This window comes from Cherax quadricarinatus, chromosome 63 (assembly GCF_038502225.1).
Source record: "Cherax quadricarinatus isolate ZL_2023a chromosome 63, ASM3850222v1, whole genome shotgun sequence".
In the NCBI taxonomy this organism is placed as follows: Eukaryota; Metazoa; Arthropoda; class Malacostraca; order Decapoda; family Parastacidae; genus Cherax; species Cherax quadricarinatus.
Window position 1 is genome coordinate 7,830,110 of NC_091354.1, and position 66,402 is coordinate 7,896,511.

The 66,402-nt window shown below is 40.1% G+C and overlaps 3 protein-coding genes and 1 long non-coding RNA gene across 8 annotated transcripts in view; 1 reads left to right on the forward strand and 3 right to left on the reverse strand.

Annotated features, from left to right (window-relative positions):
- The window catches only part of LOC138854588 (uncharacterized), a 59,677-nt gene extending 55,152 nt beyond the window's left edge, over nucleotides 1-4,525 (reverse strand). The window contains exon 1 of the long non-coding RNA XR_011393765.1: nucleotides 3,216-4,525. This is a non-coding gene — a long non-coding RNA (uncharacterized lncRNA). The remainder of the gene's footprint in view (nucleotides 1-3,215) is intronic.
- A 6,457-nt stretch (nucleotides 4,526-10,982) lies between these two features.
- On the reverse strand, nucleotides 10,983-30,542 carry LOC128698203 (isatin hydrolase). Of its 2 annotated transcripts, none has more exons than XM_053790341.2 (6): nucleotides 30,404-30,542; nucleotides 17,507-17,687; nucleotides 17,107-17,231; nucleotides 14,082-14,288; nucleotides 12,818-13,005; nucleotides 10,983-12,165 (listed from the first exon to the last, which is right to left on the reverse strand). In XM_053790341.2, exons 2-6 carry the CDS (start codon nucleotides 17,671-17,673, stop codon nucleotides 11,968-11,970), a joined length of 885 nt encoding a protein of 294 aa, XP_053646316.1. In that variant the 5' UTR covers nucleotides 17,674-17,687; nucleotides 30,404-30,542; the 3' UTR covers nucleotides 10,983-11,967. The 2 variants fall into 2 exon arrangements, with proteins under 2 accessions (XP_053646316.1, XP_053646317.1); XM_053790342.2 differs by lacking the exon at nucleotides 30,404-30,542 and adding an exon at nucleotides 19,627-19,748.
- Nucleotides 30,543-31,493: 951 nt separating this feature from the next.
- On the reverse strand, nucleotides 31,494-45,145 carry LOC128698205 (alkylglycerol monooxygenase-like). 3 transcript variants are annotated; one of them, XM_070098632.1, is made up of 8 exons: nucleotides 45,035-45,145; nucleotides 43,902-44,200; nucleotides 41,720-41,847; nucleotides 40,778-40,929; nucleotides 39,541-39,810; nucleotides 38,284-38,435; nucleotides 32,489-32,740; nucleotides 31,494-32,066 (listed from the first exon to the last, which is right to left on the reverse strand). In XM_070098632.1, the coding sequence occupies exons 2-8, from the start codon at nucleotides 43,998-44,000 to the stop codon at nucleotides 31,794-31,796; spliced, it is 1,326 nt and encodes a 441-aa protein (XP_069954733.1). In that variant the 5' UTR covers nucleotides 44,001-44,200; nucleotides 45,035-45,145; the 3' UTR covers nucleotides 31,494-31,793. The 3 variants fall into 3 exon arrangements, with proteins under 3 accessions (XP_069954733.1, XP_069954732.1, XP_069954734.1); XM_070098631.1 differs by having other exon boundaries at nucleotides 44,953-45,109; XM_070098633.1 differs by having other exon boundaries at nucleotides 45,043-45,061.
- Nucleotides 36,496-56,891, forward strand: fu (STKc_STK36 domain-containing protein fused). Of its 2 annotated transcripts, none has more exons than XM_053790343.2 (3): nucleotides 36,496-37,730; nucleotides 50,492-50,623; nucleotides 53,141-56,891. In XM_053790343.2, exon 3 carries the CDS (start codon nucleotides 53,159-53,161, stop codon nucleotides 55,703-55,705), a length of 2,547 nt encoding a protein of 848 aa, XP_053646318.2. In that variant the 5' UTR covers nucleotides 36,496-37,730; nucleotides 50,492-50,623; nucleotides 53,141-53,158; the 3' UTR covers nucleotides 55,706-56,891. The 2 variants fall into 2 exon arrangements, with proteins under 2 accessions (XP_053646318.2, XP_053646319.2); XM_053790344.2 differs by lacking the exon at nucleotides 36,496-37,730 and adding an exon at nucleotides 47,876-47,992.
- The last annotated feature ends 9,511 nt before the right edge of the window (nucleotides 56,892-66,402 follow it).

The window sequence follows — 66,402 nt, forward strand, 5'->3', positions numbered from 1 at the left end:
AGCATCGAACTTAAGCTAAAAGAATCCTTTAGGAGTCAGGAATCGCGGGAAGAACTAAAAGCTATAAATGAAATCGAAAGAAACCCAAAGTATTTCTTCTCCTATGCCGAATCAAAATCGAGAACAACGCCCAGTATTGGGCCCCTACTTAAACAAGATGGGTCCTACACAGATGACAGCAAGGAAATGAGTGAGCTACTCAAGTCCCAATATGACTCAGTTTTTAGCAAGCCGCTAACCAGACTGAGAGTCAAAGATCAAAATGAATTTTTTATGAGCCACAAAATTTGATTAACACAAGCCTATCCGATGTTATCCTGACGCCAAATGACTTCGAACAGGCGATAAATGACATGCCCATGCACTCTGCCCCAGGGCCAGACTCATGGAACTCTGTGTTCATCAAGAACTGCAAGAAGCCCCTATCACGAGCCTTTTCCATCCTATGGAGAGGGAGCATGGACACGGGGGTCGTCCCTCAGTTACTAAAAACAACAGACATAGCCCCACTCCACAAAGGGGGCAGTAAAGCAACAGCAAAGAACTACAGACCAATAGCACTAACATCCCATATCATAAAAATCTTTGAAAGGGTCCTAAGAAGCAAGATCACCACCCATCTAGAAACCCATCAGTTACACAACCCAGGGCAACATGGGTTTAGAACAGGTCGCTCCTGTCTGTCTCAGCTACTGGATCACTACGACAAGGTCCTAAATGCACTAGAAGACAAAAAGAATGCAGATGTAATATATACAGACTTTGCAAAAGCCTTCGACAAGTGTGACCATGGCGTAATAGCGCACAAAATGCGCGCTAAAGGAATAACAGGAAAAGTCGGTCGATGGATCTATAATTTCCTCACTAATAGAACACAGAGAGTAGTCGTCAACAGAGTAAAGTCCGAGGCAGCTACGGTGAAAAGCTCTGTTCCACAAGGCACAGTACTAGCTCCCATCTTGTTCCTCATCCTCATATCCGACATAGACAAGGATGTCAGCCACAGCACCGTGTCTTCCTTTGCAGATGACACCCGAATCTGCATGACAGTGTCTTCCATTGCAGACACTGCAAGGCTCCAGGCGGACATCAACCAAATCTTTCAGTGGGCTGCAGAAAACAATATGAAGTTCAACGATGAGAAATTTCAATTACTCAGATATGGTAAACATGAGGAAATTAAATCTTCATCAGAGTACAAAACAAATTCTGGCCACGAAATAGAGCGAAACACCAACGTCAAAGACCTGGGAGTGATTATGTCGGAGGATCTCACCTTCAAGGACCATAACATTGTATCAATCGCATCTGCTAGAAAAATGACAGGATGGATAATGAGAACCTTCAAAACTAGGGAGGCCAAGCCCATGATGACACTCTTCAGGTCACTTGTTCTATCTAGGCTGGAATATTGCTGCACTCTAACAGCACCTTTCAAAGCAGGTGAAATTGCCGACCTAGAAAATGTACAGAGAACTTTCACGGCGCGCATAACGGAGATAAAACACCTCAATTACTGGGAGCGCTTGAGGTTTCTAAACCTGTATTCCCTGGAACGCAGGAGGGAGAGATACATGATTATATACACCTGGAAAATCCTAGAGGGACTAGTACCGAACTTGCACACGAAAATCACTCACTACGAAAGCAAAAGACTTGGCAGACGATGCACCATCCCCCCAATGAAAAGCAGGGGTGTCACTAGCACGTTAAGAGACCATACAATAAGTGTCAGGGGCCCGAGACTGTTCAACTGCCTCCCAGCACACATAAGGGGGATTACCAACAGACCCCTGGCAGTCTTCAAGCTGGCACTGGACAAGCACCTAAAGTCAGTTCCTGATCAGCCGGGCTGTGGCTCGTACGTTGGTTTGCGTGCAGCCAGCAGCAACAGCCTGGTTGATCAGGCGCTGATCCACCAGGAGGCCTGGTCACAGACCGGGCCGCGGGGGCGTTGACCCCCGAAACTCTCTCCAGGTAAACTCCAGGTAAACACCAAGTGCAAAATCATGAAGATTGGGGAAGGGCAAAGAAGACCGCAGACGGAATGCAGACTAGAGGGCCAGAGACTACAAACCTCACTCAAGGAAAAATATCTTGGGGTGAGTATAACACCAGGAACATCTCCTGAAGCGCACATCAACCAAATAACTGCTGCAGCATATGGGCGCCTAGCAAACCTCAGAACAACATTCCGACATTTTAATAAGGAATCGCTCAGGACCCTGTACACCGTGTACGTTAGGCCCATATTGGAGTATGCGGCACCAGTTTGGAACCCACACCTAGCCAAGCACGTAAAGAAACTAGAGAAAGTGCAAAGGTTTGCAACAAGACTAGTCCCAGAGCTAAGAGGTATGTCCTACGAGGAGAGGTTAAGGGAAATCAACCTGACGACACTGGAAGACAGGAGAGATAGGGGAGACATGATAACGACATACAAAATACTGAGAGGAATTGACAAGGTGGACAAAGACAGGATGTTCCAGAGATGGGACACAGCAACAAGGGGACACAGTTGGAAGTTGAAGACACAGATGAATCACAGGGATGTTAGGAAGTATTTCTTCAGCCACAGAGTAGTCAGGAAATGGAATAGTTTGGGAAGCGATGTAGTGGAGGCAGGATCCATACATAGCTTTAAGCAGGGGTATGATAAAGCTCACGGTTCAGGGAGAGTGACCTAGTAGCGACCAGTGAAGAGGCGGGGCCAGGAGCTTGGAATCGACCCCTGCAACCTCAACTAGGTGAGTATAACTAGGTGAGTACACACACAAAGCGCAGGGGAATATCTCCTTAGTACTAAAAAATCTCAGAAGACACAACATCAGTGGTTACTCAGCAATAAAAGATGAACATGTGTAAAGAGTCAATTTGCACATATACGTATACATTTTAATTATATGTAGATCTACTAGCTTAATCTACTAGTTTAGCTAGTAAATTAATCAGGAAAATACCGTTCATATTCATCAAATTACCAGGCGCCTTACATTTTCTCAAGAAAAGTTTTCTGTTAAACAAAGCCAAAATACAGATTAAACTTTTATCTGGGCAACGTTTCACTCTGTATATAGCTCAACAAGGCGAAATGTTTTCCCCAGTTAAAAGGTTGTTCTGCAACGCGTTTTGCAGCTCTAAGAATACTGTAATGTTTTTATTGCATAAGATTAGCATGAAGAGTATAACTATAAATGTGAACGAGACCCTCTTACCCTGAGATGTTTCCAATATCTTGTGATCTGTCAGATTGTGTTAGTAACTTGGTGTAATAAGTTGTTATCCTGGTCTCTGGAAACTACAATCACTTCTCACTCTTTTTCGTTAATTATTGCATTTTAAACAAACACTCGTTGTTCATAACTTAATTAACGAACACTAAAGTCATCATTAAGAACGGTCAAGTGAGTCTTGACGGAACACTCAACTTCGGACCTGGTAAACACACTACCGTTTCGCGAAGAAGCGACTGGTTCGTCAGAGGTAGTGAAGCAAGGTCCAGGCACTCGAAACTGGTTCGTCAGAGGTAGTGAAGCAAGGTCCAGGCACTCGAAACTGGTTCGTCAGAGGTAGTGAAGCAAGGTCCAGGCACTCGAAACTGGTTCGTCAGAGGTAGTGAAGCAAGGTCCAGGCACTCGAAACTGGTTCGTCAGAGGTAGTGAAGCAAGGTCCAGGCACTCGAAACTGGTTCGTCAGAGGTAGTGAAGCAAGGTCCAGGCACTCGAAACTGGTTCGTCAGAGGTAGTGAAGCAAGGTCCAGGCACTCGAAACTGGTTCGTCAGAGGTAGTGAAGCAAGGTCCAGGCACTCGAAACTACAGGCTAGTATGTCTCATTTAGTATAGGTGACAGTCATGGACGGTGTTTAGGAAACTGAGGGTGATCTCACCACTCAACTTGATGACCTGAGACAACCGCTGGATGACCTGGTATTCGAGAGTCCGTTTCCCTTAAACTGTGTGCGACGTCACTAAGTTCAAGAACTTTAATGGTCTTGTCTTCTTGTTTACGTTCACTTCCACATTCAACTTACTAAGTTATATATATAATAGTTTACACTAGGAAGCAAACATCATATTTTACCCATAGGACTTCATGGTATATATGAATATGTATGATGCGACTTGATCACAAGACACAAGAGAAATCTTTTCATACGGTTTAACCACAATAAAAAGGAATTAAATTCAATGCGGTTTCGTGATATCTCTATCGCATAGATGTGTATATGCCAGGAAATAAATGGTTGACGAGTTGTGAATTTAACACAGATAGTTCGGTGAATTGTGTCCTACGGAACTGCACGGGATCGGAAATTCTGAATTTTTCGGCATGATCTCAAGCTGATCGAATGACTATTTAATTACGCAAAATTGAGATAAGGTAAGCCTTTGTATGTACCATGTCCCCGTGACGGCACATGTGAACACCTTCCCAGTGGATCAGTCCTCTCGTGCTACTCCTATCGGAGCCGCCTCGCTAGTGAACCCGGGATTGCTCGCAGCCAAAGCCCCACTGGGAGTCCGAGGCAGACCTGACCACCTCCCACATGATGGGAGGAGCCACGGACGTGGGCGGCAACTCCTTGCCTCACCTGCAGCGATCAAAGGAAATTCGTGAGCTACTTATGCAACATACTGACTACTGAGTGAAGTGCTAGTTAGCTGTTGCTGCTTCCTTGGCTCGTTATAGGGGCCACCGACTACCTCACTCTCATGAGCCCTTAGAGTCTAAGGTGTGTCTAAGGCTTAGACATACCATCTTGTCGCATACCCGTCTTTTGGGGTTACCAAACTGAAGGGTCAGACGAAAACAGATTCGTGCCAGGTTGGTAAGCAAATTTGCTGATGACGCCAAAATAGGCCGTCCAATTCATTCTAATGAGGACATTAGAGCACTCCAGGAAGATTTGAATAGACTGATGCAGTAGTCGGAGAAGTGGCATATGCAGTCTAATATAGACAAATGCAAAGTTCTAAATGTTGGACAGGAAAATAACCATGCCACATATAAACTAAATAATGTAGATTATAAAGCATTCTGGCATGGGAAAAATATTTAGCACTGTCCGCTTCAAGCCTGACAGAGTTACATTTCACTCGTGGCTCAAGATATGTACACAGTGAAGCGCATGTCCCCTTAATCAAGAAAGTAAAGTAATCTTGACTGGTGGTGAATAGGTGACATGCAATCTTAACTCTCGTGTAGTCGATAAACTTGTATCCTTATTAACCAACCTTATTAACCAGTGTTTTAAAAGCTGAGGTTGGAGAGTTGAAGGAGGAGGTCTTGCTTCTCCAGGAGGAGATTAGGAGGCTGAAGGTCCACCTCAATGGGCCTGGGAGAGAGTGTGAGGTGGTTGGAGATGTGGGGAATGAGGCTTCTAGCAGTGAGGTGCAGTCTGTCTCTCACTGTGAGGAGGCTGTAGGTGGGGTGGTAGCAACGGCTACCAGCAGTGAGGTGCAGCCCAGCACCTGCTACAAGTGGCGAGTTGTTCACAGTAATGGGAGGCGCATCAGAGTAAGGAAAGTTAAGAGTGCAGATCTGAAGGTAGGAAATCGCTTCTCTGTTCTCCAGGATGAATGTACTTCAGTGGCCAGTGAAGGTAAGGGTACTACTGCCCCTGCTAATGAAGGTAAGCGCATTCTTGTGGTTGGTGACTCTCAGGTAAGATATGTTGATCGTGCTTTTTGTAATAGGAATAAGAAGATGAGAGATAGAGTGTGCTTCCCTGGAGCTGGTGTTGGGGACATTGTCAACAGACTGGATAATATCATGTCAGGTAATGGGAACAAGCCCATTATCTGTCTCAGTGCTGGTGGAAATGATATTGGGAAGGGTAGGAGAGAAGAGCTGCTAGATAAGTACAGGTCAGCTATAGATTTCATTAAGTCTAAGGGAGGGATCCCAATCATATGTAGCATCTTGCCTAGAAGGGGAGTAGGAAATGAATGGTTGTCTAGGGCAATTGGTGTAAATTGCTGGCTAGACAGATACTGCAAGGAACTTGCAATCCCATTCATTGACAACTGGAACAACTTTTATGGCAAACATGATATGTATGCAAGGGATGGGGTTCATCTCTCTGGGGCAGGGGTGGTAGCACTTGCAGACTCGATTGAGAAGGCCATTGGTGAAATGCCTATGATTTTAAACTGATGGAAGATAGAGGTATGGGTGTGTGTGGGAAACAAGCAGGTTGCAACACTAGGGTTGGAAACAGTAAATGTATAAAAGGCATTCAGCATGAAGTTATAAATAAAGACAATAGAACAGGTCAGCAAACAAAGGGGGACAGCAGAGGGCAGCAAGGGACTAGCTCCCTTAAGGTTTACTATACTAATAGCAGGAGTGTTAGAAATAAGATAGATGAGCTAAGATTAATTGCAAGTGCAGGAAACATAGATATTATTGCTATAACAGAGACCTGGCTCAATCTGAAAGATAGAGAGATGCCCTCTGAATGTCACATACAAGGCTATAAATTATTCCACACTGACAGGGTCAACAGGAAAGGTGGTGGAGTAGCGATGTATGTCAGAGACAATTTAAATTGTTGTGTTAGACAAGATATTAAATTAGAAGCGTCAGCCACTGAATCTGTTTGGTTACAGCTTCTCGAGGGCCGAGAAAAACTAATTTTGGGTGTGATTTACAGGGCCCCAAATCTTGATAGGGAGTGCAGTAAACTTCTATGGGACGAAATTCGTAAGGCATCTACATACGAAAATGTTGTGCTAATGGGAGATTTCAACTATAGACAGATTGACTGGAGCAATTTGACAGGAAATTTAGAGTCGGGTGACTTTCTTGATACGATCCAGGATTGTTTTTTAAAACAGTTTGTGACAGAGCCAACTAGGGGAAATAACCTCCTTGACTTGGTTCTTGCCAGTAGGGAAACCCTAATTAATAATCTTGAGGTTAATGATGAGCTTGGGGAGAGTGATCACAAATCACTCAGTTTTAACATATCATGGAATTCCCCTAATAATGGCAATCAAGTCTCCGTCCCTGACTTTCGCTTGGCTGATTTCATAGGACTGAAAAATTACTTACGTGGGCTGAACTGGAATGACCTGACTAGGGGTCAGGTAGGTGGTGATGGTTGCCGATATGATGCTTTCCAGGGCATAGTTCTAGCTGCTCAGTCAAATTATGTTCCAAATAGGGAAATCAGATCAAACAAAAATGATCCTAAATGGATGAACAATAGATTAAAATATCTGATTGGTCAAAAGAGAGGCATATATAGGCAAATCAAAAGAGGAGAGGGGCAATTAAGAAATCGATATATTCAGTTAAAGAGAGAAATAAAAAAGGGAATTAGAAAAGCAAATAGAGATTATGAGGTTAAAGTTGCAAGAGAATCGAAGACTAACCCAAAAGGATTCTTTCAGGTATACAGAAGTAAGATCAGGGACAAGATAGGCCCACTCAAAAGTTCCTCGGGTCAGCTCACTGACAGTGATAAGGAAATGTGTAGAATTTTTAACACATACTTCCTCTCAGTTTTTACACAGGAGGATACCAGCGATATTCCAGTAATGATAAATTATGTAGAACAGGACGATAATAAACTGTGCACTATTAGGGTCACAAGTGACATGGTCCTTAGGCAAATAGATAAATTAAAACCTAACAAATCCCCAGGCCCTGATGAACTGTATGCAAGGGTTCTAAAGGAATGTAAAGAGGAGCTTAGCACACCTTTGGCTAATCTTTTCAACATATCACTACAAACTGGCATGGTGCCAGATAAGTGGAAAATGGCAAATGTGATACCTATTTTCAAAACAGGTGACAGGTCCTTAGCTTCGAACTATAGACCAATAAGCCTAACCTCCATAGTGGGAAAATTTATGGAATCAATAATTGCCGAGGCAGTTCGTAGCCACCTTGAAAAGCATAAATTAATCAACGAATCTCAGCATGGTTTTACAAAGGGGCGTTCCTGCCTTACGAATTTATTAACTTTTTTCACTAAGGTATTTGAGGAGGTAGATCATGGTAATGAATATGATATTGTGTATATGGACTTCAGTAAGGCTTTTGACAGGGTCCCACATCAGAGACTATTGAGGAAAATTAAAGCACATGGAATAGGAGGAGAAATTTTTTCCTGGATAGAGGCATGGTTGACAAATAGGCAGCAGAGAGTTTGCATAAATGGGGAGAAATCAGAGTGGGGAAGCGTCACGAGCGGTGTTCCACAGGGGTCAGTGTTGGGCCCCCTGCTGTTCACAATCTACATAAACGACATAGATGAGGGCATAAAGAGCGACATCGGCAAGTTTGCCGATGACACCAAAATAGGCCGTCGAATTCATTCTGACGAGGACATTCGAGCACTCCAGGAAGATTTGAATAGACTGATGCAGTGGTCGGAGAAGTGGCAGATGCAGTTTAATATAGACAAATGCAAAGTTCTAAATGTTGGACAGGACAATAACCATGCCACATATAAACTAAATAATGTAGATCTTAATATTACGGATTGCGAAAAAGATTTAGGAGTTCTGGTTAGCAGTAATCTGAAACCAAGACAACAGTGCATAAGTGTTCGCAATAAAGCTAATAGAATCCTTGGCTTCATATCAAGAAGCATAAATAATAGGAGTCCTCAGGTTGTTCTTCAACTCTATACATCCTTGGTTAGGCCTCATTTAGATTATGCTGCACAGTTTTGGTCACCGTATTACAGAATGGATATAAATTCTCTGGAAAATGTACAAAGGAGGATGACAAAGATGATCCCATGTATCAGAAACCTTCCCTATGAGGATAGACTAAGGGCCCTGAAACTGCACTCTCTAGAAAGACGTAGAATTAGGGGGGATATGATTGAGGTTTATAAGTGGAAGACAGGAATAAATAAAGGGGATGTAAATAGTGTGCTGAAAATATCTAGCCTAGACAGGACTCGCAGCAATGGTTTTAAGTTGGAAAAATTCAGATTCAGGAGGGATATAGGAAAGTACTGGTTTGGTAATAGAGTTGTGGATGAGTGGAACAAACTCCCAAGTACCGTTATAGAGGCCAGAACGTTGTGTAGCTTTAAAAATAGGTTGGATAAATACATGAGTAGATGTGGGTGGGTGTGAGTTGGACCTGATAGCTTGTGCTAACAGGTCGGTTGCCGTGTTCCTCCCTTAAGTCAATGTGACCTGACCTGACTAGGTTGGGTGCATTGGCTTAAGCCGGTAGGGACTTGGACCTGCCTCGCATGGGCCAGTAGGCCTTCTGCAGTGTTCCTTCGTTCTTATGTTCTTATGTTCTTAATGGAGAACAAACACAGTGTTAAGGCAGTGCTTAAATTCTTCACGCCAGATGTCAGATGCTTGAAGGATTAAACCCACGTATATACACAGTGGGTGAGCGAAACAGCAGCTCTGTAGAACACCGAAATTGTCATGGACCAGACCGTCGGGGCGTTGTTCCCCGGAATACCCTCCAGGTAGAGAGAAGATATAAAAATGAATGACGAAGGGAAAGAAAAAATGAGAGGCTGGAATAGGAAAAGTAAAGAATTAAGTATTCCTATGTATGTCGTATAAATATCCTCATGTTGCTTCTTTCCATCGTTCTCCCACTTTCCTTACACAATGTTTTTCTTGCCTTGAGGCTGTGTGGAATTCCTCTGGTCAACAATACCCAGTTCTCACTCTCTACAAATACAAGAGAAAGCAACTGATTCATTTGTTTTGGGTTGGGTAAACGTTTGTAGCAAACATGTAAGATACGAATAATTATATATATATATATATATATATATATATATATATATATATATATATATATATATATATATATATATATATATATATATATATATATATATATATATATATATATATATATATTCAATAGCAACACTGCAACTAGTCAAGAAGTCGAACCCATGCTGCTTTGGCCTGCCCCATGGTGAGCAAAAACTCATGACGCCTTAATCCACGGGACCACACACACACACACACACACACACACACACACACACAACACACACACACAACACACACACACAATAAAATATATATATATATATATATATATATATATATATATATATATATATATATATATATATATATATATATATACATATATATATATATGCAATAAGATCACAGTAAACAGGTGATTTTAAAATATGCAAAACAACCACTCTGAAAGAATAGAGAAATTCCAAGCGCTTTCGTGACTACTCACATTAGCAAGAACTATATAGTTCCTTGATAATGTGAGTAGTCACGAAAGCGCTTGGAATTTCTCTATTCTTTCAGAGTGGTTGTTTTGCATATATATATATATATATATATATATATATATATATATATATATATATATATATATATATATATATATATATATATATATATATATATATATATAATATGCAAAATTACCACAAAGGGAGTTGAATGATAGCTCTAGGCCTTATGTGTTGTAATAACACCTTCAGGAGATTGCAATGTTGCAAAAATGAGTAGCAAGATCAGGAAGATTCGGTCAGAAGGATGGATCTGACAAGAATATGGTAGATAATAACAATAATAATAACAATAATAATAATAATAATAATAATGAACTTTCATTTCTACAAGTACATGTACATGGTATACAGGCCTAGCTAACATCTATGACATACTATTATGCATAGTACCCAATCCTGTGGGTGGGAGCGTCGTGTGATTTCCGCTCACCATGAGGCGGGCCAAAACGACATGGGTTCGAGTCCTCGGCTAGCCGCAGTGTTGTTATTGATTAAATACCACTCGTTCGTGGTTGCAATCAGCGTAATTTATCACCAATGTATGCTTTGTTTTTGTCCTATTTCTCTCATAAATGAAGCATTGCATCGTCTTACAAGAACCATTACACTCGCTCATGGCAGGAGGTGGTAATATACATAAAAAAATCCTGATCTATTCCTACATTGTTAGGGAAAAAAATGTGATGTACTGGGAGAATGAAACACGAAAAATTTTCTGATTGACATATGTCTTTACTGAGTAAGCAATAAAAAGTTTATTTGCATTTTGAGAGAAATATCACAAGAAATTATTTCAGAAAATGAATGACAGTGTTTTGAGTCTTTCGTAAAGGCAAATATAAAAGCTACTACCTTTCTTTTTTTTTATTCATTTTTTTTAGTAAATCTAAAGCCCACGCCATTTTAAGTAACCTGTTTCAGCAACAATGACACAAACTTCAGTATTTCAGTGATGCTCAGAAGGTATTATTTACAGGGTATTTACCAGACCGCCATGTTTACCAGACGAACCATCAACAGACGTAATGAGAGGAGAAGTTTAGTTTAGACTATGGAGCAAAATTAGAATAGAGGAATACTAAATTACTTCCCTCAAGTAAAAGAAATGTAAGGCATAGCTCCCAGAAGGTAATACAAACACATTTAGTGACAACGTTTCACTCTTCTCGAGCAAAACGTTGCCTGAAAGCTTGCTCAGCTCTTAGTTTCTCTGTAATGGTTGGACATTTTATCCCCTTTCTTGGATCTAACCTGATTGCTTCCCATTGCCTTACGGTTTACGGTTTAGCACTTCCCAATAAATATATTTACACTAATTTGTATTAGCAGCCAGTCTTTATATCGGATCACAAGTACAGTAGAATGTACTAACACACAAATCTGAAGCGCGAACTGGTCAGCAAACGGGTCCACTTTAGACTATTAACAGGTAGCAAATAACTTGGTAATGGTCCAAGAACAAACCGAAAAGTAGTCCATCCCAATCTGAGTTAGATGACTACCTGTTAAGGTAGGATACTGTGACTTTTCATCCTGTAACAAACTGTTACTTAAGAACTGCGGAGTTTGGCTTATAAGAAGTGAATTTTTTCACGAAGTAAAATGGAGTATATCTTCTTCTTTTCCTCCTTCTTCTACTACTTCAGGATTCGTGCAAATTATGAAGAGGATTCTTCTCCTCCCGGTGACTACTATTCTACTCAATGAGAAACCAGCGAGCCATCAGTGCCGCTGACACCAAAAGAGGCAGGACGGAGGTGGTGTGTAGGGTTGAGAAGGCTCGGGAGACACCAGGAGGTATTTCCCCCACTTCGGCGACGATCCTGGCTGGAGAACCGCTTCCTCCCCCTATCTTCAAAGGCATCACCGTCACGTAAGAACCAGTTTCCGGTAGCTGCGGAGAGACACAGATGCGATTGATAAACATTTGACATATCTTAACAACATATTTGTTTAAGCTCATCTGTTTTTTTGAAGAGGCTGAGTATCGGCTCCTGGACCCCGTATTTCAGCTACATACTGGCTTCACTGAAGTAGTCAAGCCTATTCTTAACAAGACTAGTCCCGGAGCTAAGGGATGTCCTACGAGGACACTGGAGGACACGAGAAATAGGGGGAATATGATAACGACATATAAAATACTGAGAGGGATCGACAAGGTGGGCAGAGACAGGATGTTCCAGAGACGGGACACAACAAGAAGGGGTCACAATTGGAAGTTGGACTCAGATGAATCACAGGGCTGTTAGGAAGTATTTCTTCAGTCACAGAGTTGTCAGAAAGTGGAATGGTCTATGAAGTGAAGTAGTGGAGGCAGGATCCATACATAGCTGTAAGAAGAGGTATGATAAAGCTCATGGAGCAGGAAGAGTAACCTAGTAGCGACCAGTGAAGAGGCGGGTGCCAGGAGCTGTGGCTCGACCCCTCAAACCACAACTAGGTGAGTACACACACACTCGCGCACACAACAACAGCAACAACAGTTCAACTGTCTAATCGACATTGCCTATGGCAAAATGGTAACTAATAGAACAGCATGATATCACCTTATCAAGGTTGGCCAAATTCTCGAGACCGTAGATGTTATTCTGGAAGAATGTCACATGAGCTGGAAGCCTGACAGTGCTACCCTTGTCCAGGCAGAGTGTGTCGATGCCCACACCCACAACACCTGTCTCGTAGCTGTGTCTGCTCTTGTGTTTTACTAACCACTCTGCCGCGCCCTTACCTACACCTGGAAAGGATGATATTATTATTTTTATTATTATTATTATTATTAGTAGTAGTAGTAGTAGTCGTAGTAGTAGTAGCAGTAGTAGTAGTAGTAGTAGTAGTAGTAGTAGTAGTAGTAATAGTAGTAGTAGCAGTAGTAGTAGTAGTAGTAGTAATAGTAATAGTAGTAGTGTTAGTGGTAGTGGTAATAGTAGTTGTGGTGGTAGTAGTAGTAGTAGTAGTAGCAGCAATATTATTATTATTAGTAGTAGTAATAGTAGCAGCAGTAACAGCAGCAGTATTATTGTTATTATTAGTAGTAGTAGTAGTAGTATCAGTGGTGGTAGTAGTATCAGTAGTAATATTATTATTATTATTATTATTATTATTATTATTATTATTATTATTATTATTATTATTATTATTATTATTTATTACTATGAAAAGCTTCTGTAGTGAATCCAAATGACGTACCGCTGAGAGGAGACAGGAAAGACCCACGCTGATAAAAACGTTGGTAAACGTTTTCTCTCTGACTTAATAAAGCTCTTGACAGAGTAAACAAACCATACCACGGGCGGGGATAGAACCCGCGATCAGAGAGTCTCAAAACTCCACACTCTTGACAGAGTGTAATGTATTCCCAGTAAAAGTTTGTTCTTCAGTGTGTGTCTTCATGAATTATATTTTGCAGAAGACATTGCAAAATTATTTTTAATATATTTTTGTTAGGTTTCTGGGGAGAGGGGAGGGGAGGGAGAGGTGAGGGATGGAGGAGAGGGAAGGGAGGGAGGGGAAGAAGAAAAAAATATATATGGGTGAACTGTTGCAAATTATACAATGGGAAAGGAGAAAGGAAGTTGTGCAATGATTCTCGTTTTTTTTTTTTTTTTGGTTTTAATAAAATTGATCTGATTGATTTGCCCCGTAGGTGAGAGGGGTTGAATTTGAGTGGGATTTGCACATGAGTTGGTAGGGTTGTCGTAGCTTGTTCCTTTGGTAGCTTTGAAAATGGGATGGGCAAATGATTTTGTTACGTGGGTTTGGGTTTGAGAAAGACCTACCTGGTATGGGCCAATCGGCCTCTTATAAACTTACCTGGAAAATTTCGATTGTTCTGTTGATCAAGACCAGCATATTCCCTTATATTCTTGACTTTAGTGGCCCAGCCAGTACGGAAGAGGACGAGCGCGCCGTCAGGTATGGTGCCGTGGACTTCCTCCCACTGTTCCAAGTCCCTCACCTTCACCTCGTAGTTCTTGTCTTGTGTTTGTGTGATTTCTTTGGACACGTCAACAACCACAGCTGCAAACACACATTTGTTATCTGTGGGTATTAGACACTTATGCACAACAAAGACATTTATGAAATAATTATAATCATAACTATAATTTTTAAAGGGGTGGACCGGTAAGCCAACAGAAGGCGTCGGTCAGATGACCAAAAGCGGGTCAGGAAACACTTGTGGTGTTTCCTGACAAACCTTACCTAACCTAACCTAACCTAACTGAAAGGGAACCTTTAGGAAGTTATCTATTTTTTTCTTCGTTTTCCTTCCTCTAACTTCTCGATTATATTTCGCCTATTGGATGACAACGTCTCATCCAATCGGCTTCAAATTTTCAGTGTTCGTGTTCGGTAACAAGGCCCAGATTCCCGGAACTAGTGACATGTGCTGTTGCCCTCTGACCAAAGCTGTTGAACCCCTTCCCAGCATCCTGGAATGACTGGGATAACATTCAGAACTCTCAGTGGTGGAGCTTCAGGCATCAAAATGATGCTTCTAATTCGACGACGGTGGAGAGTGTAATACAATGCTGGTGCAAATTTAACAATTTTATATGTAAAATAGAATGATTTTTTTATTCTCTTTCAACCACGTAAAATAATTTTCAGTTTACATGTTCTGAATGATTTCATTATTTAAAGGCTGATGCATCTATAGGTCAGGACAGTACTCGTTAAGTTTTGTTGACGTGTAGGCGAATTTGTTGATGCAATAAAATAGTAAAAAGAAAAGCTTGGAACCGTTGGAATTTGTGCCCTAACTGGAGAATGACTCATCTGATCGGTTTCAAATTTTTCTGAAACAAGACATATAATGGGGGTATCACACTCATATAGGGCAGTACCTCTCAGGGTCGTTGCAGTCTTCCAACCTTATAACCAATGGATAAAAAAAAAAGGCACAATACCGTGACTGGAACAATACACAAATAACCCACAGATAGAAGAGAGGAGCTTACGACGGCGTTTCGGTCCGACTTGGACCATTTACAGTCACACTAACAAAAAGGAGAGCAGGATGGGTATATATAGGCAGGAGGTGGTAGTAGTAGTAGTAGTAGTGATAGTGGTGGAGGGAAGGAAGTAGTAGTGGGGAGGTAGTAAGAGTAGGAGGAGCCAGTCATATACTAAAACAGGAGCACTGCAAGGGAGCTGGTGCCCACAGAGGGTAAGAGCAAAAACACCGAGGGGGAGGGGAACAAATAAATAAATAAATAAAGAAGGAACAAATACACAGGACAGAAGAAAGACAACCCAAAGGAGAAAAAGGAAAGAGGAAAGGGGAAGAGGGAGAAGGAAAAAGGAGGAACCAGGTTAGGTCACGAGTGTTCTGAAGTTTGGAACATTTTACAATGTAGTGGGAGAGGAAGGCATCTACAGAGACGAAGCCACGACTAAGATTCATACAAGGAAAGTTGTGTATTAGGGAGGATTCAACCAGACCAGTCGCCATCTGGTGGAGTCCTCCCTAATACACTACTACTACTACTAGCACCTCCTGCCTATATACACCCATCCTGCTCTCCTTCTGTTGTCGCCATATGGAAAAGACCTGGGCCGGAAGTACCGGCGAATCTCTCTAATGAATCCTTTCTGTTAGTGTGACTTTGTAAATGGTCCAAGTCGGACCGAAACGTCGTCGTAAGCTCCTCTCTTCTATGTGCGGGTTATCTGTGTACCAATGGATACACGCGACAGACACTTTGAGGCGTCAAGCGAGTCAGTCTACTAATGAATTAATAATAATGATAATAAGGAGAGATTTTAATGTTGCAGTTTTATAACTGTAGTGTAAGAACGCCTCTGGCACGACAGTGATGGAGTGAATGATAATGAAAGTTTTTCTTTGTTGTGCCACCCTGCCTTTGTGGGAGACGGCCAATGTGTTAATGAAATAAAAAAAATGTCATGGGGAGCGCTAAACGCGTAGGGATTATACAGCGCCTGTGGAGGATGGGGGGGGGATTTGGAAGGCATTCAGGCCCAATTCAGGGAAGTATAGCACAATAGTTTTTAGCCCTGGATAACAGAACATAGCCGCAAAGTGAGATACATTTCCACTGATACACTTCATCGGCCTAGGAAGTGACTCACAACATCTGAGTGACAAGAATGAGAAACTTGAGTAACATCTGTCGGTTTCCTAAGCCATTTACATCATATCTGAGTGATAGATGCCTATTTTGCTGCTAGGTGAGCAGGAGCAGCAAATGTAAAGAGACTCTTTAAAGACTCCAAAACTCCAAAACAACAGATATTAGTGCCAGGAAATAAAGATCCCTCCCATACCACCAATCCGACGACATTCATCTTTGCAAATATACAGGGTCTAAAGCCAGCAACGGATAACAAAATACCTTTCATCCGTGGACAGCTTATGGAGTCAAATGCAATGTTCGGGGTTTTCACAGAGACCAACATAAACGATCACTTGGACAACGTAATGTGGATCCCGGGTTACAACCTATACTGATGTGACAGACTGAACAGGTAAAAGGGGAAGGGGGTTGGCCTGTATATCACAGTCACTTACATGCTCAGAACTACGAAATGCCTCAATGTTTTAGCAGTAAAGATCGAGAACCAAAACCTGGCCATTTTGGTTGTATACAAGCCTCCGGATGCGACGTCCCAACAATTCCAGGAACAGCTTTTGAAAATTGACCACTGTCTGGAAAATCTTCCAGCTCCTGCCCCCAACATTTTGCTCCTGGGAGATTTCAACATAAGGCACCTAAAATGGAGGAATATAGCAAATAATGTTGTAGCAGAGATAACAGCAGGAAGCCACAGACACACTTGAGACTGTACACAGCCTGGCGTGCCACAGACTCACCTGGAACTCTCCAGAGCCTAGCGATGGGAACAGCATCAACAGTCCAGCCATGTTGGGAGTAGTGGACAGGAGCGTCGATGTGGGTTCCGGAATGCTCCGAACTGCAGAAATCATTCAGCTCTACCCTGATGTCGAATGAGTTTACGATGTTGAATAAATACAATAAATGATATTTTAAATGCTGGCTTTATATATATATATATATATATATATATATATATATATATATATATATATATATATATATATATATATATATATATATATATATATATATATATATATAATTAAAGGCTACTATCAGTAATAAAACATTCACATGTAACGATTTTTTAATAAATACTCTAAATCAGGATTTGATTAGAACATTTTATTTCAAGAGAACGACAAGAATCCTCACCAAATATTGAGCTTATTGAGTCCTTTTTTGATTATCGTGTGGGTGAAGGGGGACAGCTGTGGGGAGGTGGGGGCGTCAACATTGTAGGTATAAGAGAGGTCTATCACTTCTGCTGTAGTGGAAGCAGCCAGTACCAGCACCGCCCCTAGCAGGAACGCCGCCGCCATCGCGACCCAGTGTTCTGAAGGGAAGAATAACACTCATAATGGATACAAAGGCACATAATGCAGTAATTAGTGGGAAAAGCCACAAAATGCAGGTACTTAGGACTTGTTTATCAGAACCATTTCGCTCCAGGGGCCATAGCTGAAACTATATGGAAGTAAATCTTTGGACAATGTACACCATTGGTCCATTCTGGACTGTTATCAAGTGGGAAGTTAACAGTGATCTAAGACAGACTGCAAGGTCTTACAATCTGTCTTCCCTAAGTTGTGAGTTAAAAAAAAAGGACCGACTGCACTGAATCCCTTCGTATATTTATTTTACCAGACATTAGGTTTCATACAATACTTCATAAAGCCCGATATTGTTCATAACGTTGCACAAATAAAAGGCTTCACTGTAGGCGTGTTATTTATTTCAATACTGTTAACAGGTAGCAATTGTCTCTATCCAATTGTGAGTTACTTTTGAAGTCTTCATAATGTTTTAGCTTCCAGAGCCAGCATGTGCTTGTGTGGATGTCCCATAGTTAAGTTGATAACGCACTCGGTTCACACATTAAAGTCCGCGGCTCGATTCCCAGTACGGGTGGAAACAGTGGGCGTTTCGTTAAGACACTTGCTGTCCCTGTTCACCTAGCAGTAAATAGGTAACAGGGTGTTAACCGAATGGTGTAGGTCGCATCCTGGAAACAAAACAACTTAATTTGCCCGAAATGCTCTGTATAAAAAGGGGCTTTCTATATAGCATGTCGTTGATGTCATCTATTTCCATATAAGTTCCATCATGTAGGAATAAAGTTTATTATTATTATTGATATTATTATTGTTAGTTAAAATTATTAATTATATGGGCAATACAAAGTAGGAAGAGTGTTGGGCAGTTTTCCTGACTTAGGGGAAAAACTAGTCATTATATTTCCCCTCACAGGCGAGGAGAGAAGGGAGTGTTGATAAGTCCGCACTCAAGAGGCTGTTTTGGCAGCCACTTTGTCTATGGCTCACTACCACCATCACTACCAATACCACTACTACTACTACTACCACTAATACCACCACTATTACCACCACTACAACCACTACCACATCTGAAACAGAAGAATATGACAAAAAATAGCGGAGATAATCCCAGGAGGCAGCACAGATGAAAATTTTCACACATGAGCTATGAATCTCCACAACAAATTCACTCTGGGTAGATCTTTATCAATTGACAAGGTTCTGCTAGGAGCCAAATGTTGTCCCAATAAATTCTTGCTCTGGCACGTGTATCTTGTCTCCACTCCTGGTGCTCCTTGGTGGCCGCACCTTCGTTTCAACCAGCGGAGGCTGTAACCTCTTCTTTTAAATGCAATTATCCAGTTCACCAGTCATAACTAATCTCAACAAGCACGTTCCGTTCCTTCCCTTGCCTTTACCTCCTCACTCTCTCCATCCCTTCTCTCACTCTCTAACCCATCCCTCACTTCTTTCTCCCCGTTCTTACTTCAATAGAGGAATTTAGATTTAGAAATCAGCCCAGAAAGCACTGACTGACAGTAGAGCTGTGGATGAGAGAACGAAGGTGTCATAATGGGGTAGCTTTAAGAATTCTTTAAATATATACATAAATGGGAATAGCTGGATGCTCCTGTAATACAACATCTTCTCAAGTACTGTTTCAGTCACTGGCTATACAATGCTTGCAGGAACAAGACTTTTTTTAACAAAATATTCTGAATTTTCACAAGTGCCTTATACACATTCTATGAAATTTACATAAGCCTTGCTCCTGTATTACTTAACATTGTTGGTATGAGGATCAGTTCAAGAATAGACGAGAATTGCAGTAGTCATACTGGTTCGTGATAGGCAGAGACTACACACACCCAGCTATTCCCATTTATGCATATATTTAAAGAATTGTTTCTTTTTGATTAAACTACTGCTCCTGTAATACACAGATGTTTTATTTACTGTTTCCTGTAGCTCGGTTGGTAGCGCACTCAGCTCTCACGTTGAGGTCCGCGGTACGATCCCTGGTACTGGTGGAAACATTAGGACGTGGTTCCCTCACACACCTGCTGTCCCTATTTGCCTAGCAGTAAATAGGCACCTGGGTGTTAGTCGACTGGTGTGGGTCGCATCATGGGGACAAAATTTACCTAATTTGCCAGAAATACTCTGCATAACAAGGGGCTTTCTATATAGTATTATGTCCCTGATGTCAGCTATGGTCTGTATACCTTGTACATGTACCTGTAGAAATAAAGATTATTATTATTATTATTATTATTATTATTATTATTATTATTATTATTATTATTATTATTATTATTATTTTATTATTTTATTATTATTATTATTATTATTATTATTATTATTATTATTATTATTATTATTATTATTATTATTTTATTATTATTATTATTATTATTATTATTATTATTATTTTATTATTATTATTATTATTATTATTATTATTATTATTATTATTATTATTATTATTATTATTATTAGTGAAGATTTGAATGTTGCTTTTAATTAGTCATCGCGTTGCCAGACGTTTCAAGTTTATTTGTTTAAGTTATTTATGGTTAAATGTTTTACAGTATTATGTTATTTACCTTAACCAATGTTTACATCACCTCTAATACAGTGCCATATATACAGGAAATTTACAACTTGTAACCTAAGTTAAAAAAACAAAAGTACCTCTAGAAATATGAGAAACTGATAAACAGTGAGAAGACGTTAAAGTAATAAATAATAGACAGAAAAACTTAATTTTGTTTACACTAGTAAACAAAAGCCAAGAATACAGTAAAACCAAGGAAAATAATTAGGCGGGGTTTCCCAAGGCCCCAGTGAATTGCCGTGTGATATATGTCAACGATTAGGGTTCTGGTGGCTGAAGCTCTCGTTTCACACGGCGAGGGTATGGGTTCGATTCCCAGCCAGGGTAGAAGCATTGGGCGTGTTTCTTTGCACCTGTTGTCTATGTTTCCCATCAGTAAAATGGGTATCTGGGTGTTAGTCGACTGGTGTGGGTCGCATCTTGGGACAAAACTGACCTAATTTGCCCGAAATTCTCAGCCTGGTTGATCAGGCCCTGATCCACCATGAGGCCTGGTCACAGACCGGGCCGCGGGGGCGTTGACCCCCGGAACTCTCTCCAGGTATAACAAGGGGCTTTCTATATAGTAGTATGTCATTGATGTCTGCTAGGCCTGTATACCTTGTCTTTGTGGTAAATAAAGATATTCTTCTTCTTCTTCTTCTTCTTCTTATTATTATTATTATTATTATTATTATTATTATTATTATTATTATTATTATTATTATTATTATTATTATTATTGTTATTATTATATTTGCCAAGAGAGATCGAATCCTGCATGATGTTTGCCAGTGGTTCGAAGCTTATGTCGAAAATGGAATTGAAAGACCCACAGAAAATATGCAACATAATGGCTGGGCATGTTTTTTTTTTCCTCTTAAATGTGGGCTAGTTGTGAATTGTTCCAGCCATGGTATTGTGACTCTTATCCAGCCAGGGATTGTGACTCTTATCGACTCTTATCCAGCCACGGTAGTGTGACTCTTTTCCAGCCACAGTATTGTGACTCTTATCCAGCCACGGTACTGTTGCTCTTATCCAGCCACTGTATTGACTCTTACAAAGTCAGGGTACTGTGACTTAGTCTTCCATGTGTGTTAAAAGTGTAACGTTACAATGGAGACTGTAGCGCTAGCGTAGAGTCCGTAGATAATCTTACACTTAAAAAATATGAGACTGCCCAGAATGCTCCCTTCGTAAAGTGCATTGGTGCGATGCTGAGTCCTGGAACCGGAGTTCGACTCCCTTGCCCCCCGAAAGCACGTCAGAATGCACACATTGGTGCGATGCTGGGTCCAGGAACTGGAGTTTGATTACATTGGCCTCCTGATAGCACGTCAGAATACACACATTGGAGCGATGATGGGTCCAGGAGCTTGAGTTTGACTCCCTTGTCCTCCCGATAGCACGCCAGAATACACTAAGTGCGATACTGGGTCCAGGAGCTTAAGTTCGACTCCTTTGTCCCTCCCGATGACAAGGTAATAGAAGTAAGACACGAGACTTAGAATTGTCCTTGGTTGCAAATGATGTGAAGTTAATAAGGAGAATTAAATCGGATGAAGATCAGGCAGGACTACAAAGAGACCTGGACAGGATGGAAACCTGGTCCAGCAACTTGCTCCTCGAATTTAACCCCGCCAAATGCAAAGTCATGAAGTTCAGGGAAGGGCAAAGAACACCGCAGACAGAGTATTGGCTAGATGGCCAAAGACTGCAAACCTCACTCAAGATAAAGGATCATGTGGTGAATATAATACCGAGCACATTTCCTGAGGCGTACATCAACCAGATAACTGCTTCAGCATATGAGCGCCTGGCAAACCTGGAAATAGCGTTCTGATCGTGTACGTCAGGCCCATACTGGAGTATGCAGCACCATTTTGGAACCCACACTTGGTGAAGCATGTCAAGAAATTAGAGAAAGTGCAAAGGTTTGCAACAAGACTAGTTCCAGAGCTAAGGGGAATGTCCTACGAAGAAATGTTAAGGGAAATCGGCCTGAAGACACTGGAGGACAAAAGAGTCAGGGGAGACATGATAACGACATAAAAAAAATACTGAGAGGAATTAACTAGGTGGACAGAGACAGGATGTTCCAGAGATGGGACACAGAAACAAAGGGTCACAATTGGAAGTTGAAGACTCAGATGTGTCAAAGGGATGTTAGGAAGTATTTCTTTAGTCACTGAGTTGTCAGGAAGAGGAATAGTCTGGCAAGTGAAGTAGTGGAAGCAGGAACCATACATGGTTTTATGACGAGGTTTGATAAAGCTCTTGGAGCAAGTAGACAGAGGACCTAGTAGCGATCAGTGAAGAGGCGGGGCAAGGAGCTATGATTCAACCCATGCAACCACAAATAGGTGAGTGCACGGGGCCAAGAGCTATGAATCGATCCCTAAAACCACAAATAGGTGAGTAAACAAAGACACACACACACACACACACACACACACACACACACACACACACACACACACACACACACACACAGACACACACACACACACACAGACACACACACACACACACAGACACACACACACACACACATACACACACACACACACACACACACACACACACACACACACACACACACACACACACACACACACACACACACACACACACACACACACACACACACATATAGACACACACACACACACACACACACACACACACACACACAAACACACACACTGCAAAATATATTCACCTAGTAACTCCATATATTTCCATTAAATTAGCAAACACACGTTAGGTGGCACTGACAGTGCCATTGTACATGTGCGTAAATACACATGAGCTCACCTGCGTTGCTTGCCAACAACAACAACTACAACAACCTTTCTCTTCAGTGTGCTCGGGTACCTGCCTCATCTTCCTGACTTTTGCATTGATGTGGCCTCTTCCCTGCATTCAACTCTCATCTTACCTATCTTCAGTCGTTATTTATCTTCAATACCTTTGCATTGCTCCTCTGGGATTGATCACTACCTTATATATATATATATATATATATATATATATATATATATATATATATACATATATATATATATATATATATATATATTCAGTCATACATACATACAAATCCTTGCATTAAGAATTCCTCAACAACATCAAGGTGGCATCATGGTAACAAGATCAAGGTGGCATCATGGTAACAAGATCAAGGTGGCATCATGGCAACAAGATCAAGGTGGCATCATGGTAACAAGATCAAGGTGGCATCATGCTAACAAGATCAAGGTGGCATCATGGTAACAAGATCAAGGTGGCATCATGGTAACAAGATCAAGGTGGCATCATGGCAACAAGATCAAGGTGGCATCATGGCAACAAGATCAAGGTGGCATCATGGCAACAAGATCAAGGTGGCATCATGGCAACAAGATCAAGGTGGCATCATGGCAACAAGATCAAGGTGGCATCATGGCAACAAGGAATCAAGGCATCTCCCGTCGATTGGAACATACTTTTTTATCATGGCTTTATTTTTTAACAATTATCAAATATCACGGAAGAAATCTATTTTCTGTGCAGTCAGCAACTGGCAGCAGTGGACAGGAGATATAATTAGTTTTGTCGTCAACAGATGGCGTGGGTGCTGCTTCCTCAGGCATAGTGCCAACATCTGATGCTAGAATTTGCTGTGATGTTATTCAGTCCTGATTTAAACTCCAGCCTGCGTAATAAATCACCAGTGATCTGTCAATCCCTCTACCACCTGTCAATCCCTCTACCACCTGTCAATCCCCCCTCTACCACCTGTCAATCCCTCTACCACCTGTCAATCCCTCTACCATAAACTGTATTTTACACTCCATCCGCGATTGGTGGATGGAAACTCGATCCTCCATCCGCCAATCACGGCCATTTCCCTGACCAATCAAGCAGTTGGTGATCGTTTTGTTCCCTGTTCTCTACTTTCGCCTGACTGTCCTGTCGCGTTTTCTGAATATCTTGAACGTCGTGATCATGTCTCCTCAGGCTCACAACACTTTCCAATCCCGTTTGCCACTTCCACGATTAAGTGCGAGATAAGTGTGAGAGTGTCAGAGATTATTGCCGCAGTCCTGTAAGTGACTGCAGAGTCTGGCAGTTGGTGACACCGTTGCTTGCCAATTTCAAGCCATTTGGGTTACTAAGGAGAACCCAATGACTAGTGTATGTAAAAGTATCTATAGCTTATTGAAGTTATCTATTGTTTATTGGAGGCATTTATAATTTATTAAAAGAATCTTTAGCTATTTCAGGATATCTATGGTTCATCGTAAATATACTGCCTCCGACCTGATGAATGACAAGCTGAGGCTTCACATGTTAAGTTGAGGCTTCACATGTCAAGCTGAGGCTTCACATGTCAAACTGAAGCTTCACATGTCAAGCTGAGGCTTCACATGTCAAGCTGAAGCTTCACATATCAAGCTGAGGCTTCACATGTCAAACTGAGGCTTCACATGTCAAGCTGAGGCTTCACATGTCAAGCTGAAGCTTCACATATCAAGCTGAGGCTTCACATGTCAAACTGAGGCTTCACATGTCAAGCTGAGGCTTCACATGTCAAGCTGAGGCTTCACATGTCAAGCTGAGGCTTCACATGTCAAGCTAAGGCTTCACTCCCGCCTGGACCGACTTGCCGTACACAAGTTCTCAAACTGAGGCTTCACATGTCAAGCTGAGGCTTCACATGTCAAGCTGAGGCTTCACATGTCAAGCTGAGGCTTCACATGTCAAGCTGAGGCTTCACATGTCAAGCTGAGGCTTCACATGTCAAACTGAGGCTTCACATGTCAAGCTGAGGCTTTACATGTCAAGCTGAGGCTTGACATGCTTCCTTTTTTAATTGCCTTTCTGTCTCATGAACATGAAATATGACAAGTAAATCTTAATGATTTCTACCTTCTGTCAGTATGCTCTTACTTACTTAACTCTTAGCTTCACTTTTCTGTACATCGTAATAGTTCTTGTTCATGTAATGTCTCCTTTCCAATATATATATTTATTATATATATATATATATATATATATATATATATATATATATATATATATATATATATATATATATATATATATATATATATATATATATATATATATATATATATATATATGTCATGCCGAATAGGCAGAACTTGCGATCTTGGCTTAAATAGCAACGCTCATCTTGCCATATAGGACAAGTGAAAATTTGTGTATGCAATAATTTCGCCAAAATCATTCTGAACCTAACGAAAAAAATATATTTCACTGTGTTTGTTTAATATTAAATTATTGTAAACAAATCTAAAATATATTTAGTTGGGTTAGGCTAAAATAAATTGTGCTTCTAATAATAAGGTTAGGTAAGTTTTCTAAGTTCCTTTTGGTGCAAAATTATAAATTTTTACATCAACATTAATGAAAAAAATATAGCTTTAAACGTATAAGAGAAAATTTTAGAAAGGACTTAATTTTAAATGAGTTCTTGCTAAGTGACCAGTTTTACATAATCGACTAAAGCTCCCGACGGAGGGCCCGGGTTCGATTCCCGGCGGGTGGAAACATCGACACGTTTCCTTACATATATAGGTATAGTATCGCATGGGGGACAAGATTAAGGACCCCAATGGAAATAGTTAGACAGTCCTCGATATGATATAGCTAATATCCGAACGAAATCTTATATATATATATATATATATATATATATATGTGTGTGTGTGTGTGTGTGTGTGTGTGTGTGTGTGTGTGTGTGTGTGTGTGTGTGTGATAAAGAATCACACATAAAGTGGGAGTTGTCACAGTTGCTCTTTGCTGATGACACCGTGCTCTTGGGAGATTCTGAAGAGAAGTTGCAGAGACTGGTGGATGAATTTGGTAGGGTGTGCAAAAGAAGAAAATTAAAAGTGAATACAGGAAAGAGTAAGGTTATGAGGATAACAAAAAGATTAGGTGATGAAAGATTGGATATTAGATTGGAGGGAGAGAGTATGGAGAAGGTGAATATATTCAGATATTTGGGAGTGGACGTGTCAGCGGATGGGTCTATGAAAGATGAGGTGAATCATAAAATTGATGAGGGGAAAAGGGTGAGTGGTGCACTTAGGAGTCAGTGGAGACAAAGAACTTTGTCCTTGGAGGCAAAGAGGGGAATGTATGAGAGTATAGTTTTACCAACGCTCTTATATGGGTGTGAAGCATGGGTGATGAATGTTGCAGCGAGGAGAAGGCTGGAGGCAGTGGAGATGTCAAGTCTGAGGGCAATGTGTGGTGTGAATATAATGCAGAGAATTCGTAGTTTGGAAGTTAGGAGGAGGTGCGGGATTACCAAAAGTGTTGTCCAGAGGGCTGAGGAAAGGTTGTTGAGGTGGTTCGGACATGTAGAGAGAATGGAGCGAAACAGAATGACTTCAATAAATAAATAACAAAAAGGCACAATACCGTGACTGGAACGCAGGAGGGAGAGATATATCATAATCTACACTTGGAAAATCTTGGAAGGAATGGTCCCAAATCTGCACACAGAAATCACTCCCTACGAAAGTAAAAGAATGACTTCAAGAGTGTATCAGTCTGTAGTGGAAGGAAGGTGGGGTAGGGGTCGGCCTAGGAAAGGTTGGAGGGAGTGGGTAAAGGAGGTTTTGTGTGCGAGGGGCTTGGACTTCCAGCGGGCATGCGTGAGCGTGTTTGATAGGAGTGAATGGAGACAAATGATTTTTAATACTTGACGTGCTGTTGGAGTGTGAGCAAAGTAACAATTATGAAGGGATTCTGGGAAACCGGCATGCCGGACTTGACTCCTGGAGATGGGAAGTACAGTCCCTGCACTCTGAAGGAGGGGTGTTAATGTTGCAGTTTAAAAACTGTAGTGTAAAGCACCCTTCTGGCAAGACAGTGATGGAGTGAATGATGGTGAAAGTTTTTCTTTTTCGGGCCACCCTGCCTTGGTGGGAATCGGCCAGTGTGTTAATAATAATATATATATATATATATATATATATATATATATATATATATATATATATATATATATATATATATATATATATATGCAATAAGATCACAGTAAACAGGTGATTTCAAAATATGCAAAACAACCACTCTGAAAGAATAGAGAAATTCCAAGCGCTTTCGTGACTACTCACATTATCCTTGATAATGTGAGTAGTCACGAAAGCGCTTGGAATTTCTCTATTCTTTCAGAGTGGTTGTTTTATATATATATATATATATATATATATATATATATATATATATATATAATATATATATATTTATATATATATATATATATATATATATATATATATATATATATGCAGGACAAACCACAGGGGGGTGGAAATCTTTAGTGAGGTGGGGCGGAGCCCAAGTTTATGTTGAGTGTATGTTATCCACAAGGACTTTATGACCCTTACAAGTTCACCAATGGCCCATGAGTATAATAATAATCATCTATGTTACCTGGTTACCTGGAGGTTACCTGGAGGGTATTCCGGGGATCAACGCCTCCGCGGCCCGGTCCATGACCAGGCCTCCCGATGGATCAGGGCCTGATCAACTAGGCTGTTACTGCTGGCCGCACGCAGTCCAACGTACGAGCCACAGCCCGGCTGATCCGGCACTGACTTTAGGTATCTGTCCAGCTCTCTCTTGAAGGCAGCCAGGTGTTTATTGGCAATTCCCCTAATGCTTGATGGGAGGCTGTTGAACAGTTTTGGGCCCCGGACACTTATGGTGTTTTCTCTTAGTGTACCAATGGCGCCCCTACTTTTTATTGGCGGCATTTTGCATCGCCTGCCCAGTCTTTTACTTTCGTAGGGAGTGATTTCTGTGTGCAGATTTGGGACCATTCCTTCCAAGATTTTCCAAGTGTAGATTATGATATATCTCTCCCTCCTGCGTTCCAACGAGTACAAGTCAAGTGCTTCCAAGCGTTCCCAGTAGTTAAGGTGCTTGACAGAACTTATACGTGCAGTAAAGGATCTCTGTACACTCTCTAGATCTGCGATTTCACCTGCTTTGTATGGAGATGTTAATGTACAGCAGTATTCCAGCCTAGAGAGAACAAGTGATTTGAAAAGGATCATCATGGGCTTGGCATCTCTCGTTTTGAAAGTTCTCGTTATCCATCTTATCATTTTCTTTGCACGTGCGATCGTGGCACTGTTGTGATCCTTGAAAGTGAGATCCTCAGACATTACTACTCCCAGGTCCCTTACATTATTTTTCCGCTCTATTGTATGGCCGGAGTCAGTAGTATACTCTGTTCTAGTTATTATCTCCTCCAGTTTTCCATAACGGAGTAGTTGGAATTTGTCCTCATTGAACATCATATTGTTTACCGTTGCCCACTGGAAAACTTTGTTTATATCTTCTTGGAGGTTAACCGCGTCCTCAGCAGATGACAGCCTCATGCAGATCCTAGTATCGTCCGCAAAGGATGATGATGTTGTGAGGTTTTAGGTTATATATTGTGAGCAGAAGTTTAGTGAGCTGAGTTTATATAATACATACACACACACATTTATGTACTATATATAGTATATAAGTTAAGATCGCCCGTCTGCGATTGTTTGCATATATATATATATATATATATATATATATATATATATATATATATATATATATATATATATATATATATATATATATATATATATATATATATATATATATATGAATGTGTGTGTGTGTGTGTATTATATAAACTCAGCTCACTAAACTTCTGCTCACAATATGTAACCTAAAACCTCAGAACATAGATGATTATTATTATACTCATGGGCCATTGGTGAACTTGTAAGGGTCATAAAGTCCTTGCGGACAACATACACTCAACATAAACTTGGGCTCCGCCCCACCTCGCCCACCTTAAATATGGGAATATGCAGTCAAGAATGCAAGGCTGCGCAACACAAGATGGCAGGGTTAGGCCGGTGTTAAACAGGTAAGCATATTATAAATCTATCCCTCTATCAGCAAGTAACAGAAACGGGTCAGCAACAAGCTAAGTCTTGTACAATATCTCTTGAGTAATGTGCAGCTTGAAGTGACAGAAGACTATGACTCACAAGGCTAAACTTGCTTCCCAGAGCCACACCCACAGCAGATGTGCCACTCTCTGCTATGGTTGCGTTCTCCTCCCAGTAACTGAGCTAATCCTGTAGCACATTGACGGTAGTACAAAACAGAGGGACAGTTAGTGTAGCGAGTAACACGGACATAGACATCTTTCAGTGTACATATGCTGAAAGCAATTCCCTCCTTTGGGAGATTACGGTATCTTTAACTGGTGGCGCACAGGTGACAATAAAATTTAATGACCTTTTTGTGGTCGATAGACTTGAAATATAATGAAGTATCCAATAAGCTGGAAGCCTTACTACCCATCACTGATTGTTGATTTCTGACCAGTATGTATAAAGCCAAAACTTGTAGGGATGCTGTGGGTCGCATTTCTGGGTAAGTCCTCAAGCAAAATAGTCCATACTATTTAATCATGTTGGCTTATAATTCTCTTAGTTATAGTAGGTTATGTTCGGTTAATAACCATAGGTTTGATATCCCTAAGGATGTCTTTGTAATTATTATTATTATTATTATTATTATTATTATTATTATTATTATTATTATTATTATTATTAATATTATTATTATTATATTTCAAGGTGAAGGGCCTAAACCACTGGGGACATATATAGCACCCTAGGCAAGGGAAATAATTATGCCTAATCCAAAGAGGAGAGCAGCCTTGTATCTTAGATTAAGAACCCTTCTTGGTAAACATTCTGGCTCACCTAACAAGACACATTTTTCAGAACAGACTTCGATTGTGACAACGTTTAGCACTGTGTAGAGCTGTATCAGTTCATGATATGACAAAGATCTACACAACGAAACATTGTCCCAATAAAAGCTTGTTCTACACTTTGATTTTGATTGTAGTCACTCTTTTCAAAACCTGGTCTCCTGATTTTGCAAATCAAGGAATAACATCAAACTTACTTCTCTTTGTTATTCAGTGTTCTCAAGTATCAAGTGCTTTGAAACCTTGATCAAATTTCCGCATTTGTTTTTTTTTTGTTTTTAATTTTATCTCGACAGTACGCCACTGAGATGCATCTGTCTCACCTGGTAGACCAAACAGAGGCTTCAGGTAGTGTTGCCACCTCAGACGTGCACCCCCACTTACGTCTGCTTTAAGACTACCTTCGTGGCGAGCTTTTGGCCCTCTAGTGCTCAGTGCCTCCCACACTTGGCCCAGTCTTCACCCCTACCCCCTTCTCTCCCCCTCCTTTTCCCAGAAGGGCGCTACTCCTTGTTCTATCAACACCAATCCTCTGTAAGTTATGCCTCCTCCTATACCTCTGGGCATAGCATTTCAACTCTAAAATGATAATAACTATCACTACACCCCTCCCTTCCTCTCAGCCTTTCCCATTTTCTTTTCTTCTTCCCCCCACCTTTTCCAGTAACTGTTGACGTGGTGTCGTATAGCCCAGTGGTGGGACAGTACTGCTCACAAAGGGTTTTTGGTTCGAAACCCGGGCGAGATAAAATTAGGTGGAATTTGAGTAATACATATATGCCATTTAATACCCAAGACTCAGTTATGAACAGAACTCGATACCTTTTGGATTCTTCTCTTAGCCTGACTGGCTGCATGAACAGCGATACCTTCTCATGATGAGCGCGCTCAGTGATCCATGCAGGTTGGTACTTCACGTAGATAAAATAATGATAAATACTCTTAATATACTCTATGGAGCTACTCTATTCAACAGAATCAGACGGTTTTATATTCATTTTGAATAAATGGTCTGGAAAATCGACAAGTTGATAAATGAGACACATGGGCAACATTTGTGTATTTGTATTTCGGAAACGTTTCACCAGCCAGTGTTTTCTTCAGTCAGAGGTAGAGAAAACGAGAAGTTTGAGGTAATCAGTCCCTCAGCCTGGAATCGATGTGCTCAGTCCGTCAATCTCGTGTCCATCAATCATGTGTTCAACCCATCAATCTATACGGCTTGAACACATCGACACCAGGGTGAGGGACTGATTACCTGAAACTTCTCATTTTCTCTACATCTGACCGAAGAAGCCACTGGCTGGCGAAACGTTTCCAGAACAAAGATACCCAAATGTTGCATAAGTATCTCATTTGCCAACTTTATATATTTACGGTGGATATTATTCTGTGACAAGAATACACACTACATATTAGAGAACACAGTGATTTATTACTTTATTACAAGAATTGAGGGAATACAGAAGTGGTTCACTACAGTTTCCATATAAGTCTGAAGCAAGTCCCTCAACACTGGTTTCAAAAGTGGCTTCACCCTCTGAAATAGATCTCCCAAGACCACCTCCAGCCAGCTTTGTGGCTGAGCCTCAACTATCATTCTCTCCACCGTACAGCCCCTCAATATATACCAGAAAAAGGAGCAATCATCATGCTCTCTCTCATCTATCCTACAATATACATACATCCTCAGTACAATCTCTATCATCCCCGTCACTCCAGTTTAGACATCTTGAGAATGACCTTAACAATGACTATGCTCTGGGATGTCCAGATCAGCGTAGAGATGAAGAAGTAAGAGATGAGAGCAGCATCCAGGGCTGCGATGCTTGAGACGGGTGTGGAGTAAGCCCAGACGAGGTAGCTGGCACAGCGGGCCGCCTCTACCAGGGGCGCCCACCACCATCCATCATACATGGCTCCAACGATCCCCGTTGACACGAAGATGAAGATCATGGTCATTAGCGCCATCAACCATGAGAAAGACTGCTCGCATACAGTTTAGAAATTAGATTACGAATAAAAAATAACTAAATTCTTTTAATGGATTTTCAAATAAAAATGATCTTATTATATCCTATCAATGGAATTATTGGTATTATAAAATAATAATATTATTATTATTCTGATTCATTATTATTATTGTTTTTAACACACTGGCCGACTCCCACCGAGGCAGGGTGACCCGAAAAAGAAACACTTTCACCATCATTCACTATCACTGTTTTGACAGAGGCGCCAGATACGACAGTTTCGTCCTCTGAACAGCATCCCAAATCCCTCTTTTATTATTAATATTATTATTTTTATTATTATTATTATTATTATTATTATTATTATTATTATTATTATTATTATTATTATTATAAAAAATATCGTTTTACCCATGAGTCACACAGCATATTTACCTGAAGTTTTGTTATCCATATCTGCTGCAGGAGGAGGGTGAGGAGGAAGTGGACGAACACATAGATCTCCTGCCAGAGTGGCAGCTGCGGGTCATACTTGATTCTAGGGGCCTTGATGTCTGGGGAAGTGCTAGAGTCCCCAAGACGAGGGCCTCCAGGGACCCAGGCTGGCCCATAGAAGAGAGCCCTCAAAGTGTCTCCCCAAGTAGACATGTTGCGGGCCTTGCGAAATACAGCCTCGAAGTAAAAGAACTAAGGGGAGAAATATTTTTGTTTAGTACTGAGGTAAGCTTCCTCAAGATTTCAATTTTTGTCTTAAATATTCTGGGATACTAGCAGGAATGAACTTTTAATTACAGCTTTTAATAAATGTATTTGTATATTGCCTATTAGGTGCTTAGTTAACTAATCATTTAGCTTATTCCGCGTAAAAAATTATTGGCCTATTGGTTGCCAGTGCAGCAGTTCAGAAAATATACAAGTGCTCGTGCAAGCACACACACACACACACACACACACACACACACACACAAAAAAAAAAAAAAAAAAAAAAAATGGGTGGCTCTAGAGGACGGAAAACCAGAGATCTGGTAGACGAACCAGGGAGGAAAGACTGGGAGTAAGAGCTCCAAAAAAGGGAGGAAGAGTGGGGAAGGAAGATAGTAGAGCTTGGTAAGAAAGTGGAGGAGCGGATAGCTGAGGAGTGCAGGAAGTGGGAAGTACAGGTCTTAGCAGCAGAAGCTAGGATACAGTGCTTAGAAGGGAAACTGCAAAGCCTGAAACAGATTAGAGAGACAAATGACAATTCAGATGTGACATCAGGCACAGACAAGGGGACGGTAAGCAACAACGGAGACATGCCGTACGCGAAGGCCTTATCAGACCCACGTGGGGCCAGGGAAAAGACGAGGAGTACACTAAGATCAAATGACAGGTCCGAAGACAATGAAGGTATGCTATATGCAGAGATTCTAACAGCCAACTGCAGTAGCAAGGGACAGCTGGTCATGAAAGACAGTTCACTGAGAATAGAAGTTCCAGATATGACAGGGACTGAAGGCAAGAACATGTCAATGGAAGGAAATAAAATGCCTCAGAGGAAGCAGATGGAGACTCAGTGGGAGGAAAGGGCGAGGTCAGTTTTTGTGTACGGGCTCCAAGAAGCCAAGGGGGACAACTTTGAAGAAATAAAACAGGAGGAGAAAAAAATGATTGAAGGCATCATGAAAACAATAGGTGAGGGCGATATGACCCAGGTGACAAATTTTCAGAGAATTGGGTGGTTTGCGAGTGGAAGGATAGGGCCTGTCAAAGTAATTTTCAAGGAAGAATCAGTTCGAACCAGGATTCTGCAAGAGAAAGCAAGACTGAGGGACAAACAGGGGTACCAGAGAGTATACCTTGACCGCGACAGAACACATGACGAAAGGACTACACTGAAAGAGAGGGTACAGAGATGCAAGGAGGAACGAGAGGCAATGACGAAGATGAGCAGGACCCAGACACAGGAGGAAGGGCAAACACACCCCACAGAATCTCCCACCAAAAGACTCCAACAACGACATTCCCAACGCAACTGAGCAACCTATACTACAACCCTCTCACTGTTCCCTCTGCCACCAACCCCCATATCACAAACCTCACCCCAACAGCTGTCCCTTATGGGCATTCTGACCCCACCCCCATCATCACAAACCCCACCTACACCACAGCCCCATATAGGCCCCCACCAAGGCTCTTGCTCCCCCAACCCCAATATTCTTGCATGACCACAATGATAGAAAAGAAACTGAAAGTTTGGTACACAAACGCGGATGGAATAACGAATAAACATGAGGAGTGGAGCGAAAGAATCAGTGAAAAATCCCCAGACATCATAGCAGTCACAGAAACAAAACTCGCTGAGACAATAACAGACACAATCTTCCCAATGGGATATCAGATCCTGAGGAAAGATAGAAGGAGTAGAGGGGGAGGAGGGGTTGCACTGCTCATAAAACACCGATGGGGATTTGAGGAAATGGAAGGCATGGACATGATTGGAGAAAGAGACTACATTGTAGGTACAATTCAGTCCGGAGAACATAAAGTAGTCATTGGAGTGATGTATAACCCACCACAGAACTGCAGGAGGCCAAGAGAGGAGTACGAAGAAAACAACAGGGTGATGGTGGACACACTGGCTGAGGTGGCAAGAAGAGCTCACTCGAGCAGAGCAAAGTTACTGGTAATGGGCGATTTCAACCACAGGGAGATCGACTGGGAAAACCTGGAGCCACATGGGGGTCCCGAAACATGGAGAGCCAAGATGATGGATGTGGTACTTGAAAACCTCATGCATCAACATGTCAGGGACACAACCAGAGAGAGAGGGGAGGATGAGCCAGCAAGACTGGATCTTGTGTTCACCCTGAGCAGTTCAGACATTGAGGACATCACTTACGAGAGGCCCCTTGGAGCTAGCGATCATGTGGTGCTGAGTTTTGATTATATAGTAGAGTTACAAGTGGAGAAGGTAACAGGAACTGAAGGGGTCAGGCCAAACTATAAAAGGGGGGACTACACAGGTATGAGAAACTTCCTGCAGGAGGTTCAGTGGGACAGAAAAATGGTAGGAAAATCAGTAAATGAGATGATGGAATATGTGGCAACAAAGTGCAAGGAGGCAGAGGAAAGTTTTGTTCCCAAGGGAAACAGAAATAATAGGAAGTCCAAAACGAGTCCTTGGTTTACCCGAAGGTGTAGGGAGGCAAAAACTAAGTGCAACAGAGAATGGAAAAGGTACAGGAGGCATAGGACCCAGGAAAACAAGGAGATTAGTAGAAGAGCCAGAAACGAGTATGCACAGATAAGGAGGGAGGCCCAGCGACAGTATGAAAACGACATAGCATCGAAAGTCAAATCTGACCCGAAACTGCTGTATAGCCACATTAGGAGGAAGACAACAGTCAAGGACCAGGTGATAAGGCTGAGGAAAGAAGGTGGAGAACTCACAAGAAACGATCAAGAGGTATGTGAGGAGCTCAACACGAGATTTAAGGAAGTATTTACAGTAGAGTCAGGAAGGACTCTGGGGGGACAGACCAGATGGGGACACCAGCAAGGAATACACCAACAAGTGTTGGACGACATACATACAGATGAGGAGGAGGTGAAGAAACTGCTATGGGACATCGATACCTCAAAGGCAATGGGACCGGACAACATCTCCCCGTGTGTCCTTAGAGAGGGAGCAGATATGTTGTGCGTGCCACTTACCACAATCTTCAACACGTCCCTGGAAACTGGGCAACTACCTGAGGTATGGAAGACGGCAAATGTAGTTCCCATTTTTAAAAAAGGAGACAGAAAAGAGGCACTAAACTATAGACCTGTGTCATTGACGTGTATAGTATGCAAAATTATGGAGAAGATTATCAGGAGGAGAGTGGTGGAGCACCTGGAACGGAATAAGAGTATAAATGCCAACCAGCACGGATTCATGGAAGGCAAATCCTGTGTCACAAACATTCTGGAGTTTTATGATAAAATAACAGAAGTAAGACACGAGAGAGAGGGGTGGGTTGATTGCATCTTCTTGGACTGCAAGAAGGCCTTTGACACAGTTTTCACAAGAGATTAGTGCAGAAGCTAGAGCATCAGGCGCATATAACAGGAAAGGCACTGCAATGGATCAGAGAATACCTGACAGGGAGACAACAACGAGTCATGGTACGTAATGATGTATCACAGTGGGCACCTGTGACGAGCGGGGTCCCACAGGGGTCGGTCCTAGGACCAGTGCTATTTTTGGTATATGTGAACGACATGATGGAAGGGTTAGACTCAGAAGTGTCCCTGTTTGCAGATGATGTGAAGTTAATGAGGAGAATTAAATCTGATGAGGACCAGGCAGGACTTCAAAGAGACCTGGACAGACTGGACACCTGGTCCAGCAAATGGCTTCTCGAATTTAATCCTGCCAAATGCAAAGTCATGAAGATAGGGGAAGGGCACAGAAGACCACAGACCGAGTATAGGCTAGGTGGCCAAAGACTGCAAACCTCACTCAAGGAGAAAGATCTTGGGGTGAGTATAACACCGAGCATGTCTCCGGAAGCACACATCAACCAGATAACTGCTGCAGCATATGGGCGCCTGGCAAACTTGAGAACAGCATTCCGATACCTTAGTAAGGAATCGTTCAAGACACTGTACACCGTGTATGTCAGGCCCATACTGGAGTATGCAGCACCTGTTTGGAACCCGCACTTGATAAAGCACGTCAAGAAACTAGATAAAGTACAAAGGTTTGCGACAAGGTTAGTTCCAGAGCTAAGGGGAATGTCCTATGAAGAAAGATTAAGGGAAATCGGCCTGACGACACTGGAGGACAGGAGGGTCAGGGGAGACATGATAACGACATGTAAAATACTGCGTGGAATAGACAAGGTGGACAAAGACAGGAAGTTCCAGGGAGGGGACACAGAAACAAGAGGCCACAATTGGAAGTTGAAGACACAAGTGAGTCAGAGAGATATTAGGAAGTATTTCTTCAGTCATAGAGTTGTAAGGCAGTGGAATAGCCTAGAAAATGACGTAGTGGAGGCAGGAACCATACACAGTTTTAAGACGAGGTTTGATAAAGCTCATGGAGCGGGGAGAGAGAGGGCCCAGTAGCAACCGGTGAAGAGGCGGGGCCAGGAGCTAAGACTCGACCCCTGCAACCACAAATAGGTGAGTACAAATAGGTGAGTACACACACACACACACACACACACACACACACACGAGTACACTAGGACTGTTATGGGGGTTATAGAACCCAACATGTATTTATGTATCTAAGTAATAGTTACTCTGGAATACCTAATTATATTGAACTGATGGGGGGTACAACTGCTTTAATGCTGTCATAAGGGCAGATCACTCTTATGGCTGAAAAAGTCAATTGAGTCAAGCCGTACTTTTTCAATATGAATAGGCTGTACTATATATATACACACACACAATTAAAATAAGTAGTTTATAAAGTTTGTATTTATTTTTGTAAAAGAAAAATAAGGCGTAGAAACGGGAAAAACAAAAATGTTGTAGAAGCTAAATAATAGGGCTTGTCGACAGTCTTTTGTTTGTTTTGGTGGGTGGATGGGAGGAGCCTAGCAGGGCCCCTCTCTCTGTCTGACTCTTCTTTGTGGCTCCAAGCTGGTAGGAACTTCTTCTCCTTCTTCTTCTGTCTGGGCAGGATGTGAGTGCCCCAGAGGTAAGATTTATACTTGAATATGATGTAATCACTATACCCAGGGTGGCTACAGTGTGCCAAAATACTGGGTTAAGGTTATCAAAGGAAAGGAGTACTATGTCGCAGTTGGACCATATGACTGCACTGCTGGAACAGCTAAGGGTGTGCATGCTTGTTATGAATAAGAAGATGCTAAACTTGTATATTCTGTATATATATCTGTCAAGAATATATCCCGATTTTTTGTAAAGGTAGTTTAAATAACCTGTTGAGAGGGTTGGTGAAAAGATTTCAGAGACTGAGGACGACCAATCATGAATGTAAGTGTTACCCTAGACTATAAGGACTTATTTAAACTACCCCTACACTAGAGCATATAGTGAGAACCGTACCATAAAAGTAAAAGGGAAAAACAGTGTAACAAGGACACAGACAGAAGTTCCAGACACAAACGAGGCTCAGAGAGGTTAGGAGGTAATTAGAGTTGATTAAAAGAAATTGAGGGTAGCTCTTATTGTTTGGATCAAGGTCTCCCTCATCAATACCAAGGCATTAACCCTTGAAGGGTACTTACCTGTAACCAAATGACGTTGAAGGACTGAGGTTGGTCCACCAAACCATAAGCAATCATCTCATTCTCTTTCTCAGCCTGGAAGGTACCGAACAAGCGGTCCCATATGATGAGCACACCACCATAGTTCTTGTCCAAACACCACTTATTTGACCCTGAGGGAAAAGTGAGCTATTGGATTTACAAAACTAGTTTCTTACCTCATTGAAGTTACGGTCTAAGAGTTGTTGGCATACCTCAGCTCGTTTCAGAGCCGAGCGCTATCCGAAGTATGTTATCACTCCCACGTCTTCCTCAGTCTGCGACGAGCAACAGTCGGCTAACACCTACTGTAGGTACCTATTTACTCCTCAGTGAACATGGACAGGACCTTTAACCAGAGACAAACATCGGTAAGCAGTGATCCACCGTAAGGGCCATTATTTACCTTTCTTTCACATGGCTACAAGACACACCGTGCAGCCAGCAGCAACAGCCTGGTTGATCAGGCGCTGATCCACCAGGAGGCCTGGTCACAGACCGGGCCGCGGGGGCGTTGACCCCCGAAACTCTCTCCAGGTAAACACCGTCTTACGGCGCCCCCGCCACATGTAAACCACCAATTAACATGTCACCATTTAACAAAGACTCATGTCAGCGAATTTTCCTGGCTGATAAACTACTGTCGTGGACAGCAGGTGAAAGGAGAGCTGCCAATAAGTCTCCATACTTTCAAAATTAATCAAAGAATCTTCTGTTTAACTAACTTGAATGGCTATTTATCCTTGCCTGGGGTCACAGGCGTCTGGGAATCACTTCTAAGGTGAATATCCCAGTTAAACGATAGAAAATATGATTGATTCTGTTGGAAGCCAAAGGCTCAACCACTGTGTTCTTCAGCTCCTCTGACAAAGAAATATGTACGTCATTCACACACTAACACTGGAGAGGAAAAAAAACATAATCCGAAAATGAAAAAAAAATATAAAACAGTACAAGAAAACAATACAAAATCTAATAAGAAATGCAGATAGTAAAAATATATATAACATGTAAGAAATATATATAATAAAAAAGGTACATATTAAGTAAAAATATATTAAGAACTGTAAGAAAGAAAAAATATAATAAAACATATTAATAATAAATATACAAGAAATAGGAAATATTTTAAGAAATACTTGAATTAAAATTTCAAATATGAGATATAAGAATTAAAAAATATAATAAATATAAGAATATTAATGAAAGAAGAAATACAATAAGAAACAAATTAGTGACCATGATGGACGCGATGGTGGGACGGCGTGTTGAGGACCCACTCCAGCGGCCCACAGTTCCTCACTATCTCTGTGTGGATCCAAAACTGATAGAGTAAGTTGAACTGCAGATGTACCAGCACCGCTGGCAGCGGCACACCCAGCAGGGCCAGAGGCTGGTAGAAACCCCAGGAGAAGTATCGTTGACACAGGGACTGACGCAGAGCTGTGGATAAGTTGTAATACTCGGAGGAGTGGTGGACCTGATGGCTGGCCCATACCAAGTTGATCTCTGCGAAGAATAATAACAATCTTACTTTGTACAGTACATAATACAACTTGCACAGATCTAGCTGATATCGTATATAGAAAGCCCCTGGACATATAGAGCATTTCGGGAAACTTAGGTTAATTTTGTCCCCTGGATGGGACACACGCAAGTCAGCTAACACCCAGGTACCAACTTACTGCTAGGTGACAAGGGACAGTGTCTTAAGGGAATACGCCCAATGTTTTCACCAGGACCGGGGATCGAACCACGGACCTCACTGGGTGAGTTGAGTGGGCTACCAACCGAGCTACGGAACATCTGCAATAGGACTCGAATATACACTAATATAGACAATAATAAGTCACAGTACAGTGACTGAAACAAATCACAAATAGTCAGCATTTAGGAGAGAAAACTTGTCATGTACCTCTCATTATTGCTAATAGTATGATATATATTACATGTGGATTAGTTTGTAACACAAAGCGTTAAGATACACACCATGAGTGGGTGAGTGTGTCATGGGGCGCCCACATACACACCACATGCGTAAATGCGTATTGTACCACAGAGCAGAATCCAAGTCATAATACCGTGGCTGGAACACTTCACAAAATAAACCCACATAAAGATACTTAGATATGGTGGCCCGTGGCCTGGTGGCAAAAGCTCTCGCCTCACATGGAGAGGGTCAGGGTCCGATTCCCTGTGAGGATAGAAACATTGGGTGTGCTTCCTTACACCAGTGTCTTGTTCACCCATCAATGATAATGGGTACCCGGGTATTAGTCGACTGGTGTGGGTTGCATCCTGGGACAAAACTGACCTAACTTGCCCGAAATGCTCTGCATAACAAGGGGCTTTCTATTTAGTAGTATGCCATTGATGTCAGCTAGAACTGTATATTTTATACATGTACTTGTAGAAATGAAGACATTATTATTATTATTATTATTATTATTATTATTATTATTATTATAATACACACCGTGGGTGGCTCTGTGGAACCAGTAATACGCGAAGTCGACACCCACGGCTGCCACCCACCAGGTGATAGGCGAGGACCAGTCTAGGTTAATGAAGCGTCGCTTGTACAGCCACTCGTGCCCATACAGGACGGCGCCTCGCAATACCACCAATCTGAAACAAATCACTCAGTTATTTTTTTTAGTTTAGTTTACGCTAAACTTGTTTTAGTCATAAAAAACGACACAGATGCAATATAACACGAGTTTTTATTTGCGACGTTTCGCCCACATAGGCTTTATAGGGCCACAAACTACTCTATCCAATAAAGACTTACAATATATTGTACAGTATTTGTTTTTTATCGTGTCGGCTTTTTATGCCATTTCTCTCTCCTGTTGGGGTCATATAGCACCTGGAGAAGAGGTAATTGAGTCTGATCCAAGTAACGTGACATTGGCTACAATTTGTCGTATCAAGAACCCTTTATCAACATCAAGGCCCCACCTCCCTTGAAAATACAGCCTTGAAGATTATACTCTACTTCGTCTCAATGTAAAACCCGGCCTTACCTACGGTATATTGCCCATAACAAGTTAAGAAGAAAAATGGGGTATATATTTACTGTTACGTAAACTGGGAGTAGCAGGTGTAAAGAGGCTCGCCCATACATCTCGCCCATAAGTCTCGCCCAATCTGGGGATCCTGGGTAAAATAGCTCTCAATGTTGGCACGACTTGGAGAACAGAAAGAGATTCATGGCACTAAAACTAGTAATGTAACCAGGACCTAACTTAAACCTAACCTAACCTAACCTAAATCAAATGTGACCTTTTTTCCAGTGACTTTTTCCTAGGCAAAATTGTGACTTTATTTTCCGTGACTTTTTTTCCTGTGACTTTTTTCCCTGGCACTACTAGTAATACCCATGGCACTCATATACTTCACAGCTCTGAAAACTTACCCTACAACATCGTAGACGATGCCGTGCATGACAGAGGTCATGAGGTCATTGGGCCTGACCTTATTCTCACCACGAAGCCAGGTCACTGCCCACTCCAGCAGAAGGAAGGAAATAAAGAGGGGCACCGCCTGGTAAGAACAGTAAACTGAAAAATGATACCGATAAGATATGGAAAACACACTTATGTACAGTTCAGGACATTTATTAGAGGAAAATGTTTCGCCACTAGTAGCGAAACGTTGTTTTTAATAAATGTCCTGAAGTGTAAGTGTCTTTTTCCACAAGAGCTGTAAACTTCAGTTATGCCTTCAGGTGTCCAACTGTGAATATATGTTTTCATCCTAAAAGTTTTTGTCTCCGTGTTTCAGTTTGTCATCTAACCTCATCTCTGATTTGCTCATTTTTCGTATTTACACTAATGCCTTTTTCATATCGCTAGATATTACAATTTAGCTAGTTCATTCGGTAAAAACCAATCACTTGATTAGTCTGATAGCTTAAGACCAAATTCTTCGTAAGGGCTATCAAAAGAATTGTAGAAAGTTTATTCGTCTGTAAAGTTATGTCTGTATTTCACGTATTAAGGTTATTTTATATTTTCTTAGGAGAATTCACTACTTAAAACGCCAGTAGTTGCTGAAGGCTATATTTGCAAGTTTCTGCTTAATATATATGCAAACAACCACGGAGGGGGAAGTTGAATGATAGCTCTAGGTCTTTCTTGTTGCAATCAACACAACAGGAGCTTGCAAAATTGCAGAATAGAAGAGGATGTCCAAGCAAGTATGTTTCCCAAGGACGTCTTCACTGGAGTGAGTGGGGGAGGGAGAGAGAAAGAAGGATATAGGAAGTGCCCCCAGGCACACCAGTGCCCACAGCCAGAATGATGAATATTATAACATTAGAAAAATCCCACAAGCATTGATACTGCAATAGCCTAAACGAAATTAAGGTGGCAACAGTAAAAAATTCGGCCACAGCCCGCTATGATATCAGTAACTTTTCATGCATAAATATATTGTCAGTGATATAGAAGTCACTGGCAATTATGGGGTAGCAACCCCACAGGACAGCGTGTCCAATTAAAGTGGGGGGGGGACAAGAATTATTATTATTATTTATTAAAGATTCGCCGGTATTTTCCCGGCCCGGGCCTTTCCAAGTGGTGGCCCGGCCTTGGCTCCCTGTCTAGGGAGTGTCTGAGACCTAAGTCTCCCATGGGAGGAGGTACAAGTACCTCCTCATCTTTGGGACCAACTGTCCCCAGGCCTAGCCACAAGCTAAGCCCCTCTCGTCTGCCATCCCCTCCCCAAGGGGCCTAATGGGAATGACAGTCTTGTGAGCTGCAAACTCCGCCTCAGGCACCTACCCTACCCTAGAAGGGCTGAGCATGGTGTCAATCTTTTTTTTGGGGGGGGACAAGAATAAGGTAATATTTAAAGGGGAGACTTCTAAAAGTTATGTAAAAGAAATGGGGCTCATTAAAATAAACTCATTTAAAGAGTGAGGCATCTGTAATAACAAGGAAGACGGCCACAGTTATTCAACCCACATAATTCTGAGGCAAACTCTTGTTCAACCTAGAGAAATTGCAGGAAAAGAGGCCCAAATTCCTCGGTGTGGCAGTACATTTAAGACAGTCTAATGCATTCATATAAGAGCCCAATTTTAGACCGTGTGTTATTGCCTCAACTAAAAATGCATCTAATTTGAACAACCCATCATTGATATTGTATAATGAATGCCTATCATGCTTAATAATTGCCGATTCTACAATATTCCTTTCAAGCCAGGAGGAACAAAGGAAGATGACTCTTTTTCCCCGCCAATTTGCCGGGTGAGTTTAATGAGTGAGCTGAACCAAGGTACTGGAGACAGCAGCTGCACCTGCACTCTGATCAGAGATGTTCAGTTTGGATTTTCTTTGGCTTGCTGAAGAGCCATGAAGGTTTTTTGATGCTGGTGGGAGGTTCTTGATCCAAAGAACTGGGATTATCTTCCCATTCCTCGGATTGAAGCCCAATGCCTCCTGTTCCTCAGGCGTTATATGATCCCTACAATAAAATTGAGTTGGTGAGCACCGAATGTTTACTGGGACACTGTGTGTGTGTATGTGTATGTGTGTACAATCTTACACTCATTTATTTATGTTAAGAGAACATATTTACTTACAATAACTTACCTGATTTAAGTAGTCAGGGACCTCTTCAACATGTTGGAAAGTGGAGCTGTTGGGGCTGATGACGTAGAAAAACGTCCCGAGCTTCTCCAGAGAAAACATCCTAGTGCTTAAGCAACACTCTACTGCAGGGAACACCTCTTCCTCCTCCTTGCTTTTATCAGAGTACAAAGTTCTTGAAGGTCGATTCCCAGATAAGTATGATTATCTAAATATTTCCCGACATAGACCCAACAGCAAATAATACACAAATTATTTTTGCTTAGATGATGCCTCTCCTCCCGATGACTGCACGCCCTAACCTAAAAAATAAATAGGCAATAAAAGGGGCTGTTGTGGTGAAAGGAGTGGAATTTCATGTGCGAAAAGGTCACAGATAATTGAAGAAATTGAAAAACTTTTGTTAGTGTGGATTGACGAAAAACAACTGGCCGGTGACAGTATTTCTGAAACAATAATTTGTATAGTAGTCTTTGTGTAATTGTATTGCTCGGTTTAGGAATATCTAAAGCATTATTTCTCATCAGAGATTTCTCTTTCTTTTGCTGTGATTGTCAAGTGGATTGAAGCACCTGAGCATGTTTATACATTGCTATGTTATTTTATGTGCAGTGTGAGTTGTCTATGTGTAAAGGGATTTAATGGTACAAAAAATGTCTGTCAGTTATCTTTTTACCAAAGTTGTTAGTGGTTGTGAATTTTCACGTACCATTTTATGCGAGTATTTGTTAGTTTTGTGGTGACATATTAACTAAGTGATTGTGAGTAGTGTAGTGATGTGCTATAAGATTAAGTTTTTCATTTTAAGGTGATAGTGGTTCGGTTGTTTATATTTTGTTACTCATGAGAGATACAATTTATAAGGTTTCGGTGGCATGCTGTCTCCATGTGCTGCAATACTGTTAAAGTTTGCTGTGGCACATTAAAATGAAAACATTAACTGATCGCCACTGAGTTAAGGATTTTTAACGAAGTACATGCTACAGATGCATAAAAGCCCATAAGTCACTCAGATCTATATGAACAAACTTAATATCTGTGAATATGATAATACCTGCTGACATAGGCAGTGTTCCTCTTTTACAATGCATACACCCACTCATACGGTATTCACGAATTCAGATCTCAAAGCTTACTACTAAACTGTTTGTTTATAACACTCGTCTTGGGCTACTGACACTAAACAACGCATACTGAAATATTTCTATACTCTTATCTGGAATGTCGATCATATCTCTCTCCTATCATTGTTTATGAAGCCCTTACATAAGGTTACTAGATAAACGTTTGTCTGTACGATAGCAACAGATGTATTCTGTATAAGTCGCCTAAGAATATTAATTTTACTTTGTCGTACATTACGTCTTGTGTTACGAAATAAGTTAAGATGTAATTGAAAGTGAGTTTTCTCAGTAATTTCAATCATAGGGCTCAATCACTGAGGTGTGTCTCAGCGTGTATACACTGAAACAAGCATGTATGTATCATATGTATGTATGATAAAATATCTGAAATTTTGAGACTATACGCACATTTTGCGTATACTGGATGAATGACCACTGTTTTAGTGGTAATAAAAACCCGTTTGGTTTAGAGACTAATTCCATATTGCATTGTATTCATTAGCTATATGAAGAAATTGTAGTATGTGAAATAACTGTGCTGTATTATTTTTTTGTGATGTAACTATGCCAGTGGTATCTACTAAAGACCCTTTGTGACGTCTGTAATCTTGTTTCCTGTGATATTGCTCATAGGATGAGCATGGGACGCACAATAAACTAGCCGTTCAGGCGGCAAAACTAATAGTATATTTCCACCTGTAGCTGAGGTTCTCTTCAGCAGAATACAGTGCAATAACAGACAGACAGACAGATTCTCAGGAAAGGAGAGAGCGGGAAAGCTGGGACAAAGGAAGACGAGAACTGGGAAGGAGTTTCTTAAGGCATAGAAACAGTGCCAGGGCTTATCCAGTATCAGTGGCTAAAACAAAAGCAGCTCAAGCGAGGAAGGCCTCGGTCATCCACTGGCTTATCAGTCCACTTATTTAAAAATTGGTTATTAGTGAAAAGGTCAAAGATCGGTATGGTTTGAATTAGTGTAGTTTTGTTTGATTTCTGTTTGTATGGGTCTTCCATTTTGTTGAAAGATGTACTTGGCGTCCTGACTGATTCTGACCAAGTACTTGCGCTCAGTTATCCTGGTCCCAAGATTCCTTGCCAATTTCTCCAGTGTACATGTTGCATGCGATTTGGAATATTCCTTGTGTCTCGTTTGATTTTTTTTTGTTAATTTTGCAAAAACGATTGCAGGGCCTAGTTGATCAGGCCCTGATCCACCACGAGGCCTGGTCACAGACCAGGCCGCGGGGTCGTTGACCCCCGAAACTCTCTCCAGGTATACTCCAGGACCCTCTTTTGTGTGGGCTTTGTGTCCGTTTAGGGCCCTTGATCCGAGTTCGAGTCTAGGCGGGACCTCGAAAATAAATTTCCAAGGATCCCAATGGAAATAAGTCAATTTGTGTTACTTTTTGGGGTTATTCTAGGTAATTTACACATATGTTACTATCTAACATACTCTATTTTTAGCCCCAACAGACCCTACTGAAATCTTGCTTATCATCAAAACAATAAGGAACAAGGCAGGAAACCTAAATAACTTACCACCACTCATGTGCAGAAAGCTTCTCATGTGTTGTCATCAATTATTGCATTTCTTTTTAACAAATCCATTGAATCTTCCACCTTCCCATCCATACTCAAGACAGCAAGGGTCACCCCAATCCTCAAAGGAGATGATCCAACTGAACTGAACAACTATAGGCCTATATCAAACTTGCCCCTACTATCTAAAATCTTCGGAAAATTAATTCGCAAACAAGTCTACTCCTACTTCGTATCCCACAACATACTAAACCCCTGTCAGTTTGGGTTCAGACCAAAAAAGGTACTAATGATGCTATTATACATATGCTTGAACTAATATATTCTGCAATTGAAAAAAATGAATTTCCCCTGGGACTTTTCATAGACTTACAAAAAAGTTTTGATACAGTTGATCATGACCTTTTGCAACTAAAACTCGAAAATTACGGGGTCAGAAGACACTCTCTCGATTACCTAAAATCTTATCTTAGCAATAGAACCCAGTATGTACACACAAATGGAGCCAACTCTACTACACGAGCTATTCTTGTTGGAGTCCCACAGGGGAGTGTCCTTGGCCCACTTCTCTTTCTCATTTGCATCAATGACCAACTACTATATCCCTCTGTACAACCATATATCATGTCAAAATAAATTTCTTATTCTTTTACTTATTTGTATCTGTGCCTAAATAAACTTACTTATCCTACTTGTTTCACTCAATGAGGAAGTTTTATCAACCTATTCATCGCCAGGAAATCCTGGCCAAGACTGGCCCCTACCTGTGGATCTCGAGGCTCACCGGGAACATATACTACAATACACACACCCCTGCAAGTCATATTGCTTCCAAGTTTAGTTAGTTAGTTTAATATGTTTATTATGCACCCCATACCCATCCTGTGGGCGGTAGTCAAAAGATTACAGAGGTACATAATTGGTCCAGGGACTGGACTCCAAAGTTTTGATAGCTGAGCAAGTTACAAAGGTAATGAACTCACAATTTACAAATGTAATGAACTCACAATTTACAAAGGTAATGAACTCACAATTTACTTGCTTGCTTGCTTGCTTGCTTGCTTGCTTGCTTGCTTACATACATACATACTTACTGACTTACTGACACCTGACTTACCTCATAATTTGTAATATTTTACGATTAAGAATAAAACTAAGTATGCCCGAAATGCCTAGCCATGCTAAGCGTTCTAGTGGTACACTCTGTAATCACAATTTTACTACATGTAAACCAAACAATAACCAAATTTCTGTAAACTCAGCATTGTAATCCTTATAGAGAATAAACTTTGAATTGAATTGAAGCAGATCTCGACTCAGCTTAAGTTTCCAGTAGCCCTATAAACCCTAAACACAAACAATACGTCTTATGCCCTGGTAGGCCTTACATCAAGCCCATCAACAAACAAATTATTTCTCTATTTAGCAGAAGTAAGTTTATTTAGGAGCAGTTCCACATGTTTAGGTAACTACATTTGTCATACATAGTAACATAAGCATAAAGTATCAAAGTTAACCCCCAAAAAATGGTCAAAGTGTCTTAATTTCCATTGATGTGATATATAACACTGGAGCGAGCAGAACTGACTATTTTTTATATTTTAAATTTTTATAAGTATTTTTTATTTATCTTTTATTTCTTATTTCTTAATGTAATTTAATTTAATTTTGAAAAAGGACTTTTGTTCTATGTGTTCTATGTATTCTATTTGTATTCTATTCTATTTGTTCTATATTAGCCAACTTAACATAGCAGACAGTTTTACTGCTAGTCTAGATTAGCTTAGATTTGGTTAGGTTAGGTTATTAAGTTTTATTATCAAATTTAAGCTTCTTTCCTATTTGTTTAAAATATTATTGTCTCCATTGCACAACCCACTTAATTAACAAGAATGTGCATCGTAATACAGTACACAAGATTCTTATTTTGTCACTTATCATCTATAATAACAACTTCCACATCATCATTGTCATTATCATTGTCCTCATTTCATCTTCGTCTTCATCTTTATCATTGCCATCATTGACATCATCATCGTATCCATCATCATTCATCGTCATGATGTAAATGCCTTGCTACTAGTGAAGGGCTCTTGATCCAGGGCATTGGTGCTATCCATCCCCTTACATTAAACCTACTTACCTTCCACTTCCCTGAGGCTGCAAGTCCCTTGTGGGTTTGGCACATCCCCATTTATATAATCACTAATAATAGCACGGGTCATGTCCTTGGGAAAGGCTAAAGAACCCCAAAGAAAATAGTTCGCTTTGCTTGATAGTCTTGGATTAATAACCCTCTCAGGTTACAGTAATAAGACAAATAAGATCTTAACTCTCAGTATGTATTGATATTATATATAATGCAGTTAGCTGTTACAGAGTAATCCTTGCAGAATATAAGCAAAATTGTTTATTTCAAAAGAGTCATAGACATGCAGTTGTTATACACATTTAACCCGTAAACGGTCCAAGCAGATCTACGTTCACACGTGTAGTGCTACAAAAGTAGATCTACGTTTTTTTTACATATTTTCAAATATAACAAAAAAAAAGTAGATCAAAGTTTTTTTACACATTTTCAAATGTAAAAAAACAAAAAGAAGATCTACTTTTTTTACATACTTTCAAATGTTGAAAAAACGTATATATACGTTTGGACCGTTTACGGGTTAACCTGCATGCAAGATGATGAAACCCGTGAAGATATTTTGGCCCAATTTTGACCATTAACTGGTAACATGACTGGTTAATGGTCCAAACTGAACTGAAACATTTTCATGTTTCATTTTCCTTTGTGCAGGTTATTTGTGTACAGCCTCTCCTCACTTAATGATGGAGTCCTGTTCCTAAGACCATGTCGGTAAACAAATTTGTTGCTAAGCATGGAGCATATTATAATGGTAGTGGGTTTGTGTCAATCATCTTTGATATGGTTTTAATGTCACCTTTGTACCATTTATAAAATTTTTAGTACAGTGTATTTTTAAATATTTATACAGTAGTGTACTTTATATTGTAATAAACAGAACAGAAGAAATCAGCTCTAATATACATTAAGTGTGCATACTGGTCAGAGAGCCTGTCGTAAGTCCGAGTCATCGGGAAATGAGTACGTCGCTGAGTGAGGAGAGGCTGTACTGCCTCAGTCACTTTATTGTGCAGTTGTTATGCAAATTATGGTAACTTGTATTTAGTAAGAGACATTATGTACATTTCAAGCCTTTATTTATAGATGACATTCACTCTAAATTGATAAAGTTCAACTTGAAGTGAAGTCTCATCTGTCAATATAAATTTACTTTATATGTAGTATCATTTTCCCATGTTTGTCGGCAAATTGCCATCCAACAACTGATATTCAGTTTTTTTCAGATTTTTCCCTGATAGCTAAATATACACTTGGCAGGTATAACTTGCATTTGCCTGCTGCAGTTATGTCATCATTTTTAAATTCCATCAATACATCTAGTAGGGACCAAAGAGGTCAATCTTAGTTCATTGTTTTTTTTCTTTTCAATTTTAATTTCTTTAAATAACAAAAGAAGGCACAGTACTGTAACTGGAACGATACACAAATAACCCGCACATAGAAGAGAGGAGCTTACAACGACGTTTCGGTCCTACTTGGACTGGAACATCATCATAAGCTCCTCTCTTCTATGTGCGGGTTTTGTTTAATTTCTTTATATTTAGCTTATGGATGGAGTAACAATATAGATCACTCCATCTTTTTTAAAGCATGCATGTATGGTATACATTTATGTATGCTCAGAAAAATATACCATGTACCTTATTCATTTCACAATGCAGTGTTATTTTTTAGGATTCTAATGAACTCAAGATTTAATTAAGAAGTGAAAACAAACCCATATTAATTTTTTATGCTTTACATGCTTATAGATTTTCTTAAGCATATCATTGTATTTTCAGAACTGAGACTTCCCATGAAATCAAGACCAGAAAACATGATGAAAACACTCGAACAATTACTGTACATAATTCTTTAAATGAATGAATCTGTGCTTCTGAAATTATTTGATTACTACCAAATGGTACACTTATGTGAGTATACTTAATTATTTATTATTTTTAGTTATGTCAACTCAAAACAGTAATTCCAAATGCCGTATATGAAGAGAAAACGTGTAACATTGTTTTTGTTATTGGTGAGCTGAAGAGTTGTGATGGCCTTTAGGCCTATATTCAGCAATAGACCCAACTCTGGTGAGTTGTTTTTTGCAAATTTTCTTCACTGAAATTTTTATCACGTGAGTTTGACATGGAATAGTATCATTTCTGTCCCCATCTCAAGTTATGACAGATTTCTTGTGGATAATTAAATTCCCTTATTTTATTTTTCACATTAAATAACAATTCCTCCACTCTCTATATAGGGTGTTAAGCAGGAGTCAGCTATGGTTTTATCAGCTTGTGCACAGTTAGTCTCAAAGTGGAGGGGGAGGGGCAGCAAATATGAATTCAACGTATTATATGACGTATCCCGGCATATTACAGTAGTATTAGGTAAGGTTACGCCACCTGTTTTAGAAGGTAAACAATTATGGAAAATTAAACATTTTTTTGTTCTTCCATTGGGTAGGAGAAAAAAAGGTGATGTCAGTTTGCCTTAATAGTCCCATGGATGAAAAAAGGAATGAAAAAGACTTCAGTAATAATTGCCAAGAGTTTTTATTAGCCGAATATAACAGTAAATGTGTGTGCGCTATTCCAGTTGTCTACATTTAAGTACAGGGGACTTTGGTTATGCAATACAGGGATACCTTTCTCATATTGCACAGTGTCCAAAATACTTCTAGTCTATTTAGGAGATGGGACAAACACGATTGTTGGATAATGCCGGAGACTGAATAACCAATTGCCAAATAATAATCAGTAATCTGCTGTACCCGTGTGTATACTTTACCTAATTTTATATCTCTCCTAACATGCTGCTTATCCAACTCTAAGCTCAAGAAAATGTAGTAAGGCGTGTGAAATTAGGAGGTACGGAGAAAGTAGTTAAATTTAGAAGTGTAAAGTCTAGAATTTCTGGGAATGATCAGGCATTATTCTTTTGAATAACTAAATGTAAAATATTATACTGAACTGGTTCATATCATAAATAAATTTTTTAATATTTATCCCATATTGTTTACAAATTTTTTAATGTAAAATTTATTAATAGGAAAGATGCTTCATAAATAACTAATGTACATTAGTTATTTATGAACTGTACTGTAGTCTATATTTTTCTTCAAATTTTAGGATGAATGCACATAAATAACTAATGTACATTAGTTATTTATGAACTGTACTGTAGTCTATATTTTTCTTCAAATTTTAGGATGAATGCACATTTATTAGATGTACTGGTTCATCTTCAGTGACCTTCTATGTTTTCCTCTCTGATGCCCTTCTGGGCTTAATGCCAGCAGAGAGCTCTTGATCAAGGGAATTGGAGCTACCCTTTTCTTCCTTGAATCATCCTTGATTGCCTCCCTTTCACATTTCTTCTGGCACTGTAGGACCCCAACTAATTTAGCATTTCCCCATAAATATAATTAAACCTCTCTGACTACAGTGGTACATCAACATACAAGTGCCCCAACTTACTAGACAGGAATACAGCAACATAGGCAGACAGAAAGACAGATAAGCAGAGACAAAGATAAACATAGACACAGCTAGACATACGGATAGACAAATAGACAGAAACAAGTAGACAGATAGGCAGAAACAGACAGACGTGTTTGTGTGTAACAGTGACAAATAAAGCCAAGACAGTGCACGATCATTAAATGTCACTCCACTGCTGCACTGTCAGCTCAGCAGTGGAGTGACACTCATCTTACACCATGCTTCAAGGAGATTCATATATACTCCAGCATTTCTAAAACATTGCTGGGACCTGGCAAAAAGGCAAAAATAATTTCTTATTTATAAATACATTTTTCTTATTGAAAAACCCGTAACAAAAAAATTGGGGTGGTTTTTTGGGGGCTGGAACAGATTAATGGCATTTCTGTTAATTTCAATGGGAAAAATTGATTTGATACATGAGCAAATTGAGCTACGAGCTCGGTCACGGAACGAATTAAACTCGTAAGTCAAGGTACCACTGTTTTCCTCCTTTAAAGCAAACACTCTTATGATTTCTCTACTGACTCTAATTTACTGTACTTCATCAGTTGGGATTCCCCTTCCTTTCTGTTCATGTCCTTCTCGCAACACCCTCGTTTCTTCCTCACAACCATCTTTGTTATAGCATTGAATATCCCTTATACGTCTAGCGCTTTTTCAGGCATTTACATAATTATTTTGTAATTTTATACAGTAATAACTAAATTCGCTTCTTTATATTCCCATATGACTTGAGTGAGTGTCATGTAATATGATTCAAAATTGTCTCTTAATTTTGTTACATTACTTAATTTTATTGAGGATATTTATTTGTTTTTTTATTTTGCAGTTCCCATATGACTTGAGTGAGTGTCATGTAATATGATTCAAAATTGTCTCTTAATTTTGTTACATTACTTAATTTTATTGAGGATATTTATTTGTTTTTTTATTTTGCAGGCTGGGTTGATCCTCAGAATGGAAAAGTATAAAGTTTTGGAAGCCATAGGCCAAGGGTCCTTTGGTAGAGTGTTCCGAGGAAAATGCTTGCTTAATGGGCAAATCGTGGCTTTGAAATTTATACCCAAAAGAAACAAAGTAGAGAGGGAGTTGAAGAGCTTGCGCCGGGAATGTGAGATTCAGAGAGGTTTGGCACATCCAAACATTGTTCGAATGGTTGATTCATTTGAAACGGATAATGAGGTTGTGGCTGTCAGTGAATATGTTCCAGGGCAACTTTTCCAGCTTTTAGAAACTAATGGACCTTTAAAAGAAGAGAGAGTTCAGCAACTTGCTTGCAACTTGGTATCTGCCATATATTATTTACATTCCCATCGAATCCTCCATAGAGATATAAAACCACAGAATATTCTCCTTTCAGTGACTGGAGAAGCAAAGTTGTGCGACTTTGGTTTTTCTCGTAAAATGGGGATCAATACATATGTTCTTACCTCTGTAAAAGGCACACCATTATATATGGCACCAGAATTAATTGAAGAAAAGCCGTATGACCATAATGCCGATCTTTGGTCTCTAGGATGCATTCTGTATGAGCTTATAACAGGAAGACCACCATTTTGTACTACATCTATTGTACAGCTTATCAAGAAGGTAAGGACAGAGCCAGTGTCATGGCCACATGGACTGAGTGAAGACTGTTCCAGCTTTCTTCATGGGTTGCTGGAAAAAAATCCTGGAAAGAGGTTGACTTGGCCCCATTTGCTTGAGCATCCTTGGGTTCATGAAGGACTGGTGTTTGTTCAGCAGTCTTTAACTGGTATACCTCTCACAAACCCCTTAACCTTATCTCAACAACAAGTCAAAGAACAGCAGTGCAAAGAGCTCGTGCAACGAGCTGCTGGCCAGACAAGAATGCTAGGGAAGCCTATAATAACAAGAGATGTTTCTCCTGTTAAAACAGATGTTGAAGAGTTATCTACTAAACCAGCACCAAATTTACCTGGTGTAATAAGAAAGAGTTTGACAGTGGATCCCTGTGTAGTTAAGAGCATTCAGAGTCAGGATGAGAGAATAGAAAATGTCATTCTGCCACAAATAGATGCAGTCTCTCTGAAAAAGTTTGCAGAGGTTCAGTATCAAGCTGTTGTGTATAATCCTAAGGATTCTGACACCAGATCCCCTTCTCCACACCCAGTCAGACATAGGGAAAGAGAAAAAATGATTCAAATTAACATATCGAGCTCGAGCGAGGGAGCCAGTCAGAGCACAGAAGACTTGGCACTTGCTGGAGATCTGCGTACAACTGTTGTAGAGGTTGAAGTTCACAAAAGTGCATCTTCTACAGAATCAGTACCTGAAGTTGCTGGCATAACAAACTTGGATACTGATGCCAGATGTGTAATTGGTGCATCTGTTAGGAAGCTAAGTAGGCTGTCAGAGGAACCTGGATTCAAGGAGGAGGATGTAAAAGATTTTCAGATGTATGGTCCCATGCCTTTAGAAGACCGCAAAGACAGCATGGTAAACTATTTAGCAAGCTCCATTGACTCTTCTAGACGTGGAAGTAGGCCATCTAATGGAATGATGGAATTAATACAGGAAGGGCGACCAAGTTTGCCAAATATAAACGAAGAAAGCTTTACTCCATTTACCCAGGAAAGAGTTTTAACTGTAATGAGTGGCAAAACTAGTAGTGCAGCAATATTCACTCTGCATAGTTTCAACTCTGAGGACAAGCCAATTGAAACAGAAGAATGGTGCAGGTTTTTGGACAAAACTCTTGCAGATGCTCTTAATGGAAACTATAGCATATTCTTGGAACAAAGTGAACTGTCAATGTTCATCTCTCCACTTAGAAATCAAACATGTCCTTTGCAAGTTACAAACAAAATAACTACATTATTGTTGTTACCTTTCACCATTGAGGACTTAAAGGATACAATTGCAGATGTGATTAAAGTGTATCTCGAGTGTAAACTTGTACCAAATTTGATATATTCTTGTAAATTAATATTCAAGGTAGAAACTCTCAAACCCAATAGAACAGTCGAGTTTGACAAAGATCAAATTGATACAATGGGTCAACTCACTATGCTAATCTGCCATCTAGTTCATCTTGAAAAGGATTTTCTTCTACAATTTTGTGACTGTGTTTGTGTATTGAATACAGTCAGAGTAATTGGTAAAATACTTACCCTGGACAATGTTCTTCCAGATTTGGTTGCAGATATGTTAGCCATACTGAACCAGATTTTAAGGTTAGCTCCAGAGAATAAATCAATTGTTGAGCAGATCATTGGGACAAATAATTCAGTGATCCTTCTCTTGGGCACACTTATTACCCATAAAGTAGCTCTAGTGCGAGCTAGACTGTGCACTTTCATTGGATATCTAGCAAAGTGCTGTCCCTTAGTCTCTAAGCAGTTTGAAGGTCAGCACAAGTTGATTTGTGATCTTATTAACTTGGAGAGTGACATTGTGCCTCAAGTAAGAAAGGCAGCTTCCTTTGCTGTTTCCTGTTTGCAGTCTTATACAGAACTAGTGCCAGATGACTCCAGTCCATGATACGGCACTGTGTGCCACATACAAGTTTAGCACTTGTTTTTAAATACCCAGTCCGTGATTGAGTGCCTTTGTAGGAAGTAATAATTTTAGAAATATTTGCAATTATTACATTTCATATTGTATTTTTTATATCTATCAGCAATTGACTGCAGTAATTATAATTTAATTTTAAATGGTGTTTTATTTATGTACAGTATTTGCATATGGTGCTACTAAATGGGTTTCATGACACTGAAAGGATCTCAACTTGAAGAATTTGAATTGATTTTGTTACTGAAACTTGAATTTTTGTTTTGTAAGATGACTGAATGTTCTGTAAGAATGTAAACCCTCCAGTTAATGGGCTTTGGAATTACAGAACAAAATCCACTGGTCATTTGATTCAGAAACAATGGATGAAGTTCATTGGCTACAGAAATGTTCATGGCAAAAATGTTCATGGCAAAAAAAATCCTTGTCTCAGTTTATTGAACTCGCCATTATTGGCCACTTCCCATTTCCCTAGTAGTCAGTTAAATTGAGGGTTGACTGAGTTGCCATTTTTGTAAGATGACTGTGTTTACATAAGATAAATTCTCCTTTTCATAATATTAGATTTTTTTTAGTTGGTTCATGTGTGTAAGGTGATGACTATTTGTTTATAGTGACTGATGTTTGTGTAAGAATTGCTATTTTTACTTGATGACAGATATTTGCATGATGGCAATTTATGTCTGGCAGTAACTGTTTATGTATGACAGCTGTCTACAGTATCTCTGACAGTAGCAAAATAAGATGACAACTATTTATGTATGACAGCTTCTGGTATTCATGTATGTGCTTTAAGACAATTGCTGTGTTTGTAAAGCAATTTCATTTTAAAACAACTTATGTTTTTGTAAAACAGTTGCTGCTTTTGTAAATCAGTTTCTTTTTTGTTAGACAATTATTTTTCTAAGATAACTTATTTTTGTATGACTGCTGTTTATGATACATGACGAATATTTACGTAAGAAGTATTGATTTTGAATAAAACTTTTTTTTTTATCAAACCAGCTCTATCCCACTGAAGCAGGGTGGCCTGAAAAGAAAAACAAAGGTTTCTTTTTTTAACTTTAGTAATGTATACAAGAGAAGTGGTTGATAATTCTGTAAAATTTAGAAAAATATTTGTAAATAAGTTTATAAAAATATAGTAAAGTGAAAACTGGATGATTCCCAGACAAAGAATTTTATATGTATGAAATAACAAATTCAATGAGTGAGCTAGAAATATCTTGCACGTTAATTAAAAATGATCCTTCCTTTATCCCTCTGTGGGACAGACTAGGTCACCTCTTGGGAATTATCTATAGCATTGTTGCTTTATTGGGTACATTCTTTTGGTGCTGAATTATTGCTCTTGTTCCTAGGAATTGAAATTACCCTACTCTTTTTTGGATCAAATTTGATTAAATAATGCAATGGTTTGTGTTGCCCTGTTATTAAGATAATTATAATCTTGGGATTTTTTTTATAGACTTACTGACTCTCTTGGATTATTAACATTTTTGCGTGAATCAATAGTACTGTCATATGTAGACTGTTTGTACAATCCTGTGTGGATCCTTTGTGCTATTTTGTGCTGATTGTTAGTACCTGTACTATCTTTTATGTGACAATAGTCATGTCAGTGGTTGGATGTTGGTAACATATTAATAGGTCTAACTACTTGGTTCTTCAGCTTTTGTTTCTCTCCTAAATCATATTTCCCACATTTTATGACTTCCTTCCAAGTTTTCTACAACAATTTAACTTTAAAATAGTGCCCTGTTTAAAATATTCTTGTTTTCTTAAGCAAGGCTCCTTATAAGCCCTGTTAAAATGATCTTGCCGTGGAAATCCCTCGAGGAAGGTTGCTTGATGCCAGTAAGAAGCTCTTGGTTTAAGGAATTGGACCTATCTCCCCTTAGTAGATTGAACCTGATTACCCTCAATTTCCTCAGGTTCTGTGTGACCCTTATGCATTTAGCATTCCCCATGAATTTTATTTATTATTTTTATTATCACACTGGCCGATTCCCACCAGGGCAGGGTGGCCCGAAAAAGAAAAACTTTCACCATCATTCACTCCATCACTGTCTTGCCAGAAGGGTGCTTTACACTACAGTTTTTAAACTGCAACATTAACACCCCTCCTTCAGAGTGCAGGCACTGTACTTCCCATCTCCAGGACTCAAGTCCAGCCTGCCGGTTTCCCTGAACCCCTTCATAAATGTTACTTTGCTCACACTCCAACAGCACGTCAAGTATTAAAAACCATTTGTCTCCATTCACTCCTATCAAACACGCTCACGCATGCCTGCTGGAAGTCCAAGCCCCTCGCACACAAAACCTCCTTTACCCCCTCTCTCCAACCTTTCCTAGGCCGACCCCTACCCCACCTTCCTTCCACTACAGACTGATACACTCTTGAAGTCATTCTGTTTCGCTCCATTCTCTCTACATGTCCGAACCACCTCAACAACCCTTCCTCAGCCCTCTGGACAGCAGTTTTGGTAATCCCGCACCTCCTCCTAACTTCCAAACTACGAATTCTCTGCATTATATTCACACCACACATTGCCCTCAGACATGACATCTCCACTGCCTCCAGCCTTCTCCTCGCTGCAACATTCATCACCCATGCCTCACACCCATATAAGAGTGTTGGTAAAACTATACTCTCATACATTCCCCTCTTTGCCTCCAAGGACAAAGTTCTTTGTCTCCACAGACTCCTAAGTGCACCACTCACTCTTTTCCCCTCATCAATTCTATGATTCACCTCATCTTTCATAGACCCATCCGCTGACACGTCCACTCCCAAATATCTGAATACATTCACCTCCTCCATACTCTCTCCCTCCAATCTGATATTCAATCTTTCATCACCTAATCTTTTTGTTATCCTCATAACCTTACTCTTTCCTGTATTCACCTTTAATTTTCTTCTTTTGCACACCCTACCAAATTCATCCACCAATCTCTGCAACTTCTCTTCAGAATCTCCCAAGAGCACAGTGTCATCAGCAAAGAGCAGCTGTGACAACTCCCACTTTGTGTGTGATTCTTTATCTTTTAACTCCACGCCTCTTGCCAAGACCCTCGCATTTACTTCTCTTACAACCCCATCTATAAATATATTAAACAACTACGGTGACATACTCTAACTTGAGCCTCACTATCCTCGTAAAAACTCTTCACTGCTTTCAGTAACCTACCTCCTACACCATACACTTGCAACATCTGCCACATTGCCCCCCTATCCACCCTGTCATACTCCTTTTCCAAATCCATAAATGCCACAAAGACCTCTTTAGCCTTATCTAAATACTGTTCACTTATATATTTCATTGTAAACACCTGGTCCACACACCCCCTACCTTTCCTAAAGCCTCCTTGTTCATCTGCTATCCTATTCTCCGTCTTACTCTTAATTCTTTCAATAATAACTCTACCATACACTTTACCAGGTATACTCAGCAGACTTATTTTTTTTTATTATCACACCGGCCGATTCCCACCAAGGCAGGGTGGCCCAAAAAAGAAAAACTTTCACCATCATTCACTCCATCACTGTCTTGCCAGAAGGGTGCTTTACACTACAGTTTTTAAACTGCAACATTAACACCCCTCCTTCAGAGTGCAGGCACTGTACTTCCCATCTCCAGGACTCAAGTCCGGCCTGCCGGTTTCCCTGAATCCCTTCATAAATGTTACTTTGCTCACACTCCAACAGCACGTCAAGTATTAAAAACCATTTGTCTCCATTCACTCCTATCAAACACGCTCACGCATGCCTGCTGGAAGTCCAAGCCCCTCGCACACAAAACCTCCTTTACCCCCTCCCTCCAACCCTTCCTAGGCCGACCCCTACCCCGCCTTCCTTCCACTACAGACTGATACACTCTTGAAGTCATTCTGTTTCGCTCCATTCTCTCTACATGTCCGAACCACCTCAACAACCCTTCCTTAGCCCTCTGGACAACAGTTTTGGTAATCCCGCACCTCCTCCTAACTTCCAAACTACGAATTCTCTGCATTATATTCACACCACACATTGCCCTCAGACATGATATCTCCACTGCCTCCAGCCTTCTCCTCGCTGCAACATTCATCACCCACGCTTCACACCCATATAAGAGCGTTGGTAAAACTATACTCTCATACATTCCCCTCTTTGCCTCCAAGGACAAAGTTCTTTGTCTCCACAGACTCCTAAGTGCACCACTCACTCTTTTTCCCTCATCAATTCTATGATTCACCTCATCTTTCATAGACCCATCCGCTGACACGTCCACTCCCAAATATCTGAATACGTTCACCTCCTCCATACTCTCTCCCTCCAATCTGATATTCAATCTTTCATCACCTAATCTTTTTGTTATCCTCATAACCTTACTCTTTCCTGTATTCACCTTTAATTTTCTTCTTTTGCACACCCTACCAAATTCATCCACCAATCTCTGCAACTTCTCTTCAGAATCTCCCAAGAGCACAGTGTCATCAGCAAAGAGCAGCTGTGACAACTCCCACTTTGAGTGTGATTCTTTATCTTTTAACTCCACGCCTCTTGACAAGACCCTCGCATTTACTTCTCTTACAACCCCATCTATAAATATATTAAACAACCACGGTGACATCACACATCCTTGTCTAAGGCCTACTTTTACTGGGAAAAAATTTCCCTCTTTCCTACATACTCTAACTTGAGCCTCACTATCCTCGTAAAAACTCTTCACTGCTTTCAGTAACCTACCTCCTACACCATACACTTGCAACATCTGCCACATTGCCCCCCTATCCACCCTGTCATACGCCTTTTCCAAATCCATAAATGCCACAAAGACCTCTTTAGCCTTATCTAAATACTGTTCACTTATATGTTTCACTGTAAACACCTGGTCCACACACCCCCTACCTTTCCTAAAGCCTCCTTGTTCATCTGCTATCCTATTCTCCGTCTTACTCTTAATTCTTTCAATTATAACTCTACCATACACTTTACCAGGTACACTCAAGAGACTTATCCCCCTATAATTTTTGCACTCTCTTTTATCCCCTTTGCCTTTATACAAAGGAACTATGCATGCTCTCTGCCAATCCCTAGGTACCTTACCCTCTTCCATACATTTATTAAATAATTGCACCAACCACTCCAAAACTATATCCCCACCTGCTTTTAACATTTCTATCTTTATCCCATCAATCCCGGCTGCCTTACCCCCTTTCATTTTACCTACTGCCTCACGAACTTCCCCCACACTCACAACTGGCTCTTCCTCACTCCTACAAGATGTTATTCCTCCTTGCCCTATACACGAAATCACAGCTTCCCTATCTTCATCAACATTTAACAATTCCTCAAAATATTCCTTCCATCTTCCCAATACCTCTAACTCTCCATTTAATAACTCTCCTCTCCTATTTTTAACTGACAAATCCATTTGTTCTCTAGGCTTTCTTAACTTGTTAATCTCACTCCAAAACTTTTTCTTATTTTCAACAAAATTTGTTGATAACATCTCACCCACTCTCTCATTTGCTCTCTTTTTACATTGCTTCACCACTCTCTTAACTTCTCTCTTTTTCTCCATATACTCTTCCCTTCTTGCATCACTTCTACTTTGTAAAAACTTCTCATATGCTAACTTTTTCTCCCTTACTACTCTCTTTACATCATCATTCCACCAATCGCTCCTCTTCCCTCCTGCACCCACTTTCCTGTAACCACAAACTTCTGCTGAACACTCTAACACTACATTTTTAAACCTACCCCATACCTCTTCGACCCCATTGCCTATGCTCTCATTAGCCCATCTATCCTCCAATAGCTGTTTATATCTTACCCTAACTGCCTCCTCTTTTAGTTTATAAACCTTCACCTCTCTCTTCCCTGATGCTTCTATTCTCCTTGTATCCCATCTACCTTTTACTCTCAGTGTAGCTACAACTAGAAAGTGATCTGATATATCTGTGGCCCCTCTATAAACATGTACATCCTGAAGTCTACTCAACAGTCTTTTATCTACCAATACATAATCCAACAAACTACTGTCATTTCGCCCTACATCATATCGTGTATACTTATTTATCCTCTTTTTCTTAAAATATGTATTACCTATAACTAAACCCCTTTCTATACAAAGTTCAATCAAAGGGCTCCCATTATCATTTACACCTGGCACCCCAAACTTACCTACCACACCCTCTCTAAAAGTTTCTCCTACTTTAGCATTCAAGTCCCCTACCACAATTACTCTCTCACTTGGTTCAAAGGCTCCTATACATTCACTTAACATCTCCCAAAATCTCTCTCTCTCCTCTGCATTCCTCTCTTCTCCAGGTGCATACACGCTTATTATGACCCACTTCTCGCATCCAACCTTTACTTTAATCCACATAATTCTTGAATTTACACATTCATATTCTCTTTTCTCCTTCCATAACTGATCATTTAACATTACTGCTACCCCTTCCTTTGCTCTAACTCTCTCAGATACTCCAGATTTAATCCCATTTATTTCCCCCCACTGAAACTCTCCTACCCCCTTCAGCTTTGTTTCGCTTAGGGCCAGGACATCCAACTTCTTTTCATTCATAACATCAGCAATCATCTGTTTCTTGTCATCCGCACTACATCCACGCACATTTAAGCAACCCAGTTTTATAAAGTTTTTCTTCTTCTCTTTTTTAGTAATTGTATACAGGAGAAGGGGTTACTAGCCCATTGCTCCCGGCATTTTAGTCGCCTCATACGACACGCATGGCTTACGGAGGAAAGATTCTTTTCCACTTCCCCATGGACAATAGAAGAAATAAAAAAGAACAAGAGCTATTTAGAAAAAGGAGAAAAACCTAGATGTATGTATATATATATATATGCATGTGCGTGTCAGTGAAGTGTGACCAAAGTGTAAGTAGGAGTAGCAAGATATCCCTGTTATCTTAGCGTGTTTATGAGACAGAAAAAGAAACCAGCAATCCTACCATCATGCAAAACAGTTACAGGTTTTTGTTTCACAGTCATCTGGCAGGACGGTAGTACTTCCCTGGGTGGTTGCTGTCTACCAACCTACTACCCCTATAATTTTTGCACTCTCTTTTATCCCCTTTGCCTTTATACAAAGAAACTATGCATGCTCTCTGCCAATCCCTAGGTACCTTACCCTCTTCCATACATTTATTAAATAATTGCACCAACCACTCCAAAACTATATCCCCACCTGCTTTTAACATTTCTATCTTTATCCCATCAATCCCGGCTGCCTTACCCCCTTTCATTTTACCTACTGCCTCACGAACTTCCCCCACACTCACAACTGGCTCTTCCTCACTCCTACAAGATGTTATTCCTCCTTGTCCTATACACGAAATCATAGCTTCCCTATCTTCATCAACATTTAACAATTCCTCAAAATATTCCCTCCATCCTCCCAATACCTCTAACTCTCCATTTAATAACTCTCCCCACCTATTTTTAACTGACAAATCCATTTGTTCCCCATGAATATAATAATAATAATTGACGATGCTGATATTCTGTGAAAAGAATCAAGTTTAAGCAGTCCTCACCATATTTACTAAATTTTATGGTTCTCTGGCACAATTTCTCAAAACCCAGAAAGTATTTCACATACCTCTTGTTACATTACACTTGTATACTTTACAAGCTTTATGTACTTTAACTTAAGGTGCCTAAAGATGGTGAATGTTTCTGAATCCAAGGAATTGTAGGTACCTTCCTTTAGTTTAAATCTAATTATGGTACCTACCCATGAAGGTTTAGTGCCTCTCCATGAATGTAATAATTATCCATAACACTTGGCTAAATGTAATTTTGAATCACCTCCATTTTGTGTATCTCAGTCCAGAGATACCAGTCACTCTACATTGCCCATTCCACCTGTCTGAAGAATGGCCCTTAACAGCTTCGTGCAAGATCCATTGAAAGCAGAGGCACATAGGAACCAGTCTTGTCCGTCTTCCTACGCCTCCACGTCAGCTGAGTTGCATCCACCTGTTTCGTGACTCAGCCACCCTGATTGAGTAAGTAACCTTCTTTAGGCAAAGGTACACATAAGTACAATTATCATACATGTGTAAATTACCTAGGATAATCCTAAAAGGTCAGACAAAGTGACTTATTTTCATTGGGGTCCTTGACTTATTTCCATTGAGGTCATTCATCAGTTGTCAGAATAATATTATTGGTCTACCAGGACCATCCCCTAGTTCCACTCAGTGTTCTTAAAGTTAATCCTGATTAAATAAGCAGTACTGTCATATAATTTATCTGAATTCTAATGGTACAGTAAGACCCCCATATCCGCGAGGATACATTCCAAGGGCTTGCTGTGGATACTGAAACCATGGATAGTAGCAAACCCTGTATACAAGTCCTATACATATCTATTAAAAAGTTTAATTGATAAATTATGTACAATAAATGGAGAATTATCACTTCTTAACTGATAGGAAGCACTTCACAGATTCTCTTAAGCTTTGAAGAACTGCCAGCTTCTCTACTTTTGGGGTTTAGGGGCTATTATTATGCAAAATTGAAAGGTATTTTTGGGCCACAATAAACCGTGGATAACTGAAATCACGGATACCGAATCATTGGCCATGGGGGTTCTACTGTATCCTTTTTTAATATTTTTTAGTCTTATCTTTTCCCTATTATTAAATCTTTTTATTATATAATTTTAATTAAAGCTTGTGTTTTATCATACTTTTATATTTATCCTGCTTATTTATGTGAATGATTAAAAAATTTTATACAGCATTTTGTCATTTTTCTTAACGGAATTAATTTCAGTTTCCGAGACATTTTGGATACCTTGTAAGAAAAGTTATTGCGTTCACTGCTGCTGTGGTGAAAATAAGTTATGGTGTCAAATGAGTAAGCCTAGTTTTGTTTTGCTTCAGAATTATAAAAGAAATCATTGTTGGCAGCCTTACCTTTTTTTGTGGTTCAGTTTATTCCAAGCATTCAGGTTAGTTTTATGTTTTTCATTTTTACTATCATGGAAATTCCATTGATAAACTAACATTTTAAGCTAGCCTTTTGTGTAGTGGAACCCCCGTATCCACTGATTCAGTATCCGTGGTTTCAGTTATCCATGGTTTACTGTGGTCCAAAAATACCTCTTAATTTTGTATAGAAATGGCCGCAAAGTACAAAAGCCTAAGAGAAACCATGAAGTGTTTCCGATCAGTGAAAAAGTGATAATTCTCCACTTATTGTGCATAATTTATCAATTAAATTTTATAATAGGTATGTATAGGACTTATATATAGGGTTTGCTACTATCCATGGTTTTGGTAACCACGGCAGGTCTTTGGAACGTATCCCCTGCGGATACAGGGGTCCTACTGTATTTGTAGAGCTATAAAGGATATTCATTGCAGTTTTATGGAGCACTCGTTGTGTATTTCTGTCACTTGCTGCTGATGGGATTGAAGCACAATTGGATCTTTTTATCTTTTGTTTTTCAGTATAGGTGTGAATAATTTTTTTTCCCTCCTATGAAACAGTATAATTCTCTTCATTCTCATACATTTTATGCTCTCTAGCTTCTTATTACCTTAACACTTTCTCTACTTTCTTTCCTTACAGTATACATGATGGCCCCACATGTGCAGCACCGTTTTTTCGATGTTCTGCATTTTCATTGACTTCCAGTTGAGCCATTGTTCATTATGCTTTTACTTCTTTTCTGCCATTTTCGCTCAGTAGTTGCATAAGGGAAGGGCAATTAGCTGTGTATTTTAAGGTAAGTATTGTATGTACTGTGTTTTTATTATACTTTTTTTATCTTTTTTATGTGCTTAATTGTATTGAGCTAGTGTAAACATGTTATCAGGCATTTTAGATGCATTTGATAATAAAAAAATGCTCTTTTCCACCTGCTGGCGATTTTCGCTTATCGCACGGGTCCAGGAACCAATGATCCATACAAACGGGGCCTGTAATGGAATAATATTGGACATTCATGCACTTCTTCATGTTTTTAACCCTTTATCTATCCAGAATAAAAGTGCTCTTAGTGTCCATACTAAAAAAAAAAAAATTCTTCTGGATTTTTAACCCTGTAGGGTTAGTCACCCAGGATAACCCAAGAAAGGCAGTGGATCATTGAGAACTGTCTGCCTTATTTCCATTGGGGTCCTCAATCTTGCATCCCAGGGTGCTACCCACACCAGTTGACTAACAACCAGGTACCTACTTACTTGCTAGATGAGTGGGACAGTAGGTGTAAGGAAACACACCCATTGCTTCCACCCTTACTACGGCACTCTGTGTGAGGTGAGAGTGTTGCCTACCATCTTTTTCTGAAGGTAACAACATGGAAAGTACAGAATTTGATGGAAAATTTATGAAATTACACAGGTATAAAGTTAACGGTCTTGGCGCAATTTATGTACCAGCGATTTTGCCCACTTTAAGTCATATTTTAGGCCAATTCCATTCCTCTGTTTGACCAAATTCTTAGCTGTTTCACTAGTATATCTTCCATTGTATCTAATGAGCACAAGAAATCACCCATTCAGCTATTAGAATTACCCTGTAAAATGCACAGAATTTGGTAATTTGGCCAATTTTACACAAAATTCAAATATCCTGATTTAAAAATAGTCCAAACTAAACAATGTAGTCTTTCCAGTCACTAAATCAATATTTCATCTCTTTA

Bases quoted from the DNA above. Each gene is read 5' to 3' on its own strand.
- LOC128698203 (XM_053790341.2), bottom strand. From the start codon at position 17,673: ATGGCGGCGGCGTTCCTGCTAGGGGCGGTGCTGGTACTGGCTGCTTCC. The intron at 14,289-17,106 runs GTGAGTCTGTGG...GTGTGTTTGCAG, and splicing joins TAGGCTCTGGAGAGTTCCAG to CTGTGGTTGTTGACGTGTCC. The intron at 13,006-14,081 runs GTAAGTTTATAA...CATCCTTTCCAG, and splicing joins GAACAATCGAAATTTTCCAG to GTGTAGGTAAGGGCGCGGCA.
- LOC128698205 (XM_070098632.1), bottom strand. From the start codon at position 44,000: ATGTTTTCTCTGGAGAAGCTCGGGACGTTTTTCTACGTCATCAGCCCC. The intron at 41,848-43,901 runs GTAAGTTATTGT...TGTTCTTACCAG, and splicing joins TCCCTGACTACTTAAATCAG to GCGGTGCCCCTCTTTATTTC. The intron at 38,436-39,540 runs GTCACTAATTTG...CTTTTCCCTCAG, and splicing joins CCACCATCGCGTCCATCATG to GGTCAAATAAGTGGTGTTTG.
- fu (XM_053790343.2), top strand. From the start codon at position 53,159: ATGGAAAAGTATAAAGTTTTGGAAGCCATAGGCCAAGGGTCCTTTGGT.